The sequence below is a fragment of the Papaver somniferum genome, chromosome 2 (assembly GCF_003573695.1).
Source record: "Papaver somniferum cultivar HN1 chromosome 2, ASM357369v1, whole genome shotgun sequence".
NCBI lineage: Eukaryota > Viridiplantae > Streptophyta > Magnoliopsida > Ranunculales > Papaveraceae > Papaver > Papaver somniferum.
Genome location: NC_039359.1, coordinates 30,621,050 through 30,693,138, shown reverse-complemented (window position 1 = coordinate 30,693,138; position 72,089 = coordinate 30,621,050). Strand labels below are relative to the sequence as shown.

Below are 72,089 nucleotides of genomic sequence, written 5' to 3'. Positions count from 1 at the left end.
GATTTTAATTAAAAGCATCTTTATTTCAAAATAAGTTTTCCTAAATCATCTCAAGGGAAAAGTATCCAGCAAACCCACAAAGTCAGTACCCATCAATTAAAAACCAGAAAAAATCAAACCCTACAAGAAGTATCTTATTCGGAAAAAAAATACTGAAGAAGGGAATGTGCAAGGAAGAAGATCATCGAGTGGCGGCACATACGCCTTCCTTAAAGAACCCTGGCTTCAACTTTTGCCCGACGAGGATTCTCTACTTCTCACGATGTGCTTCCTAGCTTGTGACGGCTCACACTTCTATATACCCCGGCGGCATGTCACAGAAATCCTGTGTAATTTGCGAGGGAAAATCCAATAAAAGGTTGGTCAAAATCCTTAATCATTGCAACTGTTTTTCCCTGTTTTGAGTTACTGTTTCCAACGGCATGCAAGGCGTTCCCATGGAAGTAGCTAAACGGAGAGAATATGACACGCCTACTAGCATTATTGCTGTGTCATTTATGTGATTTAGCTTCCCATCTGTTGAATCGCTTTGGAAGGGTGGAAGAACTTGTTCTTCGTAAAAGGGGTTTTAGGTCTCTTTCGGGAGATTTTATTCATTCAATCAAAGATGTGAAATTATCAAAGCAGCATAAATGGAAGAATACTACTTGGTGAAACATGGCTTCAGTCGCACGACCAAAAAGAAAAACTGAAGTATCAAAAACATCTACGATCTGCGAAAAGATTATTTTCTCTGCGGAAGGAAATCACAAAATGGAAAACCAGTTGTCAATGACAAGACACCTTGGTCAATGAAGCCTCCATTAGAGCTTTTTCAAGCACTTTCCCCAGCACCCTCTCCGACAGCAAACATTCCATCCCGAAGTTGTTTCAGCAGCAACTTCAACATCCCATCCAGAAGTCGTTTCAGCAGCAGCTTCAATATTCCATCCAGAAGCCGTTTCAGCAGCAGCTTCAATATCCCATCCAGAAGTCGTTTCAGCAGCAGCTTCAACATACCATCTAGAAGTCGTTTCAGTAGCAGCCTCAGCATCCCGTCCAGGATCCGTTTCAACAACGGATCCAACATATGCTTCCGCCGCCTCACCATCTGCCTTGACAACATCCTCAGAGATCGCTTCAACCCCCCAGCAGCAGTTTCTGCGTCCACTTCGGAAGCTGCCTCAGTCTCGTAAACCGCGTCAACATCTTTTTCGGGAACTTTTCTAACAACCCCTTGAGGATGCTCCAGTTCGTCCATGTCAGAATCAAGGATTACGATGCCATTATGGACGGGGTAATCAAACTGGCCCTCTCCCAGAAGTTTCTTGGGCTCAGTCCTTCGCCGTTTCATTTGAGAAGCGAATCTATTATCCCTGACATTGGGATGTGGAGAAGCTTCATCACTTTGAGATTTCCCGACTTGCTGGGACGCTTCATCATGTCTCCATTTCTCCTCCATGTCCATCAAAGCCATGAAAGCCTGCACACGCACTCGCACGATGCGTAGATGGGTGAGAGACATGCCTTGTATAATCCGGCTGGCTGCATGGAACAAAGGTTTGATTTCGTTTAATATCTCCTCATGTGAAGAAAACCTGGGTTTGTCAACTTAAAAAAAATTCTCCGAGGAGTCAAAGGTATGATCATCACCGGAAGATCCCATTGTGCCCTACAAACAAACAAACAAAAAAAATATATTTTACATTATGTCTGCATCGGAAATCTACATGATGAAGAAGACAAAATAGAGAATTAGGAGAAGAGACACGAGGCGGTACCTGTGAAGAGGATGGACACAATTCCATAGTGATTTATATGAAAGAAAGGCTCAAGATCGCCTCTTATATTGGGCGGATTGATGAAGCCTGAGAAAGAAAACCCTTTTACCAGCCATGTATCAAGGCTCCGAACGCGGGATACCAGCTGGATTAGATACTTGAATGTACGGATAATTAGGGTTTAGCATCCAGGTCAGCAGCCATCCCTGCCATTCTATGACCTAGCCAGCGCCATCTTCCCGCTACGAAGCCAGTCAAAGCAGCGTCATCTTCCCGCTCTACAGCCTAACAAGCAACGGCATGACTCCAGCACTCCGTGATCAAAGCCGTGTTATCTCCGCCCATCATGTGACCTAGCTAGCTCCATCCTCACTGTTTGGATATCCAAAGTTCCAAGTCCAGTTTCCATCAGTCTACAGATTAAAGACAAGTGTCATCTCTATACGTTCTGTGACCTATCCAGCTAGCGCCAACCACCGATTCGTGGCCCAAGCCAGAAACGCCATCATTACCGCTCCACGGCCGCGAGGCGTCAGCATCATCCCCATGGCCCAAGTTGGCACCAGCGTTCCGGGAAGAAAATCTCGCCAGCACCCTGTGGTCAAGCCGGAAATATGCCAAGCCACCGACACAAGGATCATAGATTACTTGTGCCTCCTTCCAAAGGTTAGTTGGATTTCCCTGGAAATCTCTTCATGTCTTGCCCTTTCGATTTTACTCTTGTCTGTCACCATCTCATGCATACCCCGTAATAATTCCACTGTTACGTGCTAAGCAGGGGACTTAATGTTGATGGTGGCTTTTAGTTCAGGGATAAAATTATAAAACCTGCATCTAATAGGACAACACTCTGTAAAGAGACGGAGCCGTGTAAAGGTGATGGGTGTTTAACCTCTTCACTGGCACACTTATTGAGCAACTCAATATTCTCTCATAAAATTTACCCAGAATGGTGCATATAGCAATAATCCCAGGCATTCTGTAAATTTTGGCACCTTGCCCACATTCAATCAATATAAGTTTATTTAAATGCTTTCTGTGCTATGTTCCCCAGCTGAACCCTTAATGTTGATATGGCCTGACAATTTGTGTTCACTCGCAGCAGAGTAACACGAATTTCCAAGTATCAAGGATAAGGTCTTTGCATAAGGTATTCAATCAGAAAGCATGCTAATCTCTGGCAACGAACTTAAAAGAACTCTGTGTCAACACATAGAATTCAATAAATTATCTTGACTAAATTGCAAAAATTGGGGTTTTGCGCCTTGTGCGGTATATCAGACCTTTCTTGTCGAAATTAAGCCTAGGAAAACTAGGTAATTAATCCGCCATGGATTAGAACATGCAAAATCTTGCCCAGAATCAGAAAACAAGAAGCCCTAGGATAGGAGCAGCAGCAAAGAGAGGCATGGCCATGCCTTAGGCCAACCGGCGTCATTTGCCATTGGCCACATCCCATCCTAAACCGGCCCTATTTCCCTCGACCAATCAGGTCGCCTTAAACTCGTTACACGCACATAAGTTGTGGCTGGGCCCATACTTACTGGCCCTATTTCCCATCGACCAATCAGGTCGCACTAAACCCTCCACGCACACCAAAAGGGTGGTCGCGCCCATGCTTGGCCGGGTCCCTGCTTTCATTGACCAATCAGGTTGCTCTAAACCTGCCACAACTTTAAAAAAGGGCGGAAATTGTGTCAAAAGGTTACCCTACCAAGTTGGATTCCCAAAACCATGCCAACATGCTAACGACATGTCAAACATTCCAAAAACAAACATGCCAGGCGCACATGCCAAACGCCATGCAAAACATGCCGAGCGCGCATGCCAGACACACATGCCAAACAGCATGCCAAGCATGCCAAAAGCATTCCAATCGCACACGCCAAACAGCCGTGCCAAGTGCACGTGCCAAAAGTGCCACCTACCGCATACTACGTGCCATATATGCTAATTAGGGTTTCGACATGTCAAACCCTAATTTGGGCAAAGTTGTCGCGCCAACCGAGCCAAACAATGTTCCACAGAACATGGGCATCAATGTGGCTGTTAAAACTGATGTTGCCACACCATGTTTGGGTCTAATACCAACGTGCCAAAATTTCAGTGGCCATGGATACGCCAGGCGCCACTGGCACCATCGTTCCACTGGCATGCACAAACTATGCCAGCCATGCCGCAATACCACTGACATGCATTAAAGGCGGCACTGCGCCATTGTCAGGCGCCAACGGAAGGTAGGCATAATAAACGGCTACCCTTGCCCATGAGATGCAATCTCAGCCATCCAAGTTTTCCACCAAACTAAAAGACTTGTGGCAACTTTTAGGTGACCAGCCGCCAAAATCCAGTGGCCATGGCTACGCCAGGCGCCACTTATACCATCATGTCGCTGGCATGCACAAACTATGCCAGCCATTCCACCATGCCACTGGCATGCACGATCCATGCCAGCCATGCTGCAATGGCGCTGGCATGCACCAAAGGTGCCATTGCGCCATTACCAGGCGCCAACAGAAGGTAGCCATAATCAACGGCTACCCTTCCTAATGAGATGTGATCTCAGCCATCCAAGTTTGCCACCGAACTTCCATACTTGTGGCAACTTTTAGGCGACCCGCCGCCTAAATCTGGTGGCCATGGATACCCCAGGCGCCGCTTGCACCACCGTGCCACTGACATGCACGAGTCATGCCAGCCATGCTGCAATGCCGCTGGCATGCACCAAGGGTGCCATTGCGCCATTAACAGGCGCCAACAGAAGGTAGCCAAAATCAACGGCTACCCTTCATCATGGGATGCAATCTCATCCATCAAAGTTCGCCACCGATCCGGCAGGCTTGTGGCAAGTTTCAGGCGACCGACCAAGACAAGCCTAATAGCATCGCGTGCTATTTTCCTGTGGCAAGCCTCTTGATTTTAACTTTCCACACGTAGCAAAGTGCTACATGTTTTCCACGAAAACACTCGAGACATCAAATATGTCACAAACTGGGGGATACTCATCAGGGTATTGGTCTGGCGGTTTACAGCGTGCGGCGTGCAATACGCCCGTTACAAGAAAGTGTCATGAAGAAGTGGCGGTTATTAATGGCAAGAAGTAATGGTGTAAACGTTTCCTTCATCATGGAAGCATAAATTTTGACGTTACATGTTACTCCACTCTTCCACTACTCAATCGTTTTCACTTCCTACGAGACCAGGTACGTTTTACTATGACTTATATAAATAGGTTTCACCTATTTCCACCAAACGACAAGTTTTGGTCAGGATAGCAACACAATATCCAGAAATCACCTGATAGCTTTTTCATTCAGCTAGCCAGTTGTACTTTCTGATACAAGTCGTAAACAACCACACCTTCAGAATCAACTATTCTGGTCTCAACACTTTCTTCGCTTACCTCCCTAAGACCAACCATTCTCCTTCACTTTGTGACCGAAGCAAGCCTGGAACGACCGTTTCTTGGTTTAGGCCAGGATTGTATAGATTGATCTCTCGAATCAAAAGTACTCCCGTGCAATACATTGATTAGGGTCTAGACTCGTTTCTCATCCACACACACAAAATTACCAAAACCGGCAGAAGCCGTTTTCACCCTCAAGCACAAAGAACACCTTGAGTGAACTAAAAAGAGAACTTAGTGAGTTGACAGATATTTCTGAAGATTTAGAGGAATTGAACGATCCCATAATCAATGGGTTTTTCAATAATGAGAAGGAATTCTTTGTAGATGCTCTGAGAAAGATCTATAATTCCTAGTAAATTTTCGAATGAGAATTTTATTTTCTTGTTTTGTTTAGAAGAATAACTAGAGTTTGGAATATCCATAATTGTGATTACACATAGCTATGTTCAACGTTTTCATCTTCATGTTTTTAGGTTTATTTATTTAAATTCTAAAATTGTTTGGAAGATGATTTTTGCAGTATTAATTTTTATGGTTTTATATATTGCAATTTTTTATGGGATATGTGTGTTTGCGTCCGTGAACTATGACTATCCCATACCTTGTCAAAAGTTAAGTCTTTCATATGTCGATATGCATGTATTGATAAAAGAATGAATGAACTTTTGACGTTACAAAAGTTTGAAGCCTATTATGTCATTATTGATGGAAGATAAGATGAACTTTTGTTTACGAGAATTATGTCTATTGTATGTCATTGTGCAAATAGTGATGGAAAATACAATGAATCCTTGTCTACTCCGCAGTATTGATCTTCCCTGATCCATATTTTATGTATATACCGTGCGGCTCCATAAGTTCTCTTATGTTGAGCATTTCCGATTAGATTAATCATGGGTTCTCTTATGGTTAATTTAATTGGGTATTATTTGGATTCAAATTCATATTAGTATGTGATTTCTTATGTCCAAGGAAATCCTTCTTTTCTCTTGAAATTAAGGTCGTTCTTGTTGTTCTTTCGGGTATGACATATTATAGGGGAGAGTTCTTAATTGAACTTGTGCTTAATTGCCAAATCTTTGTGGGGAGTGCGGCTGTGGAATATTATAGGAGTTATCTTGTATCTTTATAAACTCCTTGATGAAAGCATTTAGCCTCGGCTATATGATTGCATCTAAATAAGTTGATATGTACTTTCTTTTGGTCATGAAATGTCTCTTTGGAAATTTCATTAGGATCCCGTTTTCGTACCTTTGCTAATTTTATTGACAAAAAGGGGGAGAATTAATGTGTAGTTCACACTACAAATACATATGTTTTTCGGATCATTATGTAAGGGGGAGTGGTTTCCATGTGAGATGGAGTATTGACTAAGAGGGAGTGATACATATCACCATAGTATTATTGTCGAAGTTGTGATACAATTGAACTTTGATGCTGTATAATAATACTATGACACTGTATAACAATGATTGAGTATTCTTGTTTTCTCATTGTTATAGCTACGGATTTTCAACAACGATGATGCTAAACTTACAATCTTTGGAATCATTGGAGTCAAGGTTTTTAAATCATGAATCGAAACGTGAATCGTTTTTCTATTTTCACGAATCGAATCGTATGTTGAATCGTGAATCGTAGATTCTTGGTTCATTTTTGAATCGTATTTTGGTTACAAATAATATAGATTTATGGAAAACATTTGACAATAATCATAACTTATGATTTTATAAGTAGTATAGATCGTTAAACATAATCACCAACAGATGAGTTGGCACATCGGTAGAATGGTTAGTCTCATAAACCTGAAGTCCTAGGTTCGAATCCTTATATCCTCTTAATTTTTTCATATTTTAACTTGGTCAAATGAGTCCAAATCGTAAGTCAACGTCGGTCAAAATGCGATTCCTTAGAGGAAACGATTCAGGGACTCGATTCAAATCGAGTTGATAATATTTGAAGCGAATCGTACGAGTTTAAAAACCATGATTGGAGTACTTGGAAGTGACGAAGATTTCGAGTAATGTTGAAGATTAGGAATGTGGAAGAAGAGATACAAAAGTTTATTTATCTATTTTTGTATTCCATATGTATTGGTAGTTTTGTCACTAAAATTGAAAAAGGAGGAGATTGTTCTGCTCGGTCGAACTCGCATGCGTTGTTATCTCAAGCATGTTTGTCAATGTTAGTGATAAAAACTATAAGTCTTGATTTATAGTCTACTATAGCTAAGTCTCGGACTAGGATAGTGTAGTTGAGCTCAAGAACTCCATGATGATCATCATACAAGATAAAGAACTACTCAAGGAACTGGTGGAACTTCATCGACTAAAAGGTATGTGGATACTTGAAATTATCTATCACTCAAAAGTCTATCTACTCTATCTCCTATCTTGAGACAAAAGTCGTTTTGCTATATAGACTTTGATTATACACATTTTCTATTTCGAGCCGGGTTTATCTCGCTTATCTATTTCTTGAAATATGTGTGCTTTCGCTTTGGACAAGTTCATATTTACCTAGTGACGAAAGTCATGTTAAGTTTCAATCACTTGAAAATGGCTTTGACTAAAAATGGTTTGTGAAGAACAACTATAACGTCCCCTAAGAATGTTTCAATGATTGAAATGAGAGTTTAGATTATATAACCATTGTTTGGTAACATATATATGTATAAGTACTTATTCCTTGAACCAAAATATGCGTACTTTGCTGATCAGGAAAACCGGAACCGAGTCCGCGAACCCAGTCCGCGAACTGTTGGAGGTTCTCTTCTCGAGAAAATCTGCTGGAGTTTGTAAACCTTTTACAAACTTATTCCGGGTACTTAAGTCCGCATACCTAGTCCGTGTACTTAAGTTAGTTATTTCTAAAAACGATTATTCGTGAACTTATGCTTATATAAAATAAGGAATGCAAGTTGGCAAACCGTGGCTATAAAGTTCATGAATCGATTCGAGTGAATCAAATCGTTTGCTTCGATTGTGTCTTGTATACTTATATAAGATCTAAGCAATTTAACAACTCTCTAACTAGTTCGTTTGAGTCATTTGACTAGTTATGGTAAAGAAGAATATGGTTGATATGAAAGTGCTCATATGGATAACCATTTGGTTAACTATTGCTGAACCAACGAATGTACGTGTTTGGGTACGGTTACACAAACCTAAAATTGTGCATTTCATTTGTGTGTAACAAGCTAAGTTTTCGATCTAACGGTTTAAAGATATTAGCTTGAATCTAATAAGGTTTTCATCTAACGGTGAATATTGAATGCTTTGTTACTAAGATAACATTGATTGCAAACCCTGATTTGAAAGACAATATAAGGGAGAACTCTAGCAACTAGGAAACCTAATCCCCACACCTCCTGTGTGATACTAGTTGTATAAGCTAGAGACGATTCTCCTTTAACCTTAGGTTTATTCTCGAGGCCCTGTAGGTTAACGACTTGAAGATTTCATTGGGATTGTGAAGCCAGACCGATACTACTTTCTTTTAGTTGTGTGATCTGATCTTGTTGATTTTATCCTATTGAGTACAATCGTAATGATTGGCTTGAGATTGATATCTCCGATAGGCAAGATATAAAAGTAATCACAAACATCTTCGTCTCATCGTTTGTGATTCCACAATATCTTCTTTCACCGCGTCGATTAATATTATTGTGAGGTGATTGATAATACTGAGCTGTTCTTCGGGAATATAAGTCTGGTTTATCAAATGGTTCTTGTTCACCTTGATTTATCAAAAGACGGAACAAAACTCGTAGGTATTTCTGTGGGAGACAGATTTATCTATTACCGTAGACTTTTTTGTGTGATACAGATTTATTTATTAAAGTCTTCGACTTTGGGTCGTAGCAACTCTTAGTTGTGGGTGAGATCAGCTAAAGGAATCAAGTGCGTAGTATCCTGCTGGGATCAGAGACGTAAGGAGAGAAACTGTACCTTGGATCAGTGTGAGATTGACTGGGGTTCAACTACAGTGGAGACCGAAGTTAGTTTGTAGTAGGCTAGTGTCTGTAGCAGCTTAATACAGTATGTGTTCAATCTGGACTAGGTCCCGGGGTTTTTCTGCATTTGCGGTTTCCTCATTAACAAAATTTCTGGTGTCTGTGTTATTTCTTTTCCGCATTATATTGTTTATCTTTATAATTGAAATATCACAGGTTGTGCGTTTGAATCAATCAATTGGGAAATCCGACCTTTGGTTGTTGATTGAAATTGATTGATACTTGAACATTGGTCTTTGGTACCGTTCAAATGATTTCTCTTGTATTCAATTAGACTCGCAGATTTCTATTTGCTTGAGTAAGAATTGAAACGATAAAGAGAGATATAACTCTTTAATATACATTATTAAGATTGAGTCTAGTTGATTCTCTTGAAAGTATATTGGAGTTAGTTCATACAAATTTCTAATCGAAATACTGGTGTGGTTTTTGTACCCCCGCAGTTTCAATAATAATCCAAACCATAAACATAATAATCCAAACAAGAAACATAATTATCCAACTCAAACTTAAATGATTACGATAAAATATAAAGTCATCAAGGATCAGCAGCACCACCATCGTTTTCAGCTCCCGCACCATTGACATTGATAGCAGCAGCAGTTTTATCAGAAGCAACATGCATTTCTGCCCAAAGAGTATCCTCCTCAGCGTCCTATGCCCTTTGTGATGCAATTTCATCCCTCCTTATTCTGGAAAATCTAATGAGATGAATGAGATCTTCCAATGCAAGTTGGTCATTAAGTGTCAATGCCTGCTCCACCTTGGTCTCCCATCCAAAGGCGAACTTGTACATGCTGCTTTCCACAATATCTGGTTTCCTGGCACCATCCTCGTTCTTCATGGGCCGTTTAAAGAATTGCTCAAATGATTGAAGTCCATATCTTAAAAAAAAAAAAACCAAAAAGAAAAAAAACACAATAAGTACATTAGACAACTTCAGAGCCATCGATTTTGCACTTATCAAACTTAAAAAAAAAAAAAAAAACAGAATCGATACATATGAAAATTTGTGTAATCCGATTCTAGGTATAAAACTCTATAGAGATATCAAACCCTAGAACCGATATATGAGGAAGATCCTATAAATTGATTCCTATGACCTAATATTTAATTTAAAAAATACCAGGAGTCCTTTTATGTTAATGCACTTATAAACCGTTCCTATTATGTCTCTTTATATCCTGATTCTACCCATAATCGATGGATGCTAATCGTCCTATAAGACGATTCTGGTGTATGTTCTTCATGGAGGCGAAGAACATCCAAGAATCGGTATATATGATGCTTCGATGTAAGCCAATTCTGGGTAGAATCAAAGTTTTAGATTTCTCAATCAATGAATAAATGAGTTTAAGAGAATGAGTTTGATGTTGATTTACCTTACAGATTGGTGATTGTTGAGAAAAAAATTACAATTTTTTTTATAAGAGTTTGAAGATTTGTAAAGAATAGAAGAATATGGAAAGTTTTTGTGTTTTAAGAATTTAGGTTTTGTTTTTTTTTTCTGAAAATAGAAATGCTTTCTATTTATATGTGTTTAGGATTAAGGGTAACTTGAGGCTAAATTTATAATTTAACCCATTTTAAATCCCCTTAGTATTTTTCTTGTTGGGAGCAAAATTTTGATAGGCCCCAAACTAGCCAAGATAAAAAAAAACGGGTTAGTTCGAGGCTTATTACCGGAAGACACAAATGGATTATTTTAAAGGTAACTAAAAAAACCCTAACCTAACTATTTTTGATAATGACTAATGTATTTTTGTGTTATTTTCTGTTGATTAATTATTTTTATTTATTTATTTTATATTATTTTACCGAGGGAATTTATACAGTTGAGTTTACGAATAGCTCTGCTCCGTCATTATAACGTGAACATATGTTCTGACAAAAAACTATTCAAATGCATACTTTTCTTTCTGACAAAAAACTATTCAAATGCATACTTTTCTTCTTCGGATTCATCCACATTGTTAAATCAAAATAAACCAATTACTAGTTTGGATTGCTTATATTTCAACCTTAATTTATCAATTTGACTCAACACCCATTACTTACCTGATTGAAAGAAAGACCAATCCCATTTCAACACTATCTTGTTCAATACTTACACATTTCATATTACCCATAGTAAGACTCTCTTCACACAATAGAGAAACCATAGGTCTGAAATCAAAACAGACATTCACCATAGATAAAAATCTAAAACAAGCCAACAAACAATCAACAAAATACTTCTATTGACTTCTACCTCAGTCATTCTAAAACCCTTCACACAAAAGAAAACACCGTCCGGGAGAACTAAAAGAGTGGGAAAACTACGAATCTCGATGTCTTATCCAGCAAGATGAGCAACAAACATCAAAATACATGTCTCAGAGAAACTTATTAACCTTATGTTGTCGGGTAAAAACGACTAACTAGTTTCCTGGTAAAAAGTGGTGGAGTAGGGAAGTGCTCGATGAAGCAAATCGTCTGAACCTTTAAGCAAATGTACTACACGGGAGTACTTTGAGTTCGAGAGACTAATCTGTAGGACTCTTCCCTAAACCATGACGATGGCCATTCTAGTTTAATTTCGGTCACAAGGAAGGAGAAGGGTCGGTCTGTAAGGAGGAAACTAAGAATGTGTGGATATCAATGGAGATTGATCAATTGACGATGTAATGTGTTGAACTGCTTTGAAGATGATTTCTATGCATAGTCGAGATGAATCCTTTGTAAATGATTTGGCGGTCCGATTTCTATTGAGAATCTATATAAGGACCGATCCTTACCTGAGGATCTGTAGCAGGACCGATCCCTACCTTGGGATAACTTGCAGGACTGATCCCGTATAAAAATTGTATTTTCGGTTTCTGTATACACTTTGGAGTTTACATGGATATTATAATACGAGTTGTTATTTATGGAAGTTCACTATGTCGACATTATGAGTATTTGAAACATGTTCTAAAATCTAATTTATTTATTGTTCAAAGATATTCCTTGATACTCAAGTTAAGATCCTAAAGCGAAATATTTGAGAACCTTTACTTAAGATTTTCGAATTTATATGTCTTTAATTTTCTAGTAAGTAAAACATATCTCTGGAGAATATATTAGTGAAGTATACTTGTATGCTAGCTAATATTGAGTTGTCATCCATGAGAGATTTCGGTAATTTAGACGGATATTAGTTGGAATTAGACAAAACCGAAAGTTCGTAATTGTATATCTTTTGATATTTTCAGATATGGAAATTCCTTGGTGTCTAAACTACCTTGGTATGAAGTGTTTTCTTCTTACAAACTTATCCTGACACACACACTTCATTTTAAAGTCAGTGTGATAGTCGAATGTTAGTGTTATTCGGAATACTATCTTGGAGATGAAAGTAACCTAATTAGGCAAAATCTCTTACGTCCGCTCTTTAAAGAATTTTGTGGAATCAAGAAGCGTCTAGAAGTACCGCTGGTAGGAAAAACAGTTGTGTTATTATTTTAGTATTCGATTAATTATTGATTTGATTGACTTACTGTAGTTTAACCTTGATATTCACTAGTTTGTTTATTTCATGATCCTTCGTTCCGATCCTGATATAATGTCACTCGAACTAGATCAAGAATCAAGAAAGTTCAAATCTAAAGATAGGCTTGTGATCATCAATTGTTAACAGACTATGTTCTGTGCGTGATTGATCATAAGGGAATCAAGTTATTGTTCAGGTACTTTAAAGATCGAAGATTTCTTATTGTTTTCTGATCTTTGTGATTTACTTCATGCACACTAGATTGACTGGTATACGACATAGCTTGTTTATCTTGATACACATCTTATAGCTTGTCATATAGATCGACGATCTATCATTTGGTGGTCCTCTTCAGTATCTGAATCTGATAGATTAAGCTAAGATTTGAAATAACAATGATTTGATGACCAAGACAGTTGTTTCCATATCATGATTAAGTCATACTTATCTCCATATTTAAATTTTTGATCACTAATATTTTTTGTTTTCCAACAATCTACACAGATTCACAACACTTGGTTTTCTCCATATGTATAAAAAATTGTTTTTATCAATGAGTATCTAAACACGTAAGAGATTGGTGATGAATCATAAGTTCTAAATATGACTTGATTAATTATTATATGATTTTATTTTGAGTTTTCATATGATTATCATTGGTTTTTACTGTAAATAATGTTTATGGTTGATCAATAAATTGTTTAGGTGGCCAACTACATCATTTTGTTAATTAAGCTACTGTTATTAGAAGTTAGGATACCCATAACTATTGAATAATTCGTAACTCAAGTAGGGAATGTGAGACCTTACAGAGGGTTTGTATGGAGAAAACACATGTAAAAACAACACTAGAATAGTGAACTTTGCGCTAAGAATTTAAATACTAGGATCAACCTAAAATTCACAAAATATAAGACGTTCGAAAAAAGATAATTTAGAGTGTACTACTTCCTGGTGCTTAGACAGATATAATCAAGTATTCGAGCGCTTCGGTATCCGGTGACCTAAGAAATTTTGGGGATAGCACTGTGATAGATGCATTTATGTGTCTATTTTCATCTCGATTTTCTATATTGTTAGTACCCATTTTCCTACTTATTATGGTGTTTTGTGTATTTGTAGGTACTTTTGGGAAATAAACATTTTTGAAAAATTCGGCTCGAAAAGTTACTAAAGGCACCTCCGGAGGACATCTACTAAAAGGACTCCCATTTTGGATAAGGGCACCCGAATTGTTAAGGGCCACCCACCTGTTATTCATACCCCATCAGAGGATAGGGGGCGCCCCTTATTCTTCCCCATTTAAACATATTTTGGCGGGAACAAATTTACAGAGCCTTGAACTTCCCAGTTTGGATTTGAACGATATTCTCTCATGGATTTTCAGTGGAAGTACGTGGGTATGGGCCTGTTAGGATTATGGACGCTAGCTAATAAACTTGGACGCGGAAGAAACATGATTGTTACACGTTGATTTGTTAAAACAGGGAAGAATACTCACTCAGATTCTGTTGGTTTTATTCTTGGAAATTTCGTGCAGTAATGGAGCCATATATTCTGTTAGATTTGTTTTGATCTTCATAGAGTTTTTGGAGAGTTTGGAAAGAGCTAGAAGCCGCATATAAGAGAAAAATAAAAGGAAAGTACCGTGACCTGCGGGAGAAGAAAATAAGTTTTCTCCGAGTTTTAATCGGCTTGTGGTGGATATAAAAGGTGGAGGAAGTCATAACAGAGGGAGTCGAGAGTTTGGGTACCGAGCAGAGGTGTTAGGGTTGCTGCAGGTGGAGTTGCAGGGAAGATGCAGGCGAGACTGTCGGAGGAGAAGAAGAACACGAAGAATAGATCACACTTCATAATAAAACATTCATCTTTTCTTTGTAACAACAACTTACCTGTAACAGTGACGTCCGTAACAGTAATATAGTGTTACGAATTTCTGTCCATTATATTTTCTCAAATAAAACACCTATTAAGCCATGAGATATTATTTTGAGTTTGTTTTCACCATCATGAGCTAAACCCCATCGCTGGGACGATGGAGGAAACCCTATTTCACAATCGTTTGGTAACTATAATTGATTCTTTATGACTTTTGCACCTGTTTTAATTGATTTATGATTTTTCTAGATTAGTTGTGATTTTGTTTGATAATGTATGCTGGGTCTAAGTACTTTTGATGCGTCATGCTTGTGATTTACATATAACACTTTATAAAATCTACTTTTGGCAAAGAAAAAAGTCAACAAAAGAGCTAGAATTGTTATGAATCATTATATAAACCAATTGAATGTGATTAGTGGTGAAATCCAAAGTCCTAGTACCTCTAGATATTCGTGACAATCCTTTGTATATATTATCTTTGTTTTTAGAGTTAGAATTTAAGTCTAGAATCGAGTCTTTACAAGTCCGAGCGAACGATACTTTACTTACCACTTTCAAAACTACATCAATTTTTGGCGCCGCCGATGCGGACTTGTTTTTAGGGTTTTAGATTTTTTTATTTTATTTTATTTTATTTATTATTTTTGTCCTTTTTTATGTTTTTGGGTATTTATCTTGTGTGTACAGGTTCTGGATCATAAAAAAAAAATTGAGCCAAGGAGTTTGGTGATTTCATAAAGACTTGGAGCTAAAGATTAAAGCAAAAAGAACAGAAAAGAAGACGATTTTATTTTAGACAATTTTAGTTTAGGGTTTGTTTATTTTATTAAAAAAAAACTGTATTAGGGTTTATTATTTTTGTAATTTTTCTTTATTTTTTTGACTTTTGGACTTTTGGACTTTGGGACATTATTTTTTTTATTACCCTACGGAAGGGTACTTTAAATATAAACTGTTTGCAGAGAAGGAGGACAATTACGATATTGTCTCTGCACCTTGGGTTCGTACACTAGACATCGGAGTCAGTGGCCCGAGTCGACTACAACCGATCATCCCCCGTCTGAAACGGGAGGAAAGATTCTAAACACTCGCGAATCCCCTGTCAGCGAGTTACTGGACTCCTTCGTATGCATATATGTTGAGGAATGAATACGGACATTTATTTTTCTAGTAAAGGGAAAGGCCTGGCCATACAAGATAAGGGTTCGGATTTCATCACCGTTCTCTTCTTGCCCGCTTTAGGAACACGTAACCTACGCGAAACTAAGCCTAAAATTTTGACTAGAACGAGATCGATAGGGTAATGAGCTTAACAGGAAAGTCATTCGAAAAATATTAGTTACTCTTTTAAGCATACTTCGAAGTTCTTGACGGTTTCTGTAAGTTGAATGCGTGACAGCGCCGCCTTGTAATACCGGTGAGGTCTTGGGTATCAAAGATCCACCGAGCTTCCCTCGCCTTTATTCAACTTACGTTAACTCGGATTGATTCCAGAGGGGTTTGCTTAAATTGTAACGAATTCCCGTTCGAAGGATTAGAAGCTGGTCTAGAAACAATCTAAGTGGAGCCGTCATGCTTTTTGTTTGATAGAAATCAATAGGTTTGATTTGGTTGAGTCGGCCTTGATCTGTGTTTGCTTACCCTTCCAATTTAGAAAATTCTATTGTATGCCTGAACGTAAAAGAGACGCACTAGGTAGATTTGTTAAAGAGAAACCTAGTAGTTCGAAGCGTCTCGATTACCTTAATCTAGAAAGTACGGATTTTGAAGAGTCTGTTTTTGAACGTTCTTTGACTGAGGAGAGAATCCATGTTGCTCCGATAGCGCCAGAAATGGAAACTTTGAAAGCTTTGTTGAATCCAACTAGGACTACCCGTCCTTCGTGTATTAAGTTAGCTGAAACGGAGGCACCCTATGAACTGAAACCTGGGACCTTACAGATGCTCCTAATCTTTTTAGGGAAAGAAAATGAAAACCATTGTTACTATGTTAGGGAATTTGAGGAAATTTGTAGTACTCTAAAAATTAGAGGCTCAGATGATGATGCTTTGAAACTTAGGTTATTCCCATTTTCCCTGAAAAATAAGGCCAAATCGTGGCTGTATAGTTTGGACTCCGAGTCAATTGAGACATATGAACAACCTACATCTGCCTTTTTTAATAAGTTTTTCCTTAGGCACAAAACATCGTCTATTAGGACGCAAATATGCACATTTTCACAATAAGAGGGAGAATCTCTATATAGGTATTTGGAAAGGTTCAATGATTTATTATCCCAGTGTCCTCATCATGGTTTAGAAAAGGTTATGTTATTTCAGATCCTTTATGAGGGTTTAGATTATTCCACAATGACCATGGTTGAGTCTCTATGCACTGGTGGATTTGAAAACGAAACTGTTGATGCGGCGATGGAATTTTTTAATGAAATTGCCGAAAAAACCCAGCAATGGGAAAATATTAGGGCACCCCAGAAAACACTTCTTTTAAGTAGAGGAAACGTTAATAGGATAGAAGGAGACTATGAATCAGATGCCAAAATTGCTGCTATAGCAAAAAGGTTAGAAGCCTTAGAAGTGGGCCAGAATAGTGGTAGAGTGGAGCCTTTTTGGGAAGGCCAGAATATTGAAGAGCAGGCCAATGCTCTTTATAATAACACTAGATTTGATAACCGTCAAAAGATTGACCCATATTCAGAAACCTATAATCCTGGTTGGAGAAACCATCCGAACCTTTCGTGGTCTAAGGGCCAAAGTCAAGGTCAGTTTAGTAATTCTAATGCTCCCCCAGGTTTTGGCTATACTAAGAATCCTTCAGGACTAGCTCAGTTTCAGAATCAGTCAGATAAGAAAATCCTAAGTTTAGAGGAATCTCTCGCCTTGTTAACTCAGCAAACTGCAAAATTCAGTTATCCGTAGAACAGAGTCTACAAGCTAGTAACAGGATAGGACAAGAAAATAGTCAGGCTATTTCCGAGTTAAAAACCCAGGTTGGTCTGATAAGTGATTCTTTGAGAGAAAAAGGTAAGTTTCCTAGTCAAACACAACCCAACCCTAGAGGAGTTCATGAATTAGGTGCAAAACCATCGAATCAATTGAATGTGTTAGAACCCTTAGAAGTGGTAGAGTTGTAGACAATAAGGTAACCATGCCCGATAGTGAACATACTGTAGTTCACCCCTCAGGATCTCACCTCTCAGGACCAGTAGCTGAAGAGACTGATAAAGTTTCTGATGATGTGAATTCGGTTCCTGAAAGGTCTGATTTTAGGCCTAGAGCCCCATTTCCTCAGCTATTAGTACCAACAAAGAAGGAATCGAACTTTAATGACATAGTGGAGGTTTTTAAGCAAGTTACCATAAACCTTCCCTTATTAGATGCAATTAGGAAATTCCTGCTTATGCCAAGTTCCTTAAGGATATGTGTACGCGAAAGCGAAAACTTAGCGTCCATAAGAAAGCCTTTTTAGCTAGTCACGTAAGTTCAATCATTCAGAACACCACAACTCCAAAGTACAAAGACCCAGGTTCTCCTACCATTGCTTGCACAATAGGTAACTTCCGGGTAGAAAAAGCTTTACTTGACTTAGGAGCCAGTGTGAACTTACTGCCATTCCATGTATACTTACAGCTAGGACTTGGTGAAATGAAACCTACTCAGATGACACTGCAGTTAGCTGATAGGTCTGTTAAAATCCCTCGAGGTGTTATCGAGGATGTTCTTATTGAGGTCGACAAGTTTATTTATCCAGTGGATTTCGTGGTCCTAGATACCCAACCTGTCCCTGACCCAGAGAACCAGATACCTGTGATTTTAGGTCGCCCATTTTTAGCTACGTCTAATGCGATCATTAACTGTCGAAATGGTGTGATGAGTTTATCTTTTGGTAATATGACTATGGAGATGAACATTTTTAATGTCAGTAAGCAACCTCATGAGCTAGATGACACATGTGTTGAGGAGGTGAACATGATAGAAGCCTTAGTTCAGGAGTCATTACCAAACATCTTGTCTGAAGACCCATTAGAAAGTTGTCTATCCCATTTTGGTTTAGATTTTGACGACGATAGCACTATTGAACAGGTGAATGCTCTATTAGATTCTACCCCTGTGTTAGACACTGATAGATGGAAAGCTAGGTTCGAACCGTTACCAGTTTCTGAGACTACCCTAATTCCTTCTTTAGAAGAGCCCCCAAAGTTGGACCTTAAACCACTACCCGATACTCTAAAGTATGTGTTTTTAGGCCCATCTGAGACTTTACCTGTGATTGTAGCTTCCAATTTGGATAGTGATCAGGAAAGTAGGCTAGTAAATGTACTTCAAGACAATAAGGAAGCTTTAGGGTGGACTATAGCAGACATTAAGGGTATAAGTCCTACTGTGTGTATGCATCAGATTCATTTAGAGGAAGACTCCAAACCTTCTAGGGAGATGCAACGTCGACTGAACCCTAACATGAAAGAGGTAGTTCGAAAAGAGGTGCTTAAGTTGTTAGATGCGGGTATTATTTACCCAATTTCAGACAGTAAGTGGGTCAGCCCTGTTCAGGTTGTCCCCAAGAAATCAGGTATCACTGTAGTCCAGAATGATAATAATGAATTAATCCCAACCCGAGTGACCACGGGATGGCGTTGTGTATTGACTATAGGAAATTGAACAAGGTCACAAGGAAGGATCACTTTCCCCTTCCTTTTATCGACCAAATGCTAGAGCGATTAGCTGGACATAGTCACTATTGCTTCTTAGATGGCTACTCCGGTTATAATCAGATCGTTATTGCCCCGAAGACCAAGAGAAAACCACTTTTACCTGTCCCTTTGGTACCTTTGCGTATAGACGCATGCCTTTCGGGCTATGTAATGCCCCTGCAACTTTTCAGCGTTGTATGATGAGCATATTTTCTGATATGGTAGAACGGTTCTTAGAGGTCTTTATGGATGATTTTTCAGTGTTTGGTTCATCTTTCGATGAGTGCTTGCATCATTTGACATTAGTGTTGACTAGGTGTAAGGAAAAAAATTTAGTGCTTAATTGGGAAAAATGCCATTTCATGGTTAAATCAGGAATTGTATTAGGGCACATCGTCTCTTCAAAGGGTATAGAGGTAGACAAAGCCAAAGTTGACCTTATTAAGACTTTACAGGTCCCAAAAACCGTAAAAGATATTAGGTCATTCCTAGGGCATGCAGGTTTTTACCGTCGATTCATTAAGGATTTTAGCTTGATTTCTAGACCTCTTTGCAATTTGCTTGCAAAAGATGTTAAGTTTGTCTTTGATGATGCTTGTTTAGAGGCTTTTGAGAAGCTTAAAACTTTACTCACTACTGCCCCGATAGTCCAGGCACCTAACTGGAACCTACCCTTTGAGATTATGTGTGATTCTTCAGATTATGCTATAGGCGTCGTTTTAGGACAACGAGAAAACAAATTACTTCATGTGATTTATTATGCTAGCAAAACTCTGAATGATGCCCAAATGAACTACACAACTACCGAGAAGGAACTTTTAGCCATCGTGTTTGCCTTGGATAAGTTTAGGTCCTACCTATTAGGTTCTAAGATCATAATCTATACAGATCATGCTGCTTTGAAATACCTTTTATCTAAGAAGGATACCAAACCTAGATTGATTAGATGGATCCTATTGTTACAGGAATTTTCCCCAGACATTAGAGACAAAAAGGGTGCAGAAAATGTAGTAGCAGACACTTGTCTAGGCTAGTTGTTAGTTCCCCTAGTGATTCCCTTCCTATAAGGGATAGCTTTCCTGATGAACAATTGTTCTCTGTTTCCCAATCACCTTGGTATGCAAATATAGTGAATTATCTTGTTACTGTGGTCGAACCCCTCAACATTGGGGTAAGCAAGATCGTTCTAGGTTTTTAGCCGAGGTTAAGCATTTCTTTTGGGACGATCCTTATCTGTTTAAGTATTGTCCGGACCAGATTATTAGGAGATGTGTATCTGAGAGTGACCAGTCTAGTATTATCTCCTTTTTCATGAACATGCATGTGGGGGTCATTTTAGTGCTAAGAAGACTGCTGCTAAGATTTTGCAGTGTGGATTTTACTGGCCTTCGTTGTTTAAAGATTCCCATAGTCATTGTGTTTCTTGTGAGCGTTGCCAGAAGTTAGGAACCATTTCCCGTAGAAATATGATGCCTTTGAACCCTATTTTAGTGATTGAGGTCTTTGATGTGTGGGGCATTGATTTTATGGGTCCATTTCCTATTTCGTTTGGTTATCTTTACATACTTGTCGCTGTAGACTATGTGTCTAAGTGGGTTGAGGCGGTTCCGTGTAAACGAATGACCACAGGGTCGTAGTCCAGTTTTTGAAAGAGAATACTTACACGTTTTGGTACGCCGCGAGCTATAATTAGTGATGGAGGTTCACACTTTTGTAATAGACCGTTTTCTCTTTTAATGAAACAATACGGTATTACCCATAAAGTAGCAACCCCATATCACCCTCAGACTAGTGGTCAGGTAGAGGTTTCCAATAGGGAAATTAAACGTATTCTAGAGAAAACAGTTAATCCAAATAGGAAAGACTGGTCGTCGAGGCTTACTGATGCCTTATGGGCTTACCGTACTGCGTTTAAGACACCCATTGGAATGTCACCTTATCGTTTAGTGTTTGGCAAGGCATGTCACCTGCCTGTTGAGTTAGAGCATCGAGCCTATTGGGCTATTAAGAACTTAAACTTTTCACTTGACAAGGCAGGAGCTCAAAGAAAGCTCCAGCTCAATGAGTTGGACGAGATTCGTAGAGATGCATACGATAGTGCTAAGGAGTATAAGAACAAAATGAAACTTGTGCATGATAGGAATATTTTACGAAAGTCATTTTCTCCAGGTCAAAAAGTTCTTCTGTATGACACTCGTTTGCATCTATTCCCCGGGAAGTTGCGCTCTCGGTGGACCGGTCCTTTTGTGGTCCGTACTGTTTTTCCTCATGGCTGTTGAGATTGAGACACCAGATGGTAGTAGTTCTTCGAAGGTTAACGGTCAGCGATTGAAGCCCTTTTTAGAGCCTTTTCCTACAGGTGATGTTGAGGAGGTCCCTCTGGAGGACCCTGTTTACCTTGATTGACCATCGAGGCGATTTTGTATGTTGTATAATATTTTTGTAGGTTTTTGGTTACACTTCACCCAGGTACTATCTTTCCGACTTCTCTCTTTACTATTTCCTCATGTTACTTATATTTTTGGTACTGTTCTTTGATTAGAAACATTGAGGACAATGTTAGATTTAAGTTTGGGGGTGGGGTAGAACTTTTTGTTACCTTTTCGTTGCAATAAATAAACTCCAGAGCCTAGAAATTTATCCCTATTAAGGATGGCACTAACCAATCTAAGTGGATGGAAGCATTTTGGTTGTAGGAGTTGAGGAACCAATCTGACTAATGGCAACATCTAAGAGTCTATTCATAAAAGCACAAGCTCAGGTGTTAGAAATAACATGATAGTTTCACCATATCTCGTTGAGTCCTTTTCACTTCTGTTTTTATTTGTTTTGTTTTAAACTATGTTTCTCTAAGTGATTAGGTGGGGCTCACGATTCAAGTTTTACCAATGCTAGGGTGAATTAGAGTGATTGAGATACAAAAAAAAAAAAAAAAAGAGACCAGACCATCAGACCAACTGGAATAAATTCAATAAAGTCGACCACTGGAACCCTTGTATATGCCAGTTGTGTTGACTTAGAGTTAGGATTATCAATCACTGGTTCCCTTGTATATGTCAGTGTGTTGATATTAGTCAGACTAGTATCTCAGTCCATTAGGATAGGTTCATTTTGGCGGAGGCCTTCAGACAGATATGAGATACACCGTTCACCTAGTAAACATCAAAACCATCTATGTTTTTCTGTATCCATCTTCTTGATCTATCCATGTGATTAGTTTTGACTCCGGATATTGATGTCCATAGTGCGACTATCTGAGTAGAGCTCTGTCACTTCATATGAATTCTAGTATGCTTGAGTGCAAACTCGTGTACAACAATTGGAATTTCGCATCAGGGTACTTCCTCCTGTAGTCAATAAGTATGCCAACCAAAGAGATTCTTTAGTGCCTTCCAAGATTCTGCGTAGATAGCTAGGGTCTGGTGTATAAAGGTTTTGTGGGTATGTCTCTTATAAGCCCTCCCGAGACTATAACTCGGCCACCAGGGCCACCTAGGGTTTAAAGGCTTGTTGCATACATTAAATGCAACCGACAATACCTGTGATAGTGAGTTAGGATTTTAGTTCATTAATTTGATTTGCTCGGACTAGCAAATAATAAGTTTGGGGGTATTTTATAGACGCATTTATGTGTCTATTTTCATCTCGATTTTCTATATTGTTAGTACCCATTTTCCTACTTATTATGGTGTTTTGTGTATTTGTAGGTACTTTTGGGAAATAAACATTTTTGGAAAATTCGGCTCGAAAAGTTGCTAAAGGCACCTCCGGAGGACATCTACTAAAAGGACTCCCATTTTGGATAAGGGGCACCCGAATTGTTAAGGGCCACCCACCTGTTATTCATACCCCATCAGAGGATAGGGGGAGCCCCTTATTCTTCCCCATTTAAACATATTTTGGCGGGAACAAATTTATAGAGCCGTGAACTTCCCAGTTTGGATTTGAACGATATTCTCTCATGGATTTTCAGTGGAAGTACGTGGGTATGGGCCTGTTAGGATTATGGACGCTATCTAATGGACTTGGACGCGGAAGAAACATGATTATTACACGTTGATTTGTTAAAACAGGGAAGAATACTCACTCGGGTTCTGTTGGTTCTATTCTTGGAAATTTCGTGCAGTAATGGAGCCATATATTCTGTTAGATTCGTTTTGATCTTCATAGAGTTTTTGGAGAGTTTGGAAAGAGCTGTAAGCCGCATATAGGAGAAAAATAAAAAGAAAGTACAGTGACCTGCGGGAGAAGAAAAGAAGTTTTCTCCGAGTTTTAATCGGCTTGTGGTGGATATAAAAGGTGGAGGAAATCATAATAGAGGGAGTCGAGAGTTTGGGTACCGAGCAGAGGTGTTAGGGTTGCTGCAGGTGGAGTTGCAGGGAAGATGCAGGCGAGACTGCCGAAGGAGAAGAAGAACACGAAGAATAGATCACACTTCATAATAAAACAGTCATCTTTTCTTTGTAACATCAACTTACCTGTAACAGTGACGTCTGTAATAGTAATATAGTGTTACGAATTTCTGTCCATTATATTTTCTCCAATAAAACACCTATTAAGCCTTGAGTTATTATTTTGAGTTTTTTTTCACCATCATGAGCTAAACCCCATCGCTGGGACGACGGAGGAAACCATATTTCACAATCGTTTGGTAACTATAATTGATTCTTTATGACTTTTGCACCTGTTTTAATTGATTTATGATTTTTCTAGATTAGTTGTGATTTTGTTTGATGCTGTATGCTGGGTCTAAGTACTTTTGATGCGTCATGCTTGTGATTTACATCTAACACTTTATAAAATCTACTTTTGGCAAAGAAAAAAGTCAACAAAAGAGCTAGAATTGTTATAAATCATTATATAAACTAATTGAATGTGATTAGTGGTGAAATCCAAAGTCCTAGTACCTCTAGATATTCGTGACATTCCTTCGTATATATTATCTTTGTTTTTAGAGTTAGAATTTAAGTCTAGAATCGAGTCTTTACATGTCCGAGCGAACGATACTTTACTTACCACTTTCAAAACTACATCACACTGCGCTACCTGTTACACTACAGTTGGAAATAATCTGTGATTAAAAATGACTAGTTGAATATACTAATTCAATGTTTGTTTAGTAATAAAGAATAATTCCTCGATCATCGACGGTTGTTTGGTAATAAAGAAGAATTCCTCGATTATATTTCTTTCCATTGCTTACAACTTCATTTAAAATTGCTTTGCTATTTACCTTTATTTAAAATCTACAACTCCCTTGGTTCTTCAACAACTGAAAACTTATTTCTCTTCCTAGAATGAACTTATTACTACGATGTTACTAGTTAATTAAGTGAAAAATAAAGTAATTTGTTTTTCCTACGAAATGCATCACACGACAATAATGATACACAAGCAGCTGAATAAAAACCAAGTGCTAGAGTTTGTAATAAGGCATGATACTTCGAGTGTGGATTAAAATCTTATGACCATTTTTAAAAAAGAAGAATATTTGTTTTAAGAAACACAGAACCAGTTGTTCAAATTTCATTTAAATCATGACCAGAATTAAACCGGAAATAATAAAATACTTTAGTTAGAGGTGTTTTACATGATTTCATCATGCAAAATAATTCCTGGTTTACTTCTGATATATTCAGTTTTTAGAGGTTCAAGAAGAGATAAACGTCATATCTTATTATTTTTTCATTGTTCAATATCTTTTAAGTATTCGTACTCAGAGATTTTTACAGAGGGATGTTATCCTTTCATGTAAGGATTAAGAAGTTGAGATGGAGTAAACTTAGGTAATAGATCAACCGGTTTAAGAACTTGTTCAGTAAGATTTTGAGAATGAATATCAAGGTTTGGTAGTACATGATCAAACAACACGACATCTTTGTGGCTAGAGGGATCAAATATAAGCATGTTAAAACAAAAACAATAAAATATGGTGAACCCTATATTTGCTAATCTTCTTTCTTGTGACATAAGTTTTTCTAAAAAAACTATATGAGGATTGTTATAAATTCATAATTATCTAAGTTCTTGGGAAAAATTGTTGAAGTATGCCTGCAAAACAAATGAAACTAAACACACACAAAAATTGTGGTTGAGTAGCAGAATAGGTCGCTCTCTTTAAGACTTTTCACGGCTCTGCCCAACATTTTGCAAGCAGTTCATCGATGTTACGTTCCCCAAGATAAAATAGTAGAATTGAATCTCTTACACAATTACTCTTTTTCGGTAAGAGGATGTTAAACTTCTACATTTCATTCGTGCTCATAAATTCTTTAGAAAAACCAAGGATGACCACATACTTTTCTTTTTTCTTTCTCACAAAATTTCTTTTCTTTAATACTCAATAGAAGATATATAAAAGAAAACTCACAAATAAGAAAAAGGCTTGAACAACTCTTCTAAAACTTTTCATCAAAAATCTGATTTTTAAGATGAAATACATTGAGAAGATGTTAATTAGCATTCTTAATCCATTCAACAAAAAAATGGATTCTTTAAGAGAATGAATAATGGTCATATTAAAACCATTTAAGTGAGAGATATTTGGAAATCAGTTAATGTTTTTAAAACATATATCCCAACAAAATCTATAAAAGAAACAACAATCAGATGTGAACTGCTAACAACAAATTGTTGCTACCTGATCATCCAAAGCTTAAAAACCACAAGCTAACTTGCATGTTTGATGATGGACATTTAATCAGCTATTAAGTACATGTTATGGAATTTACTATCTCAATCTATCCACTCAACAAGCAATTCCAAAGTTTTATTTGGATCTATTTTGTTTTCTGACCTGTCTCATTTTTTATTTAATTGTATCGCATTGTTTGTTTTTCGATAAGGGAATCAAGTAGCGTCTTAGTACAGACTGTGTATTAGCCGTAAATACAAAAAATCATATATATAATTTTTGTTTTATCAATTAGCAAATGGTTGTTAAGAAAAACAACTAAGAAATTAAAATAATTAAGCTACTAATTATATTGCTTAAGCGCTAATAGTAGATAATAACATCAAGTAACAAATAGTTAAGAGGTTAAGTAAGTGAAGAGAGATTTTTTATTAATTTATAAGAAATGGGATGGAACAAAATGTTACAAGCACCATAAAGGATGTCTTTGAGAGTTTTGTACTATTCTACCCATCATGGTAGATTCTGAGTGTCCTGGTTGGTCAAGCCAAAACTTGAATATTTCAGGATCATCAAACTTATTGTTTATGACACTATAAGATTCAATAGCTTTGACTATTGTAAGATACAACAAGAAAAGGTAGCTGCAAGCTTCTTCACGGGACGCTTCTGACACATATCATGAAGTGATACATAAGTAATATTTATCTTCATCTATTGTTTTTAGATATATACATTTCAGAAAATATCTTTCAAACTTAACAAATATTCCAAAGATATCGGGAATACAAAAGGCAACATTAATTTTCAGTTCTTTGTCTCCTGGAAAGATAATATTGGCTCTTCCAGAACAATCTTCTAAATTTGTTGAACCTGAGATAATATTTACTTTCGCCTTGTATCCTTTTAAATCGGTAAAATACTTACTACTTCAAAATATTGTATTAGTCGTTCCGCTATCTACCAAACAAATATCTTTGTCGTCAAGACTGATTTTTGATAGATTACTTCTGAAATCCATATCCTCCGGCTTCCAAAATTTTTAGCAGCGTCTATTTTATCGGAACCAATAACAACCGAAAACTCAAAAAAAAATTACTAACTCGTGGCTGAATATATAAAATAATTGAGATATTATACTTAACTACTAAAATTAGATAACAACTTCAAGTAATTAACAATGAATAGGTTAAATAAGTGGAAGAAAGATTTCTTACCAAATTATAAGTAATTGAATATATCAATATACTAACTTATATATGCATGTATATCAACACATACTAACCTTTTTTCCTTCTCATAATCAACAAATTAACAGAAGGCTAGAGATCCGCCTCAACAGTTTGCAAGAGCCAGATTGGAAGTAGACCAGAAACGTGTTTCAGAATTGTTTTTGAAAATACGAGGGCACCCATACCACAATCTTTTACTTTAATCACAACCTATACAAGACCCATTGTGTATAAACCTCTTTGAGATACAATCACTCAAGGAATATTTCAACACAATGTCCACTTGAAATAGGGTTAGTCTGGACTGGCCTAACTCGTGAATAAATATCAAAGTCAAGTGGAGAAATACAATACACTTTGTGTGATAGTCTATGGATATGAAATCGAGACAATACTAAAACAAAGTGTTCACTTGATAAAATGTACAGAAATAACGGAAACCAATGGGATCAATATCAAGTGCCCTTTTAACGTACAAAGTGAAATTTACTTTAATTATCATAAACCAATTACAATGCGGAAATTAAAAGTAAATGGCACTACAAGATTTTTTTAACGAGGAAACCGCAAATGCAGAAAAACCCCGGAACCTTGTCCAGAATTGAATACTCTCATGATTAAGCCGCTATATAAAATCTAAACCAACTTCGTATAGTTGAGACCAAGCAACTAAACCTATAGTTCACCTAGTTCCATCTGTATCCCTGCGCCTCCAACTTGCAATAAGTCACGCACTTGGAACAATTCCTTTGGTTCGTATTCCAAACAGTAAAGGAACAACAAATCTGTTCGGTAACAACTCTTTTCAAACAAGTGATATGAGTTTGACAAAAGGCTCTTCCTTTTATCCCAATAAACTCCTTTGTCAGGTTCTTAGATCTATCCAATAACAATTACCAAAGTAATTGTCAAGATTTTGCAATCAATACTTCTTAGTCATAAAGACAATATATTGATTCCGATCTACTAAACTAATCAATCAAGGTTATCATAAAGATAAACCGATTATAGTTGGATCCCCAGCCGATCAAGTTTTGTGCACACCAAAGATTATGAACCCAAACTCAGAAATCTTCTTCGTCTTCAAATCTTCAATAAACACCTGCACTCAATCAACTTGAATCTCTTGTGATCAATCACACACATAACAGAGTCTGTTAACGATGGATTATCACAAGACGTCTTTAGATCTACAAACAGTTTAAAGATCCCCGTCGAAACTTCGATCTAGTTTGAGTGAATGTTATATCAAAAGAGAAGATTCTCAAGCATAAACAAACTAGGTGAAATCAAAGTTCAACCATCATTAGTCAATCAAATCAATCGAAAACTAATAATAAATTGCAATTATCTATTTTCCCACCAACGTTACTCGTAGAGCTTCCCAATCCCAAAGAAGTCTTTAAAACAAGCGGTCGTAAGAGATTTCGCCTAATTAGGGTACTTTCCTCTCTGAATATCCGACTCCACCAGTAACAACACAACTAGGTAGTTTTGCTGACTCTGGGATTAGTTTGCTCGAAATGAAAACTTCAATATTTATAGACCAAGGAAGTTTGGACACCAAGGAATTTCCAAAATTGAATATTCTCAAAGATATGCAATAAATCCAAAAACGGTTTTCATAATTCCTGGAAATGCTCTGTCCAATTAATGACCGAAATCTCAGTAGAAAATCTCCAACTAGTAAATGCACATTACTAATTTTTTATTTTCTAAAGATATGCATTTTAATTGCTGGAAATTAAAAGCATATAAAACTAAAAACCTTAATTAAAATATTCTCAATTTATTTCAGTCCGGGATGTTTTCCTTTCGCTATTAAGGAATATCTTTGAACAATAAAAGATAAGAGTTATTGCACATGTTCAAAGTATGTCGACATCTTTACTTTGTAAATCCTTTTTCATATTTACAATCTTGGAACCGATTCGCCACACTTCCAAACAAGTTTAGAATTGTGTCATCTGATTTCCAAGAACTATGTGATTGATCAAAAACATTCAATCACCATTAATTGGTTTCACGGTTCTACCAAAACAATTTTCGGTTCTACCTCCATGTGGGTACTAGGATCGGTCACACTAGTTACCAATTGTTGGTTGACTAGGTACTAGGATCGGTTACCACAAATATATGGTATAAACTTGTATTCGGTTGCACAAGTTATAGGATCGGTCACACCAATTACTAAAACTTGTTTAACTTACTACATGGATCGATTACACATCTTGTGATTAGTCCCAACCAAGTTCTAGGATCGGTTACTCAATGACTAGGAATGCTCATACCAACTACAAATGTCGATCATACCATCTCAGGTGATTACTTAAGATCAGTTTCACTAATAAAAGTCATACCAATACAAAAGTCAGGCCTTATGAATAGTTTTACCAAGATACATAAACAAGCTATGAGCGGTTATACTATACACATTTATTGGTAATCCAAAGATTTGCAATGAATAACAATACCAATAAGCCTAGCGATTTCCCTTTCGATTCATAAAACAAGTTTATGAATTGTACTTCCTTTAAACGAATGTAAAACATTGTTTCCTATGACGAAATTTTCACCCATACCATACATAATCACAATAGCATTCATACGATTATGTCGATGTCTTATATACGAAGTTCAAACGATAGACGTTATACTTCGTATTCCTTAATACTATGTCTAACCAGAGTATAATCATTCACATCTTTGCAGTTATGTTTTCAATATGCACGACTTGAAAGATACATTAGGAATGAAACAGTTCAAGTCAAATATTACTAACCTCAAGTGGAAGGATGATGTCGTCGTTGTAGCTCTTTACTTCTTCACATTCTTCAAGTCTACGTAATACTTGTAAGTCTCATATCCTAGTAACTTTCTAGCTAACCTATACGAAGTTGACTCTATTAAATTATCAAGTGACTCTTTAAATGAGTTTTGATTCACTAAAATATGACAACCAAACTTGAAATACCAACGCTTGGTGGGTTCAACTGAGCTATGCTCTAACAATCTCCCCCTTTGTAAATTTTAGTGACAAAACTCTTACATCATATGAATAAACAAATTACAAGAATTCATTACACATACGCTTGATTCCGAGTTTCAACAACACAATAACCTGTATACATTCCTTTTTAGATAGGTAGATTTTCAATCCCACAAAATTCCTCTCTTGACATTATAATAACAAAGCTAATACTCCCCCTAAAGGTAAGATAGGTAGATTTTCAATCCGCACGTCTATGTTATTCCTTTGTAGTCCATATAACTACAAGTATCAATATGATATGTTACTCCCCCTTAGTCTATGCTTTACTCTTTCGTTAGATATAACATTTAAGAACCATTATTCTTTCCTTAGTGATACCAAATCACTTGTTTACTCCATATATTTCTCCCCATTTTTGTCACAAAATGAAAAAGGTACGAGGAAATAAATGACAAACCGAAAGGATCTTACAAATCTCAAAATACTTGCAAAACCTATAAGAGTTAAGCACAAGGGTTCCACACACCATTTTTGATAACTAATATCAAAACCGAAACTACAAAGTAATTTTGTTTTGATATGTTACCAAAGAAACAATTGCCCGGACAAATTTTCCCTAATAGTTTAGAAAACCAAAAATCTCACTAAGCACTTTAGTTCCTTTGCTAAACCGATTGTACAAATACAATCGCTTGTTCGATAAGACCAAAATAAAGATCAGAATTAACTCTGTTTCTCACATCAGGTTCTAATTATTCAAATTATAATTTAGACCTTTCACTTTTTAACAAGACAAATACTAGGTTAGTTAACTAGAATTTCTTGTTAAGGCATTCGATTAGACTTGAGTAACCGAAACCTCCACTTTGATAAGTCTAACTAAGATCAGAATTTACTTAGTTTCTCTTATCCGGAATCGAATTGGACTAAACAATCATCCCGAAAAATCTTTTGTTAATCCATAAACAATTCATACAAACCAAATAAATCAACTTGCATAATTATTTACCTCAACCGGAAGCAATTGAAACAAACATAGACATTATAGTACAGCAATTGCACCGAAATTTTGTAAGCCTAAAAAATTGATACCAAACAATAAAGCAAGATAACAATAGTTTTTTTTAACCGGAAACAATTGAATCACACATGCATCCATACACAAATAGTGGAATAAACATCAATTGTACCGAAATTTTGTTAAGCAAAAGCAATGAATATATGCAATAAAATCAGGATTTTCTTAAACAGAAAAACGATTAACTAACAAATTCGTTACCTCAAGTTCCGCATTCTCTTCTCCTTTTCTTCATATCTTTGCGGGGAGAATATCATCATGTTGTCATCCTCTCGCAAGACAAAATAACAACAACAACGAACCTTTACCAGAGAAAGGTTGAAACCCCGAAACACATATGATTTTATGCTAAACCAAATGATTCAACATATTGTGACCTTTTCACATATTTGTTTCAATCGGAACCCCTTATGATCCTTTGATAAAGCCTACCAACATGGGATAGAACTTAATCCTGCTAAACCAAAAAGTCACCCAAACCATAAGGGTTCACACAATATGAGATCGAATATTAAGGTCATGAAAACGGAAATCAAACATCCCATAAACATACATAACAATAAAATAAAGCATTCAAGCACATACTATGTAATCGAAAACTATCACACGAAATATTACAAACTAATAATTTTATTCATAAATAAGATAGTTTTATTCATAGTAGACCTTATACAATTATTGAAAGGAATCAAAAACTGATGTCCATTTTTCAACAGATTTTTCAAAGATCATCTTCAATTTCCTCAAAATTTTCAGGATCTTCATCAATAGCATCTCGACTGATATCTCGGATTCTGCACACAGTACCTTGATTATGTTCACAAGCTAAAGCATTAACCTTTCGATTAATATTCCGAGCATACTCCCTATTACCGATTCCAAGTTTAATCAACTTTCTTTGGTTACGGATAACAGTTCTTAGTAGTGCTGCCTGTCTATGATGAGTTTCAATAGTACCGAGGAGGACTTGTCGTAGATTGATAATATCAATCTTAGCATCCAAACTATTTTGGACAAGGAGATGAGTCACATCTTCCTTTTCATTTTCTATATCTTCACAACCAGATTTCTTGAAGGTATCATCAAGATGAACAGTTTCCTTAGAATTCATTCCACTCAAGGCTTTCAGAAGTTTTGCTTGAGATCTGGTTTGAGAATACATCCTTTAACATAAGTTCTCAGACAAGTTGAGTACATATACTTGAAATATCTTTAACACATATCAAACATAGAAGTCATCCTTAAATAAATAATTCTGACAAGATTTGGAAGGATTTTCGCATCTTATGTGTTACTAATTCACAACTTTCTTTGAAAAGAAATTATCTTCTAGATCAGTATCAACATATACTTTAGATAGGAATCTTATCCTGTTTACACAAGTTGTTTGCAAGACAACTTTTCTATACATGGAGACAGATGCATCTTCAGGTAGATTGTGTAAACTCTCCATGTCGAATAAGAGATTACTGACAAAATACAGATTTCCAGATATGTGTGCTTCCTTACATCAGTATATTGGGAATTGTAAGGACGCACATTCCAATGCAATTAAGCATTGAGGTGAGGATCTTCCTCATTAAATTCCTTTTGAGGAATTTCTTCCTCCTTATTTTTGGGGAAATTATCATGATCCCTCGTATGGGTTTTGAATCCATCCTCTTCATTAGGAATATTGCGAGATGCTATATCCTTGATTACATCTTGTGCCCATGATGGTATGTTCCTTGAACTTGAAACCGTGTGGTCTAGATCTGCCATCCGACAGATTGCTGATGTCTTTTGTTCAAGACATTCTATAAGTCCTCTTAAGGTATCCATTCCTTGTTGTAAATGTTTTTCTAAACACTTGTCTAGATATACCTTTCGACATGTCTCTGTAAGAAGATCTTCAATAAGGATCTTATTCCTTATTTGTGAATGCTTCAACGATTGAGTAAGAACTTCACACTCTTTAGTCTGTTGAAGAACTTTGTTGCATAGAGTCAGTTTTTGTTCCACATAATCTACCCGATTATTTTGAAGACTGAGTGTTTCTCGCTTTCCTTCATAAATTCTTATATTCAATTGAACAATAAGTTATAGGACATCATCTAGACTGTCAATGGTTTTTCCCTTTTCTGAAAAGTTTTCAACATGTTTGAAAAATATTTCTAACACTTTACGAAATTCAGAACTTGGGCAGGCTAGTGAATCTAATCTCTTTTCACAATTGGAAACAGACGATTTTCACTAGATATAGGAGACAAATCAAAAACATGTTTTTTGAGTTTCAGATTCATTCTTTTCTGATCAGGAACCTGATTCACAATCAAGTTATTAGTCATAGACTTTTTCTTTGATTTTCGAAACGACTTTCGAGACCAATTTCCATTGAACTTCTCTGAGATCTTATTCTCATTATCTTGACATACGTTAACTGAGTTCTTCATAAGTTTAGCTTTGCTTTTCTTATTTTGACTCATATCTTATAGGTTGGGTCGCACCAAACACAGATTGTTAGATCTTTTCGTGTTTGCCTGCTCTGATACCAAAAGACGAGGGTACCCAAATATACCACAATTTTTTACTTTGATTACAATCTATACAAGACCCACTGTGTATAAACCTATTTGAGATACAATCACTCAAGGAATATTTCAACATAGTGTCCACTTGAAATAAGTTTAGTCCGGACTGGCCTAACTCTTGAATAAATATCAAAGTCAAGTGGAGAAATCCAATACACTTTGTGTGATAGTCTATGGATATAAAATCGAGACAATACTACAACAAAGTGTTCACTTGATAAAAGGTACGGAAATAACCGGAACCAATGGGATCAATATCAAGTGCCCTGTTAACGTACAAAGTGCAATTTACTTTAATTATAATAAAACAATTATAATGCGGAAATTAAAAGTAAATGGCACAACGAGATTTTGTTAACGATGAAACCGCAAATGCAGAAAAACCCCGGAACCTTGTCCATAATTGAATAGTTTCAAGATTAAGCCGCTATACAAAATCTAAACCAACTTTGTATAACTGAGACCAAGCAACTAAACCTATATTTCACCTAGTTCTCTCTGTATCCATGCGCCTCCAACTTGCAATAAGTCACGCACTTGGAACAATTCCTTTGGTTCGTATTCCAAACAGTAACGGAACAACAAATTTCTTCGGTAACAACTCTTTTCAAACAAGTGATATGAGTTTGACAAAAGGCTCTTCTGTTTATCCCAATAAACTCCTTTGTCAGTTTCTTAGATCTATCCAATAACAATTACCAAAGTAATTGTCAAGATTTTGCAACCAATACTTCTTAGTCACAAAGACAATATATTGATGTCGATCCACTGAACTAATCAATCAAGGTTATCATAAAGATAAACCGATTATAGTTGGATCCCCAGCCGATCAAGTTTTGTGCACACCAAAGATTATGAACCCAAATCAGAAATCTTCTTCGTCTTCAAATCTTCAATAAACACCTGCACTCAATCAACTTGAATCTCTTGTGATCAATCACACACATAACAGAGTCTGTTAACTATGGATTATCACAATACGTCTTTAGATCTACAAACAGTCTAAAGAACCCCGTCGAAACTTCGATCTATTTGAGTGAATCTTATATCAGAAGAGAAGATTCTCAAGCATAAACAAACTAGGTGCAATTAAAGTTCAACCACCGTTAGTCAATCAAATCAATCGAAAACTAATAATAAACTGCAATTATCTAGTTTCCCACCAACGTTACTCGTAGAGCTTCCCAATCCCAAAGAAGTCTTTAAAACGAACAGTCGTAAGAGATTTCTCCTAATTAGGGTACTTTCCTCTCCGAATAGACGGCTCCACCAGTAACAACACAACTAGGTATTTCTGCTGACTCTGAGGATTAGTTTGCTCGAAATGCAAACTTCAATATTTATAGACCAAGGAAGTTTGGACACCAAGGAATTTCCAAAACTGAATATTCTCAAAGTTATGCAATAAAGCCAAAAACGGTTTTCATAATTCCTGGAAATGCTCTGTCCAATTAATGACCGAAATCTCAGTAGAAAATCTCCAACTAGTAAATGCACATTGATAATTTCTTATTTTCTAAAGATATGAATTTTTATTACTGGATATTATAAGCTTATAAAACTAAAAACCTTAATTAAAAGATTCTCAATTTATTTCGATCCGGGATTCTTTTCTTTAGATATTAAGGAATATCTTTGAATAATAAAAGATAAGAGTTACTGCACATGTTCAAAGTATGTCGACATCTTTACTTTGTAAATCCTTTTTCATATTTAAAATCTTGGAACCGATTCGCCACACTTCCAAAAAAGCTTAGAATTGGTTCATCTGATTTCCAAGAATTATGTGATTGATCAAAAACATTCAATCACCATTAATGGGTTTCACGGTTCTCCCAAAACAAGTTTTGTTTCTACCTCCATGTGGGTACTAGGATCAGTCACACTAGTTACCAAAAGTTGGTTGACTAGGAATGGCCATACCAATTACAAATATCGATCATACCATCTCAGGTGATTACTTAAGATCAGTTTCACTAATAAAATTCATACCAATACAAAAGTCAAGCCTTATGAATAGTTTTACCAAGATACATAAACAAGTTATGAGCGGTTATACTAAACACACATATTGGTAATCCAAAGATTTGCAATGAATAACAATACCAATAAGCCTAACGATTTCCCTTTCGATTCATAAAACAAGTTTATGAATTGTACTTCCTTTAAACGAATGTAAAACATTGTTTCCTAGGATGAAATCTTCACTCATACCCATACATAATCACAATAGCATGATGTCTTATATACGAAGTTCAAAAGATAGACGTTATACTTCGTATTCCTTACTATGTCTAACTAGGGTATAATCATTCACAGCTTCGCAGTTATGTTTTCAATATGTACGACTTGAAAGATACGTTAGGAATGAAACATTTCAAGTCAAATTTTACTAAACTCAAGTGGAAGGATGATGTCGTCGTTGTAGCTCTTTACTTCTTCACATTCTTCAAGTCTACGTAATACTTGTAAGTCTCATATCCTAGTAACTTTTGATCTAACCTATACGAAGTTGACTCTAGTAAATAATCAAGTGAATCTTTAAATGAGCTTTGATTCACTAAAATATGACAACAAACTTGACATACCAACGCTTGGTGGGTTCAACCGAGCTATGCTCTAACAGTTTTTATCCCAAGTATCCAAGGTGTAAGCTATATTGTTGCAAGTTCTAGGTTGAAAAGTGAAAATACAGGATACAAGACTAGAACTTAAAAATTAAATATCCTTAAACAGGGCATTCATCCTTTGATTGCTATCGAAGTTCCCTTGAGAAAATCGGTCAATCAGAGTTTTGGCATCACTTTCCACAATGAAATGAGTAAATTGCTACTTCGTTCCTTTCTTCAAAACTGCCCAAATTGCTCTAGTTTCCGCTTCTTGTGGAGAGTAGGCTTCAGAAGTGATTTCAGCACAAAAAGAAGATTTTTCAACTGTTGATGGTGAGTTTATGAAAAGGACATAAATTGTAAAATTACCCTTCCCCGATTGCAAAAGTGTAATATGAGAATCCATGACCCAACATCAGGATCAAGAATTTGTATCTACAATTTGTATTATGCAAGAGAATCAGTAATGCATATCCAGCCAATGGCTACAATAGTCTTGTGGCTACTCTAAATGTGTATATGCCCGCCAAATTTCAGGACTTCACTGGATGAAACCTCGTTATTTCATGGGTGTAAATATATACACCTTTATAATACGCAGAATACGATATTTATGCAAGTGTTTGCGAGTAAAAATGACCTGCTGATTTTCTGGTAAAAAGTGGTGGAGAAGGCAAGTGCTCGAATTAGCAAATCGCCTGAAACTTCAAGCAATTGTACTGCACAGGAGTACTTTGATTTCGAGAGACTAATTTGTAGGACCCTGGGCTAAACCAAGACAATGGTTGTTCCAGGTTCAATTCGGTCACAAGAGGAGGAGAAGGGTCGGTCTGTAGGGAGGAAAGATGAGATTGTGCGGAGATCAATGAAGATTGATCTGTTGGTGATGTGATATGTTTATGGCTGTATTAAGTGCAATCAAATTAAATAACTTATTTTCACACAATTAACTAGTAATATATTGGAAGTAAGGATCGTTCCCACGAAGAGCAGTGAGTTTTAGTTGTCGAATATGTCACAAAAGGGGGTTTGTTTAAACAAAATAAAATAATCAAATCAAATAAAGTTGAGTTGTGAGCAATAAAGAGATATATGATCGAGGAATCCTTCTTCGTTACTAAACCGTCAATGAGTTATTATAATTTTCTACTTGTCTTCAATCATAGATTATCACCGACCATGGAATAACAGCTACATCATTGTTATCCCCTAAATTCCTTATAACAGTGGATATGAAAGTTCTCGCCTACCAGATATTCGTCTAAACCACCTAGAAGTAGATCACTCAGGGTTTAATTTGGTAGAATGCTTTATCTTTTGTGAATTATATGTTGATCCTACTAGTTAGACTCTTAGATCAAGATTTACTCTTTAGTGTTGTTTATACATACAATCGCTCCACAAAATCCCTCTATAAGATCTCTTGTTCTCTACTTGTGTAAAAGTTATTCGACAATTACTTATATCTTAACTTAATACTAGCAATACATTAAACCAATAAATCAATTTAGTTGGCCACCTAAATAATCTATCAATCAATCATAAATATTCGCTATAGTATAAACAAGCGATAATCGTATGAAAAACTTCAAAGTAGTTTAATATAATAACTCAAATCTTGTTTAAAACTTAGAATTCATCCTCAATCAATAGGTTTTTATCTACTCATGGATGGATAATCATCCATGATATACATATAAGAAAAGTTAAGAGATATCGTTACGATTGATGAACCGCTCTGAACCCTAGCTTTAGCTCCGTGTGTAGTTTCTCCTTCCAAGACTTATAATTTCGTGACCTATTGATATATCTTTATTCATGGCCTTATACCTATTTATATAGGTTTACATTGCTTGGGTTTCAAGTATCTAAGTCGGTTTAAGAACCCGACCCTAAACTACGAAAGAAAGACCCAAAATATATAGTTCGTGAATTTTAGCCTTCATGGTTTGAAAACCAGTTTGCAAACTATATTTTTAGAAAATATCCAAGGAACTTTTTGGTTTGCAAACCAGTATGCAAACTCTTTAATCCATGAAATCATGGTTTGCAAACCGGTATGCAAAACCTATTGTCTTCGGTATTCGATAAACTTTTTTTGCCCATAACTTCTTCGTTCTTTTTGCATTATTTTTGTTATTGAATTATATTCAAGGTGGTGATTATAAATCCTTAATTGAATGAGTTAAGCTTGGTCTTTGGCCCATCTCTTGATTTTGAGCACTTTTGCTCCGTTTCGTTGCACTTCTTCCACTTCTCTTCGACTTGGGCACTTGGATACTTGGAATACTTATATTCTTAGCTATTTTTAGAACTTTGTTGCTCCTTTTTGGATGATTCACATAATAGATACAAATAAGAGAAAACAAGAGTAATAATACGAAAATATGCAAGAATAATAGCTAAAACAAGTATGGATGGACACTAAAATCATATGAACTATGCATTTTTCATATGCTGAACTGTTTTGAAGAGGATTCTCCATGTAAACTAGAGGAATCTTCTGAAATTTTTTGATAATTCGACTGCTGTAAGTTTGCTCACGAGTCTTGTTAGTTTTATCAAATCATAGTTTCAGAAACCTATTTATTGCAGCACATCAATCTCCTGCAAGTGGTGACAGTTGAAGGAAGTGGAAGAATGTGGAGGTGAGAGATCGTGCAAAAACCACTTCCACTTTGCATGAAAGACTTGGTGATTGACCATCCACCATTCAATTTTTTTCTTTAACTGCCAGCATGACTTACCACAATTCTCATCGTGGACGTGCCTCACATCGCACGTGCTGTATACCACCATACCAAAACCCAAGTGATATCCCCCCATGTGACAGGAATTGATGTCTCATGTGAAGTTCTGCTTTGTATACATATGGCCAGTCTTTGACCTAAGATTATGAGTCTTAGCTATGAACTAAATAGACGAAGTTCAAGATTATGATGGATGAAGCATGGAGTGCTGGAACATCGATATGCTCTGTAGACCATAGACGTTGAATTAGGTCACTGATGACCGTGACACATCATTATGCTAGTTGAAGAAGTAATGATAGTCGAATGACTTGAATATGATTTGATAAGATTGCTGGATCAATCATAAACCATCATGTTGGTGCACTGAGCATTTATGAAAGTAATCATTACTAAATGATCATATAAGGTTCTTCTCGATCCATATTTCATGAGTCAGTCGAATGACAAGGAGAGATTATAATATTAAAATAATGGTCGATGATTACATCTTCTTCGACGGGAAGCACTTTATATGTTTTGCACTATTTAGAATTGGAAATCTACTTATATTGATATCGTGTATCTTCTTAGTGTCTCTAATATCATATATTGATACAACTATATAGTCTGTGTGGGTTTATTTAACTAAAGGAGTTGGAGCCTGGAGGAGCAGTTGAGTTAGCTATTTGATTCTTAACACAAGTATACGGATGAAGTACAAACTTGTTGAATTGGGGAGCCATTATTGGGGTTTTGAGGTAGAATATTCTTATGAATTTTTTTCTTTACTTTTAAGTTGCAAAAATTGATGAAGCAAGAAATGTTTATTCTAAAATCTTGGAAGACTAAGTGTCGTTGAATTGCTAAGGGATTACCAGACTTCAAATATCCTTGCTAATTATTTTTAAAGTATTGATGTTGGTAATTAATGTCATGAACTACTTACTGATTTCAAAAGTTGGTATAATTTTTCAAAAGTAATTACTTTAAGAGGATTTATTAGTCTTTAAACCTTTAAACAATATGTAACTGGTGAATTTGGTTCCAATTGTTAATATACTAAATGAGAATTGGTGGTTTCATCATGCGCTATAGTTGTTAATTGGAACCCCTTCTGAGGCTAGCGCGGGGCGAAGCCTCGCCTCACCAAATGGGAGCCAATTCCCATAGTACCCGGTGTTTAGGTATCATGTTGGTTAATTAGTAGTTTTTAGATGAAATTATTCATTTAATAGTTAAGATTTTTTTTTTTAAGGTTCATGATTAAATGTTTTGAACTAATGAGAGTTATTATTAGGACTTTTAATTTCTTCGCTATAGAATCTTAGTTACTTCCATGAGTTATCAAGGCTTCCAATATATTGAACATGTTATCTTTGTTTTTAGTATGTGAAGTTCCAAAATTATGTAATGTTTTAGTATTTGGAGTTTAAGCTATTTTACTTTTGAGATTACTTAGATCTATTTATTTTAGTTTATTCGTAGAATCGATTACCGTTTTATTAAATTACTTGAAATTACTTTTCAAAAGCATATAGATTTTTACATTATAATTAATAAATTTGATAATTAGAAAATTCTAATTACATAACTTTAGTTGTTAATGGTTAATCTATTGAATAGTAATTTATAATAGCTTATTGGTCATTGAAACGGGTGAGGGTGAAGTCGTCATTCTACTCCAAATTTAGTGGAAGAGACTCAGGTAGCATCAGCGAGAGGAGACGTGGAGATGACAGATATCCAGTTCCAGGCTCCTAGTGGTTTCATGCCCCAAGGTTCTGTACTTACTCCTAGTGGTGGCGTAAATATAGATGCACTTAAGCAATCTGCAATATATACCCCAACAACCACTTCATCATTTCACCCATTTCAAGCACGTGCTCATCCAATTTAACCATCTTCGGTACCATATCAAGGTTATGAATCGCTCGATGCTACTCAATCACTATCTCACACTCAAACTGGTGAGTTTGCGGAGGATCAAACATGCTTAGGGGAATATATCTTTGAAAATCGTTACTTTGATAGATATAATTCCTTTTAATGTACTACTGACACTTTTATTGAATGGTGATTTAATTTAATTGAAGTTGTACGGTAAATGAAAATCTAATTTTACATTCATGCTTAAATTAATAATTAAGAAATTAAAACCTATAAACGAGATTAAATTTGGACAATGCACTTAAGATTTCATAATAACTTCCATATCGAAACTCTTTTTGCTTGTTAAAGTTTGACAGAGAAATTAACGATGGAAATACTCCCTCCGTTCCTGGAAAAATGTTACTTTTATTTTTTCATTTTAGTCTAAAAATAGGTCAAATTGAAAAAGTAAAAGTAATACTTCTCTAAAAACGGATGGAGTATGCCGGAAGAGATCATACCTGCATACGAGAAACCATACCTCTCATTCGTTTCTTTCCCTCCTCTAAGTTCCAACTCTCTCCGTTTGTTTTTTTCTTTTAAAAAACAGAAAATAGAGAAAATACGACCGAAGTCACCGAACACGTTTTTTTTTATGTTTTCCGTTTTACACAGCCCAACTCTCTCGCGTCCGTCTCTCGCTCTTAAAACAAAGAAAATCTAAACTCTCTCACAGGTCTCACTCTCAATTTTGAGCAAAGGAAGAGATATAGGCAAAGATGTGTTGTTTCCCAGAAGAGATCATCTCAAACATCTTGTCTAGGTTACCGGTCGATTCTCTTTGCAGATTCAGGTGCGTTTCGAAACCATGGTGTGAGTTAATCAAAGACCCTATTTTTGTTGAAAAACACCTTAATCATGCTATAAAAGAGGAAAATTCTAGTGTCATTTTCAGAGACTGCTCACTTTACTCCATAGACTATGATCATTCATCCACATTTTATGAGGCTGTTAAAATGGATTACAACCATTTAAGAGCCGGGGTTGAAATTTTCGGTTCATGCAATGGCTTAGTTCGCGTGAATACTGGTGATGGTGTTGATATTATTTGCATGTGGAACCCATCTACCAAAGAGTATAAGAAATTACCAACTACAAAAAATCAAATTTCCAGCAGCAGATTTCTACTGCTGCGACAAAACCTCGTATGGATTCGGTTTTGATAGTAAGACTAAGGATTATAAGTTGGTTAGACTTGTTGGGTTTAATTTCGAACATGGTTGTGAAGTTAAGGTCTATACATCTGGAACAAATACATGGAAAAGCTTGAATTACATTCCTTATCGTCTTTCTTATGGAAGAACACCTGCTGTGCTGGTTAATGGAGCACTTCATTGGATAACAATGTTAATTGTACCCGAGGATAAATCTGTAAGTGGATCTGATGAAGACCCCAGGCTAATACTTTCTTTCGATATTAGCAATGAGAGTTTCCAAGAAGTTCCAAAACCTGACATGCTAAATGACAAGTTTCGTAATAATGTAGATGTTTTAGACGGGTACCTTTGTTTGCTAAGTAACAATTACAAGGTCCATGTTGATATGTGGGTGATGAAGGATTATGGCGTAAGAGAGTCGTGGACTAAACTCTTTACGATTTCCCGACAATCCTTTATAAGAGCCTTTGATTATGTGAAGCCAATTCTATCTTTCAAGAATGGTAAAGGTTTTGTTGGATGTGGATGGTGGTGCTTTGGTTTTATATGATTCGAAATATGAGGAGTCTAGAATTGTTGAGGTGTGTAATGTAGAATGGTGTGAAATATTTACTTATACCAGGAGCTTAGTTGGGAGAGAACAAAAACTGGAAGCAATTAAAAATATTAAGAGCAATTAAAACTGTTTTTGAAAACTATACCAAACAGGCTCTTAGACGAATCTTTACATTTGATCCGATTTAGTTGGTTTTCCTTGTTTTCAAAAACAGTTTACCAAATAATTTTTAGAAAATGAAAACAAGGAAAAAAGGGTATGTTTTTAAAACAGTGGAAAACTATTTTTGAAAACTGTTTTTGAAAACCGTACCAAACAGGCCGTAAGAATCCCGAGATCAGAAAGACCAAGAAAGAAGAGAAGTTAGAGAAGAGAATTAAAAAGATGTGAGTATCAGTCAGAGTTAATCTTACGCATATACTGATCAGTTTGACACTCGTATGCTCATTACTTACTTTCTTATGCTCAGGGCTGAAAGACTTTTTCTCGAGTGATGGAAACACGACAAAGCTGGAAACTGGAAAGGAGGTAATAGATGTTTTATATTTCTAACCTTCTGTGGTTCCTTGTTTTATATGATTTTTGCATAATAGATCTTCCCAGCTGTTTTCTTACCAGAAGGTTACTTGTCATTTGTAAGACATCTTTTAGAAAACTCGCTGTGAAGTCCATGTAACTGATGCAGACAATTAGCTCAGTGAAGGATGCCAAGTATAGGGAAGAATTTGCTCTCTGGTTTTATTGTCGTCCATAGATCCAGAATATTTATTAAAGTCACAAATATGCCCTATTTCCCTGTTGCTTTTATTGGACCTTCCTTATAGGTTCCACTCTAGAGGTTCCGCCTTAGAATTTTAAGTAACAGTTAGGAAACCTTCCTTGTATTAAATATGTTGTAGAATATTTTCTTGTAATTGTTGTTGTTGGTGCTGAAGTTAAGTGTATGCTTGCACTGATTGAAATCAGGCCAATGAAATGTTGAAAGAATTTCCCTCTCTTTTTTGTTTCAGTTTAGGGATCTAACATACTTAATCTACCTACTCAAAAATGCACCCTGTTTCCTGTCACTTTTATTAGGACTTCTCTGAGGGTTCCACGTTACAAAGTGGATCAGTAGTCTAGTAATGAGTTATGCTGCGAAAGAGTTTTCTTGTAATTGTTGTTGAAAATTATCACCTTTATTATTAGTTCTTGTGAAAAAACTCAAGTACTAAATAGAAGGGTGTTTCTTTAGATTGCTGTTAGCTTTTTTCTTTGGGTAGCTGTTAGCTCTTACTAGGTGTGTTGCCTTGTTTTTGTGGTCTTTGTGCTTGGGTTGCTTCTGCCTCCCCCCTTCTACGCTTAGGCGTCTCCTTTTCCATGTTTTTTTTTTCCATTTCAATAAGAATCTACCCCTTTTTTAATCAAAAAAGAAAAGCAAAACTCAAGTAAAAAAAGGTTTATTTCCTTCTCAAGGGTTCATGTCAAACCCCTTTATTGAGATCGTTTATTGATCCACATAGTAAGCTAATTGAAAAGGGAGAGCTTTCTTCGATATAAGAAGAGAAAGAACGAGAGAGGTGGAAAGTTTATGGATCAAATGACTATGCAACAGATTATACTCTTTTCAAATATTGTTTTTTTTTATTTCTTTCATGGTAATTAATCCATGACAACTTTTATTTCTCCCACAAGAAATATTTGTGCATCTATCGTTCATAGAAGAAAGCTTAAATTGTTTTAGAATGTATTATGTATAATGATTCCCCCTGATATGAACATAAAAGGTTGAATTTCTTATTGAACCTTTCTGTCATTGCTCTGCATAAGCAGTAGAAAGTGAATCTCTCTCGTATAAAGTTGAATTTGATTAATATTTTGCCTCTCCTCTTTTAGGTCTTTATTATACCTTGAAATTTATACTAAGTTTTGCTCTTTGACACTGTCATGTGGAGCTTTAATTGTCTTATCTCATTATGTTGTGGATTGTAGGTTGTGCTTAGTGGTAGTGTGCAGTGGTGGCGTGGTATTTGTCATGGCAAGAGCGGGTGCAGGTTGGATAGGCTGTCTTGATTTTGTTTTTGGAATTCGAAGTTCAGACTACATAGATAGGACTATGGTTTCACTTTATTGCTTAGTTCGAATTCTCTCCTTTTATGTTTGATTTAACATTTTCATTCAGAATTGGTTACCTTTTTATGGTGGAGCCAAAAGTAAGTAAAATGCATAATGAGAATTGGAAACTTTTTTTTTTTGTGTTGTTTCAATACTGATGTTAGACTTCTAATATTCACAAGTTCTACAGGTGCAAGGGATTTATGATCTAGCATTTTTATAACGACAGATGTGTTGTCAACAAGCTGTGTCTTTTACCACAATTATTACTGTCTCCACAGTTATTACAGAATCTATTTGCAAAATATCTGATATTTCCCTCATTATCTACTGGGTTTTCGGATCGGGTGATTGGCTCAAAGAAATACCATTGCCAATTCAAGATGGAAGCTTGTAAGAGTAAACTTTAACATAAGCCCTTATTTTGTTAAAAAATTAAAGCAGCTTCTTGAGCTTGAGCTGAATAGTTATGACTTGAGAAGCTTAACTTCCGATATAGGCTGTGCCTAGTTGCCTTTTTAGTTGTTTTCTTTCTACCAAGAGCCAGTATCAAGCAATTCCATCTCCAATTTGCTGACAAGTTGGGTTTACAGAAAAAGAGAAAGCTCTCGCGTATTGGATACATTCTTTTCTGACCATGATCATAATTCTCAATCAAGTTATCAGTTTTGGACTTTCTTCTTGATTTTTGAAACGACTTTCGAGACCAATTTCCATTGACCATCTATGAGAGCTTATTCTCACCATCTTGATGCTCGTTAACTGGGTTCTTAATAAGTTTAGCTTTGCTTTTCTTATTTTGACTCAATTCTTATAGGTTGGATAGCACCAAACACAGATTGTTAGATCTTTTTGTGTTTGTCTGCTCCGATTGATGCCAATTGAAAAGACGAGGGTACCCAAATACACCACAATTTTTAAATTATCCACACGTAAGTCCTCTTACCGAAAGTGATTGTCTATGGACAAAGTCGAGACAGTACGACAAATCTGTATTCACACTTTGTGTGATCGTCTATGGATACGAGATCGAGACAATACAACAATCAAAGTGTGATTACTTGATAATAGGTTCAGACTTAACCAAACTCTATTGGATCAATATCAAGTAATACGGAGTTAACGTTTGTGTATTTTATTTCTAATTATAATAAACAATTATAATTGCGGAAATAGAAAAGTGAAAGATACAACAAGATTTTGTTAACGAGGAAACCGCAAATGCAGACCTCGGGACCAAGTCCAGAATTGAATACTCTCATAATTAAGCCGATATACAAAATCTAAACCAAACTTCGTATAGTTGAGACCAAGCAACTAAACCTAGTTCACTTAGTTTCTTCAGTATCCCTGCGCTTCCGACATTCAATAAGTGGACGCACTGGAACAATTCTTTCGGATCATATTCCAAACAGTAAAGGAACAATAAATCTGTTTGGTAACAACTCTATTGATTCTTTCCAGATTAAGATATCTCAAATCATATGCAAAGGATCTTCCGTTTAAACTAATAAACTCCTTTGCTTGGTTAGATCAATCCAATCTCTATTACCTAAGTAATAAGATTCGGATTTTTAACAATCGAAATAGAACTCAAGAGAACTATTAGGTGTTACCGATCTCACACAACTAATCAATCGAATAAATCTGATTCTAGTTGGATCACAGCCGATCAAGGTTTGTGCTACACAAAGATATGAGAAACCAATAAGTAAATCTTCTCTGTCTTCAAATATCTTTACTCTTCAATTAAACCTGCACAACACACTTGAACATCTTGTGATCAATCACGCACATAACAGAGCATGTTAACAACGGATTATCACAAGATGTATTTAGATCTACAAACAGTTCTAAATATCACGTCGACACTTCGATCTAGTTTGAGTGAATCTTATATCAGAAGAGAAGATTCTCAAGAATAAACAAACTAGGTGCAATCAAATTTCAACAACCGTTAGTCAATCAAATCAACCGAAAACTAATAAACTGCAATTATCTAGTTTCACACCAACAGTACTCGTAGAGCTTCTTGATCCCACAAAAGTCTTTAAACGAGCGGTCGTAAGAGATTTCGCCTAATTAGGGTACTTTCCTCTCCGGATAGACAACTCCACCAGAAACAACAAAAAGATGAAGTTTTCCCGGCTCTTAAGATAGTTTGCTAGAAATGCAAACTTAGGTATTTATAGACCAAGGATGTTTGGACACCAAGGAATTTCCAAAACCGAAGTATTCTCAAGATATGCAATAAATTCCCAAATCGGTTTTCATAATTCCTGGAAATGCTCTGTCCAATATTTTTCCGAATCTCTCAATATAAAATCTCCAATTAGTAATGCACATTACTAATTTTTATTCTCTAGAGATATGCATCTAATTGCTGGTAATTAAAGCATATAAAACTAACAACCTTAACTAAAAGATCCTTAATTTATTTCAGACTGAGATATCCTTGATCAATAAAGGAATATCTTTGAAAAATAAAAGATAAGAGTTATTGTTCGTGTTCAAAGTACGTTGACATCTTTTCTTTGTAAATCATCTTTCATATTTACAATCTTGGAATCGATTATACCACACTTCCAAACAAGTTTAGAATTGGTTCATATGTATTCCAAGACAACTATGTGATTGATCAAATATCAAATTAAAATCATGGGTTCAATCGATTCTACCAACCACTAGGATAAGTTATACCTTAATATTGATTACTTGTGATCAGACACACAAGTTACTAGGACCAGTTACATCAGTTACCAGGATCGGTTATGTTAATTACCAGAACCAGTTACCATATACTCATGGTATTGCTTGTGATTGGTCACTAGGATCGGTTTCACCAATTACCAGGATCGGTTACACCAATTACTAGGATCGATTACACAACTCTTTTGTGATCGGTCACACCAATTACTAGGATCGGTCATACCAATTACAAATATCGATCATACCATCTCAGGTGATTACTTAGGATCAGTTACACTAATTAATAAAAAGTAGTCATACCAAATCATAAGTCAAGCATTATGATAAGTTATACAAAGATACATAACAAGTATGATCGGTTCTACTAACTCACACATATTGGTAATCCAAAGATTTGCAATGAATAACAATACCAATAAACCTAGCGATTTCCCTTTCGATTCATAAAACAAGTTCATGAATGTACTTCCTTTAAAAAAATGTAAACATTATTTCCTAGGATGAAATCTTCACCTTTACCCATACACATAATCACAATAGCATTCAGTCGATGTCATATCTACAAAATTTAAAAGATAAGTGTTATACTTCGTAGTCAATTCCTTAATACTATGATCATATGATCATGTCTCACTAATAGCGTAAAATATTCATTCACATCTTCGCAGTTGTATTTTCAATATAGCACGACTTGAAAGATATGTTAGGAATGAAACAGTTCAAGTCAATATTACTAACCTCAAGAGGAAAGATGATGTCGTCGTTGTAGCTCGTTACTTTTTCACATTCTTCAGGTCTTCGAGTAATACTTGTATGTCTCATATTCCTAGAATTTCTACTCTAACCTATATGAAGTTGTCTCTAGTACATAATCAAGAGAATCTTAGATGAGTTTTGATTCACTAAAACATGACAACCAAACTTGACATACCAACGCTTGGTGGGTTCAACCGAGCTATGCTCTAACAACCTTGGCCAACCACGGCCAAGTCCATGGCATATCTGTCATGGGACCTTGGGAAACCATGACCAAGTCCACGGCATAGCTATTACCTCCTCATAGGACCTTCTCCAGCCACGACCAAGTCCATAACATGGCCCATACTACTCCCACATGCCATAAACACGTGGTGGCCAAGTTTCTAAACCCCAGTACGTTACTAAGAGTCCCGGTGTAGATGGGTGAAAACGATTTGCTAGATTTTTAGGAAAGTGAAGAGACGACCATGCAGATGGGGACTCCTTAACCGGGAAAATTGCTTAAACCTTCTTCTAACATATGCACTGCACGGGAGTTATTTGAGTTCGAGAGATCAATCTGTAGGACTCCGGCCTAAACCAAGACAATGGTCATTCTAGAGTCAGTTCGGTCACAAAAAGGTAAGATGGTCGATTTATAGGAGGGAAGCTGAGAAGTGTGTATGAGATCAATATGACCAAGGATTGTGAATGTTTGATGATTTCTGCAAGTTAATGAACTGTTATGTTCAAGTGAAAATAAGTTCTGATCGACTGAGCGATAATTTCTTGTGTGTCGAAATTGTTGTTTACCAGATGATTCTTGCTTGTTCAATCGTGGATTCAAAAACTTATATATATATATATATTGAAAAAATAGTGGAAACATTTATCCCAATAAGTGTGACGGTTGCTGGAGTGAAAGAGTGGGAAAGTGGGAAATCTTGGTTAAACCAGTTCCATGTCGTGCAGAGACTTGGTTGATTGTCCATCCACTACTTTGCTAACTTCCTCAACCGCTTGCACGAGTTACTCACATTTCTCATTGTTGGTGTGCACACATGCCGTAGGCCGCCAGCAGACCAAAACCCTAGTGGATATCCCCCCATGTGACGTGATTGATATCTCACGAATGTATAATCCGCAAGGCAGACGTGTATTTAATTAGTCAGTTATTGACTAGACTAGGCGATGAGTCTTAGCCTTGATGAGTCGAGCATAACGAACGAATGTGGTATGCTTTGAGAATCATGGATTGAAGATAAGATGTCTGTTAGGATAGTAATGATGTTCAGACGTTGAGTCTTGATCTCATTTTACCAGTCGAGATAATAATGATATTTTGATAATTTGGATCGATCATCCGATAAAGTTGCTCGATCAAGGATTTATTTTGATATGTCGAGTTTCGAAAGGAAATCAAAGATATTGGATGGTCGTCCGTTCGAACCATGTTTCTCAGTCGAGCAAAAATGTTGGCAGCAAAACCAAACATTAAATATAAATTAGAATATTGATTGTTGGATCAATAGAATCCTCGAATGTTGATAGTTGAATACACATAAGAAATATTGCTTGGTCGAGCAATTGATAGTTGAATCAATGAGTTCTGAACCCAGTTGATCGTGCATTTTGCTAGCTTAAGCAATTTGGTGTTGATATATGATCAAAATAGATATTGCTAGTTAAGCAAATATTGCTCGATTCATGAATTATTGGTAGTGGGACCAAATAATATAATTAATTAAAATTCTGGCACCTGGACCGAATATTATTAATTAGAATGTTAATTGCTGGATCAACATAAAATTATTAGGGTTTGAACGTGTTCAGAATTATGCTTTGAAGAGCATTTAATTTGAAACCCTAATTTTGATCGATTATTGATCAATTGATGATTTACTGAAAATCAACCAATGAGTGAGAAAGGGACTGGCTACATGGGATGATGGCCGACCATGTAGCGCCTAGGTACTCGAATGAGCATGCACCAAAGTCCTTTGTAGACCAGTTGGTGAAAAGATGATTAAATGATCGTTTAATCATTATTAAAATAGTGCTCATCCGAGCATTAGGTAGTAAAACCTAATTATGGAGAGAAGGGGGACCGACCAAGGGGTATGGAACCGGTCCTGGTAGTCTTGGGACCAACTGACGGACGAGTGATCAAATTCCAAGTCACTTGGAAAGAGTTTGAACCCAATATGAATTATGGAATGTTAATTATGTCAAAATCATAAGAGAGTGTGGGACCGTCTTCTGTAAGCCAAGGAGTCGACCTTGGTCGGTCAAGGTAGCATTCCCATGTCACCATATTTTCCTTGACTCAATCATGTAATTTTGGTATTTTCTGGTGCACGTTTGAACAATATTTTGGATTTTCAGAAAAGTTTGATCTTGACTGAAATTCTCGATTTTGCTTGAATGAGCAAGCAGAACTTTGCTCGTGCGACCAATATTTGAGAATATTAAAATAAGTTATATTTTAATATTTTTCGTGAGAAACCCGGATGGTCGTGTGACCATTTGACTTTTGGATTTTGATAGTTTGAGAAATATGGAAAAACCAGGGTTTTTTGCTCAAACGAAGGAGTTTCATGAAACGAGGGAAGAAATAATAATAATAGGGATTTAGGAAAGTGTGGGACCGGCCACGACTAAGACATGGCCGGACGTCTAGTAGGCCCGGTCCCCTGACATTCTTTTCAAAATTTTTTTTATTTTTCATCGTGTGAGGGAAATATGGAGAAACTAGGAGTTTGCTCAAACGAGGAAGTTTGCTCAAACAAGGGAGTTTTCATGAGATTAGGAAAGTAATAAATAAAAAATAAAAAAATAAAAAGGGGACAGGCGTGGACCGGCCGACCGGTGGACTCGGTCCCGCCCGCCTCTCTTTTAGTTTTATTTTAATATTATTTATCTCTTGTTTCACATATGTTTCTTCGTTCGTCCATATTTTTGAATGCTCGTTCATGCGTTTGGGTGCTCGTTCATGCATTATTTTTAAGTACACTCACACCATTTTCTCGGGGATTACTCGGTGGTGGCCCAGATGCCGGTACAGTAAATATTTATTACTAATTCATGGAATTCAGCCGGAAATAAGCCGTGAAACGGAGTAATAAAATATATTGATTATCTATTACTAATTCATGGAATTCAGCCAGGAATAAGCCATAAAACGTAGTAATGAGATAGATTGATTATCTATTATTAATTCATGGAATTCAGCTGGAAATAAGCCACGAAACGGAGTAATGAGATAGATTGATTATCTATTACTAATTCATGGAATTCATCCGGGAATAAGCCATGAAACTGAGTAATGAGATAAAATAGATAATCCTAGCAATTCGATCAATGAATGTTGCATTATAATTTAATATATAAATTGCTCTACACTAGCATGCAATATGTCTAGGAGCGAGTTTAATCGAGAATGGAGGTATGAGATTATGGAAGCATCATACTCGTTTTGAATATTGATTATGTTTAGTCAGGGAACAATGTGGCATCCTGAAGACGTTAGCGCTCTATACTAGCATGCAATATATCTAGAATCCGTCCAATCATCGAGAGATTCTATACATATTCGCTCTAACAGTCAGGGAACAATGTGGCATCCTGAAGACGTTAATGCTCCATGCTATCATGCAATATATCTAGGAGCCATTCAATCATTTCGATTCTATATAGAGGTGTTGATGAAATATGCGAAGTGTCGAAAAGCTCAGTCCGGAGAAGGCTTTACGAATAACATATTCATACAGATCTCTGAGAGGGTGTACGCTCAGTCAGAGATTGTTCGTGAATTTCACATACGTGTCTGAAGCCGTGTCAGAAATATGCAAAATTGTGATCTCTGAGAGGGTGGACGCTCTGTCAGAAATTGTTCGTGACTTTCACATACGTGTCTGAAGCCATGTCAGAAATGTGCAAAATTATGATTTTACGATTTTAGCCCTTGTCAAAAATCCACCATCAACACCCGACTAATCTAAAACTTTCTATTCCAACCGACTAAGTTTACAAAACCCTAATATGCTATTAAAGGGTCATAGCCAATCAACGACCTAGATAATTTGATATCAACTTAGCTCCAACTAATCTCAACTTAGCTCCATCTATCCCAGTTAAAATATAGTCATGGTTAATATACTTTGGCCTAATAATTGTCCATAGCCGGCCAAGTCCATTAAATCCTAAAAGTAGAAGTAATCCTAACCTAAGTGGTTGGGACAATTAAATCACGACCAGAACTATCAACTCAACCACCCAGGTTGAGACAAAATACTCCACGACCATTTGAAAGTTATGGCCAATCCCTAATTTTCATGGCCAAGTTGCGCCACTCCTGTGCCCTAAACCGGCCATTATTAAGCCACGAATAAATACACGTCGTCCCAACCACCATGGTTGGCCACTAAAATGCTATAACGATATACATGTACCCTAGACATCCATTCCCAAGTCGTGATCCAATTATTTCGGTCTCAACCACCATGGGTGTCTCTGAGCATATTAGGCCATTTTTAAGGCCACAACTTGCTAAGATGATTTTAGCGCCACGTTAGGTCCAGAATATCCCACACGCCACCTTAGGTCCAGAATATGCCATGAAATCTCCAATGGGCCACAAATTGACTTGCAGGGGGTTAGTCGTGAGAGAGTTTGAGAGATTTTAATGTATTTAGGTTTTCTCCTGTTAGTCATGAGGGAGTTTGAGGGAGTCTCTCCAAATCCCCGTTAGTCGTGGAGGAGTTTAGAGGAGTCTCCTAAACTCCCTAGAAAACACCTGTTAGTCGTTGGGGAGTTTAAAAAAAGCTCTTGAACTCCCTGTTAGTCAAAAAACCCTACAATACTAGGGAGTTGGTTGCTTTGGGGAGTTTGAAGGAGTTTTTAGTGTATTTTGGTCTCACAACAAATCTCTCAAAAGAGTAGAGATTTGGGAGGAGTTTGAGAATGTATAGCTTGAAAAGGGTCTCAGTGATTTTCTAATTTTGTTGTACTGTTACAGTAATCGAGCTAAGCGAGTATTTTCCTCTGCACCAATTACTAAGTGATATAGTTTAATATCTCTCAAGACAGCTGACGGGATCAACATTTTGATTCAAGGCCCTATCTCGTTCTCAGGAAAATGGGTTTTCTCCGGAGGTTGTTACTACTACTGTGTCTTTATTCTTCTTAGTTATGCCTTTTTGATTTGTCTTGTCTCATGTTGAAATGGAGTAATTTTAGTTTGTGCATATAAATTGTTCTGTAAATGACTAAATGCGTAAGCTTCGTAAACAAAAGAATCCATATGAGTTATGCTTTTTACGTCACAAGTGATGTTATGGATTACAACCTGCATTATTTTAGTCCTTTTTCGGTTATTAGTTTATTGCGAACAAATGCATTGGCAAGTCAATTTTGGTCCTTGTTGAGGAATATAGTATCTAACTATGGGTCATTCAAAGTTTGCATTGAGAACATTATGTGCACATTGAGTATCAAATTACGATACCTGTTCTGGTATTAGAGGAATTTAGTATTATCTGTTGATGGATACCTACACTATGAGCAGGTTTGCAGTCGTTTCATTGTGGGGTTTCCATTTGGCTGGGAGGATGTTGCTGATCAATGCTTGGACCAACATCTGCTGGTGATGGTGCTCCAGCTAGTATGTCTTCCTTTCCCGAGTCAAAAGAAGTGCCGACTTCTCTTTCCTACAAGAAAACGTTCACTAACATGAAAAGTGAAGAACCGGAAGATCTTAGTTGCAGTTATGATACTGGTATGGATGAAGTTGTAAAAGATGCTCCAGTATCTACAAATTCTGATGTGAAAAATGCTGATCCAAATGAGGCCACTGTTGCTGTTCCAGTGGGCATCCTGAGAGTACAAAGTTGGCTAAAGCCAAAGGTGGAGTTAAAAAAGGTAAAGTAGGTCGGAAGAAGAAGGGAACAAATTCATGTTCTATTTCTGGGTCTGCTGGCTGTGGAGTTGTACAAGTCCATCTCAAAGAGGATATAGGTCATGTTTCTGAAGGAAAACTGGAAAGATCTGTGTCAGAAACCCCCATTGCAGCCAGTCATAGTGTGCAAGAAATATCTGGAAGTTGCAATTCTAGCACAACCAGGACCACGGCTATCTCACTCTCCTTCGCTGCAGTTTCCTGCCATTCCAGTCCTTGAATTTCTCCTTCTTGCTGCGACACCGACACACACAATCAACTCCAGCCCCCATATCTCAGCACACAACACTGTTGCATTCCATTGTTCTCTGTTAAGCTTCATTCCATCACCGCCAATATCGAACTCATTTCAGTCCCTTGTTTCGCACCACCACCACCATCACCAGTACCATTTAGTTCAAGCAACAACATCTCAATTCTTTCCCTGCTGTAACTATAACCACCTGCAAGTCAGGTTCAATACCAGACTCGTCTCTGCTTTAATCAGTTAGCATCCATTCCCTTCCGGCAACACTCATACCCATTTCATACAACTGTAGCTCAATTCCATTCTAGACCTTGTTCACCATTGCCATGATCAGCTGCACATTCACCATCTCATTCTCTATAGTTGATTCCGCCTTACCTGACTGTCACCACCAATACCCACAGCCATCTCTGGCAGCAATATCAAACTGCAGCACCATCTACACTGACTCTCACAATACTCCTGCTCTTGACTGCAATCCCAGTTCAACATCAAGCTTAATACCGCCACCAACTGATCAAACATTCAACACACATTCCATTTCCAGCTCATCCTACCAGTTCAGACTTGCAATCTCCCATGGCCTCACTGCAACTTCACTTCCATAACCACTTCAGTTCGTCGCCATACTGCATCTCCATTATCTCAGGTCATCACCAAACTCATCAATCGAACCCATTTGTTATCTCAGTACATTCCCTCTTCAGACACAACCACAGACTCAAGCTTTCAATAGCTGTGCTGTGAACAGAACAACCTACTTCCCTGCAATGCACAGACTCAACACATCTGCAATCTCCATAACCAGCTGCTGCAAAAACACCAACTTCTCTTCCCTGCAACCTCAGACAACTCCCATCTCAGTCCATTCCTTTCTTAGCCAACTGCAAACGCACAACTGCAAGGCACATGTTCAGCTTGTTACAATCCACCAACTTCAGACCAATACCACAGGTTTAGCTCCATAATTTCTGCAGTATTCCTTCCCTCGACATCAACATTTCAAATTCTTCTTAACGGCACCAACATTGCCTGAATTCAACCAACAGTACCTTCAGCTTCTTATTTTCTTTGTTGCTTCTTGTATTTTCTTTTCCCTGCAAATGAAATTAGAGCACTGGGAAAACCCATCTATGTTTTATGCACCCATTCCAACCTAGTAATGAAATAGAAGTAGAGAAAATGACGGCAGCTGCTTGTGAAGATGATCATAAAAATCCGGCACTGAATTTGAGCTCAGCTCCCTTTTATTGTTTCTTAAAAGAGAATGAGTTAGGAGTGAACTCTCTCAAACTCCCCCAAACTCCCTCTAATAAACTCTCTCAAACTCCCTACACTCCCCCAAACTCCCTGAACTCAAAAACACCAAACTCTCTCAAACTCCCTACACTCTCTCAAACTCTCTTAAAATTCCTGAGATTTAAAATACACTCAACTCCCCCAAAATCACTTGAGGACTAACCCCCTATTGATATGTCTGTGGCTAAGTTATGTACCCACTATTCCCATCTCAGTTATTGTAGTTAAGGCCAAACGTACGAAGCCACTTTAAGGCCGCAGCATGCCAGGCTAGTGTTAGCGCCATTTTAGGCCATGGCGTGCCAAACCCTAGCACCATACTAGGACACACAATTCCACGCTACACCCGTGGACAATTTAAGATCTAATCTTAACTGTTGTAGTTGAGAAAAAATACATTAGGCCATGTCTTGGATCTCAGCCTGCTAGGCTAACTTTAAACACCACTATAGGGTATGGCGTGACAACCCTAGCGCAATTTTAAGCAACAATGCCACTTACTATTTCATCGCCATGATTAGGCCACGAGTAAATCATGCTACACGCTATGCTACTATCTAGCGCCATATAACATCATGCTAAGTTCACGTCCAAGGCATGGCTTATTTATCTCCATCCTAACTGCCGCGGAAAATAGTGGTCATGTTATGCTACTTTTACGCCACTAGCATGCCATGCTAATGTTTAGCATTATAACCAACCATTAACGTGCCAAGCTGTTTTCTAGCAACTTAGGTGGCTATAAGCATGCCATAGAACCTTCTTGGAACCTTAGTTAACAGTGGCCAAGTTGTTTTCACAAAAACTCCATAAAATTCAATCAAACATATTTATAAGACACGTGGTATATAAACAACTATGATATATCCATAACAAGAGGTAGTTCATGACTCCATTAATTTCTACGAAACATCAAATACGTCACATGGGGGATTCATCATGGGGTGTTGGTCTGGTGGTTTATAACAACATACGGCGTGGCAACACCCCATGATGAGAAGTTACAAGTAGTGGTGACGGTTATAGCAGTTGGAGAGATAATGGATTCAGTAAAAGGGGTTTTCCAGAAACTTCCCTCAAAAATCTCACATCACCTCTATTATCTCCATATTCTCCATCTTTCCACACTCTCACTACTTCCACTACTTATGAGAAAAGCAGTGTGTATCCTAAAATACTATAAATAGGTCACTTAGCTTATTCAGAAAATAGAACAAGTTTACCGCATCCATAAACTCTGTTATTCTTCATAGTTTAACACCTAAATACACAATTCAATACCACTGCAATTTCTTTAACTTTTTTGCTTCCCTCCCCTAAGATCAACCCATCTTATCTCCTATGACCGAAGCAGGACGGAACAACTACTTTCTTGGTTTAGGCTTGTCCTGTTCGATTTTAATTTTCAGACCTAAAAAGAAAGTACCACAGCGGTGCATTGTTTTGCGTAGAAGTAATTTTTAGGTATTAACACCAACAACGTCACGAATTATATAGCCTGCACCATTAGCCATAGAGACAGAATCTGAAAAGACGAGGGTACCCAAATACACTACAATCTTTAATTTATCCACATATAATTCCTCTTACCTAAAGTGATTGTCTATGGACAAAGTCAAGACAATACTAAAAATCGGTATTCACACTTTGTGTGATTTTCTATGGATACGAGATCGAGACAATACGACTACCAAAGTGTGATTACTTGATAATAGGTTCATACTTAACCAAACTCTATAAGATCACTATCAAGTAAAGCGGAGTTAACGTTTGTGTAATTTACTTTAAATTTTAATAACAACAATTATAATTGCGGAAAGGAAAAGTAAATGACACAGCAATATTTTGTTAACGAGGAAACCGCAAGTACAGAAAAACCTCGGGACCAAGTCCAGAATTGAATACTCTCAGAATTAAGCCGCTATACAAAATCTAAACCAACTTCGTATAGTTGAGACCAAACAACTACAGCTAATTCACTTAGTTTCTTCAGCATCCATGCGCTTCCGACATCAATGAGTGCACGCATTGGATCAACCTATAAAATAACTACAAAATTAGTCAAGTTTAGATTCACGCTCAATCCAAATAAATCTCAAAGAGATATATTGTGAATGCCGATCTCACGCAACTATCAATCGAATAAATCCGATTCTAGTTGGATCCTATCTGATCAAGGTTTGTGCAACACAAAGATATGAGAAACCAATAAGAAATCTTCTTCGTCTTCAAATATTATTTAATCTTCAATTAAACCTGCACAACACCACTTGAATCTCTTGTGATCAATCATGCACAGAACAGAGTCTGTTAACAATGGATTATCACAAGATATCTTTAGATCTACAAACAGTTCTAAAGATTCCGTCGATACTTCGATTTAGTTTGAGTGAATCTTAGATTACTCCAAATATGGGGTTTAGCAACTCAAATTAGCAACAACTTTGTAGCTATTGCGAATTTCTTTTGTGAATTTTAGTTGCAAAATATTCGCAACAGTTGTAACTGTTACGAAATTCGCAACTGTTAATTCCTGTTACGATTTGCAACTGATTACAGTTGTACGCTTGCGAAAAATAATTGTGGCTGGCTACACTTTCACTGACTCATAATTCAGCCCTTTCAGATTATGGGGAAAGCTGACTCGGTTCTTTTATTATCGAGCAGCCTCTTATTCTCTCATTTTATTTTCCTTTTCATTTCTCTTTTCTTCGCTCTAGTTATCCCTTTGATTTTCCCTCTTTCTACTACCAGCACATGAACTATCATCAACATCAATACCATCTTTCTACTACCTTTCTGTCGATAACCATCATTATCATTAACATCATAACCATCGTCGAGGAATAAAGGTATCGTCACTACCAGCACATGAACTATCATCAAAACTGAACTAAGATTCATATTTTTTTTCTTCTCCTTTTGAGTTCCACTCAAAAACTTTAAACTGGTCTCTAATCTTAGTCCAGAATCATGTTCAGCTACCATTTTCAGCTAGATTTAGGTATTTGTCTTAGGGTCTCAAAATGTTTTAATTGATTTAGGGTTTCTTATTCAATCGATTTGGGTTTTTGATCTAGGGTTTTTTATTTAGATTTGTGGATGTTAATTGATTTAGGGTTTCTTATTCTATTGATTATGAGATTTGGGTTTTTAATTTAGGGTTTTTTATTCAGATTTGTGTGATTTGCTAATTTGCTAGGATTTGTTATGTAATTTTGTTTATTTGATGTTTGATTTGTGTTTTCATAATCTAGGGTTTGGTTTAGTTTATAGGTTATGGTGGATTTGTGTTTAGGTTTAGTTTCCTAATGTTGAATGGTCTTTTGTTACTTAGAATTCCTAATTTGGTGAGATAATTTGGTAGAACTTCAATATGCAGTATCTGATAGTGGTTTAGTCAGGGACATTACTTCTCTTCTTGTTTACTTAATTTGATGTGTTGTTCTGCAGTTATCTTGTTTATTATATGTTTGAGGACGCAATCACCTAGGCTTCTTCTGTTGAAAGAACACTTGGTGCGTCCTTTGCTTCGAACCGAGATCTCTCAAAGTTGTTAAGCTAACAACAGAGGTTTTGAATCTCTACAAGGTAATTTGATACTCTTCACCTCACTGGAAATGGAAACTGTGAACTTATTTATTGTCCCCGTTGCTTTATATATAAAAATGGGTAGTAAAAAGTACTGTGAAATTTGAGATTCTATAATTTTTGCTTGATTCTTAGTTTTGATTGATGCAGGAACAAAATGTCGTGTGCAATTTGTAATGTTTGAGCAGCATAGTCTTCCCCTATGTTAATTTATCATATTTTTACGTGTTAGGTTTTAGATATTATGTTTCATTTAGAATGTTTTTTTATTTTCTATTTGTATTTGATAGTTAAGAATGCTTGTTATTTGGGGTTTTGCATATTCAAAAGTTTGCTATGCGATATTTGATTGAAAGTGATGCTCAAGAGTTCATGGATTTCATAAAAGTGGAACCAGCACCACTTGCAATTGCAGAACAGGTGCAATTTGGATGTGAATGTTTTGTCGTAGCTGCACCAATCATCACTGGTATTTTCTACAGTCTTTCTTGATTTTATTTTAATAAATATGTTCGTTACCATTTTTTATTGCATCCAGGATTGACACAATAGAGGTTGTAGCTTTGGGGAAGGATTTTTTTCAAAGGGCATCAAGACCTTATTTTGGGCTTCAATACCTTCTTACTCAAAGATTATGAGATAACCTTCCTACTCGACACGTACGAACCTCTTCTGAAGAAGCCCGTAGAACAGGTTCTCGTATGAATATCTTTTTAGGCTCGTAGCTGTAAAATTCTGACTTGTATTTATATTGTGTTTCTTGTTTTTCTAATGAACCTGTTCTATTCTCATGTCATGAGAGATTGACGAGTAGGATGGAGATTGACAATTGCAGGTAATAATAAGCTCAAGAACCTATATACTGGTCTTATCTTCTAAAGGAAAATACCGTTGCTTAGCTTCCAAGATATTGTTCATTATAAATAAAGGGTTCGTGAGTTTACACGTTTTTCATCCGTTTTGGAAAATAGGCGTAAGCTTTGCAGGTTATTTCCATGTCTTCTGTTCTTCGTGAACAAGAGTGCGATAAAGTCTTTGTATTGGGGATCACAAAGCCAAGTTGAATTAAATCTTCGTGATTGATTATACAACTTGTAGTCTAGGTTTTTCACCTCTTGTCTATTCTAAGGTTTTCTCTTATGATATAAAACCATTCAAGAGTTGTTGATCATAAGCCCTAGGTTTTGATAGATTTCAGTTTCCGATCGTATACCAACACTTGTTAGTCGAAATCGGAGACTAGAAAGAAAAACTTCTATCGAGGCATCTCGTAAAAATCCTTGAGAAGTTTTAAACAAGATATCTCTAGATTTATTCTAGTTGTTCTTGTTGTAAAGTTATTAGGTTTCTCTTCCTTTATTGAAGAGTATAATAATCCCTAATCTACAAGTTTGTTTTTGATATTACTTTTACATAGTAATTGTTTTTATCAAAACAAACACAAGATTTCCAAAACCTTGATTCACATCTAAAGGGAAATCAAAACGGTGTTTTGTGAAAAAAAAATATCAAATCGTATCAATCGTGTTGATGTATCTTTTAAAGAGAACCTTGGGTTCTGCTGAAGATTTGTGTGAATAATTTCTAAAGAGAATCGGTATTCTGCTAGGAGTTCAACAAGTACTGAAGAAGGTATTACATCTAGTCCAAATAGGTAGTAGGAAATTGGTGTAACAACTTATAATCAGTGTGTGTTTATTCTAGACTAGGTCCTGCGATTTTTCTGCATTTGGGGTTTCCTCGTTAACAAAATTTCCGGTGTCTGTGTTATTTCAGTTTCCGCATTTTATTATTTTATCTTTATAATTGAAATAATACAGGTTGTGCGTTAGATCATCAATTAGAGTAATCCAACCTTTGGTTGTTGATTGTCATTGATTGATCCTTGGATATTGGTCTTTGGTACCATCCAAGTTATTCCTTGTGTTTGATTAAAGACTCGCTGATTTCTATTAGCTGGAGTAAATCAAAACAAGAGAGAGATATTAACTCCTTGAGATAATTTTACCTAGATTGAGTCTGACTGTCTAGTTGATTCTTTAGAAAGTATTTCGGAGTTAGGCCATACAAATTGCTAAGTGAAATATTGGGTGTTGTTGTCAGACCCCCGCTTTTTCAATTGGTATTAGAGCAGGAAAACGCGCTAAGACCTCATAAGTCTGTGTTTGTAGTAATCTAATTCTATGGACAGAGGTGTTATCTCTATAAACTTACCGCTAGTGTTCGATGGCATGAACTACTTATGGTGGAAAATTGTTATGCGTTCTTTCATTCAAGCGCGAGATTTTCAATCATGGGTTCGTATTGTGGATGGCTATGATCCTCCATCAGTTACAGTAGACGGTGTAACTGTTGAAAAGAATATTGGTGATTATAATGATCTTGAGATTCTTGTTCCAAAGCGAAATTCTGAAGGATTAAATACGATCATCCACGCCATTACCCCAGATCTTCAACACCACGTTACTACGTGTAATAAGTTTAAAGATGTTTGAGATATCTTAGAAACCGTATTCGAAGGGAATGCCGCAGAGAAAGAAGCAAGGCTTCAAAATCTAGCTTCTGACTGGGAAAACCTTCGCATGTATGATGATGAAACCTTTGATGAGTTTAACAAAAGACTTTCTCAAATAGTTAACTCCTCATTTGCGTTAGGAAGAACTCTTTCGGAGAAAGATATTGTGTGCAAAATTCTCAAGTCTCTACCATCAAGATACGAGTCTAAGAAACATGCCATTGAAGAAGGAAACGATCTTTCTACACTCTCCAGAAATACTCTTGCTGGAAAGTTAAAGATCTTTGATAATGAACACGCAAGAAAAGAGGTGATTTCTCTTAAAGCTGCAAACAATTCTGAATCCTCTAAGGATAAATCTGGTTCGCCAGATACTAAGGATGTTACTCCACGACAATTTAGAAAATTCTTAAGAGACAGGAAAAAAAGATTTCCTAAAAGTGTAACATCTCCTAAGGATGATGTACAATGCTATAACTGTCGTGGTTTCGGGCAATTGTCTTAAGTATGTCCTAGCTGGAGCCGTAGATAATCGACATATGCAGCAGATTTGCCTACTCTTGATGATGGACATGAATTTTATAATCCCCTAGAGTTGGCTGGCGAGGTTGCATTAGCTTCTGGAAAAATTCTTGCGGATACTGATTCTGATTCTGACGAAGAAGTGTTCCATGTGGATCCAGTTTCTAATAACCTTCTTAAAGAAATTAATAAAAAACTCTCGTAAGCTGAAAACACAATTTTCAGTGAGAAATTTAAATATGACAAACTTCATAGTCGAAATAAAGACTTGCAAGACAACTTGATTCTAGTGGTGCAAGAGATTATCTCAACGAAATACGAAATCTTAAAGAAGAAATTGCCGAAGGTCGTGATCGGGAAATTATTCTTCAAGCAAAGCTAGATAACTTGGAAAACATTGAGATGAACTGTTATTTGATTCAGAATGAGAAGATATCAAAGTTCAATGTGAATCATCCAAGAATGATATAGTTATTGCACTTGAGAAGGTCAAAAGTTTGGAAGAAGAAAACTCGAGCTGAAAAGAGAGTTTATCTAGAAATAGCAGCTCAGATAAATTAATCTCGATATTTGGATCATGTAGAATTCATCGTGATACACAAGGATTGGGCTATGAAGGAATAAACACTCCTAGTATTTGCAAAGAGGTAAAATTTGTCAAAGTTAAAGTTTCTTCTCAACCAAAACCTTCAACGGTTGACAAAAGTAAAGTATCTCTACCAACTGCCGACAACGAAAAGAGGAAATTCTGTCAAGCTCCAAAGCAAGTACATACACATTCAGGTAATACTAAACATAACTTTTTCCATTATACTAAACATTGTTTTTATTGTGGAAAACCAGGTCACTTGCAAAGGAATTGCATATTTCTTAAACGAGATAATACCAAATCTGATTCTGTAAGGATGACAAGATCTGATGTTCCAAACTGGATTAAAACCGAGTCTCCTAATATCAGTTTTTCAGTATTCCCCCCAACAAGTTCCATAATTATATTTGGGAGAAAAAGAAATAAGTTGCTCCAAAAGCTGCTCAGAAATGGGTACCAAAGAAGACCAATAAAAAAACGAGTACTGTTAAGAAGGATCTCCCAGAAAAGAGTTCGACAGGGGATAACATCTTAAAAAGTTATGGAACAGTTATTGAAAGTTTCAAGGAAGTTGTTAAATTCCTAGATTCCATGTTTGATTTTGTTTCGAATACCTGTCGTGAGCAAGATTTTGCTCACCTCAACATAACCTGATTATGTTGAAAGTGCATCCTCACCATGAAGCCCTATTAAATGCGGTGAGGATTGCAAAAGAATTGGGGCGTACATATTGTGTTGGTAATTTTTCTGGATATGTGGAATAATTTATTGTTTCGAGCTGAGTCTAACTCGCTTACATATTTCTCAAAATATGTGTTGGTAAGCTTTCGCTTCAACCAAGTTCATCTTTACCTAGTGACGCATGTCATGATATGTTTCAATCACTTTGAAAATTGTCTTGACGAGAAATGGTGTAACAACTTTATAACGTCCTCTAAGAATGTTTCTATGATTGAAGTTTAGATTACATAAACAATGGTGGACAGAAGCATTGTTGTGGAAACACATTTATGTATAAGTCCTGTTCCTTGAACAAAAGTTTGCGAACTTTGTTAATCAAGAGAACCGGAAGAATAGCGTAAGCCAAGTACGCAAACTCAGTCCACGAACTGCCGAAGTTCTCAAACACGAGAATTTCTACTGGAGTTGACAAACTACATGCGTGAAACCAAGTCCGCGAACCCAGTTCGCGAACCGGCGAAGTTCTCATACCCGAGAATTTCCGCTGGAGTTTGTAAACTCTTCCAGGTAACTTAAGTCCGCAAACCTAGTCTGTGAACTTGAGTAAGGTTATATCTAAAGACGATTGTTTGTGAACTTATACTTATATAAATTAAGGAATGCATTTTTTAAACCGTGTCTATAAATTTTATGAACCGATTCAAGTGAATCAAATCGTCTTTGCCTCAATTGTGTCTTATGTAGTTACACAAGATTTCCTTGCAATTGAACAACTCTCTAACTAGTTCATTTGAGTCATTTGAACTAATTATGGTTAAGATGAATATGGTTAGATACCACATGTATGAGTCTTAATTACCTAACTTGATTTGTGATTGGAATTCTTAAGTATAACAGGTTAGAAGCAATTTTCAAAGCCACGGATGTTGGTTTTTATTGCCAAAGAATCTTTTTCATACTCTTATGGTAACCATTCTTGGTGTAAATCCTTATGGAAAAGATTCTTCCTTCTAAGCATATCAATTCTTGTTCATACAAGTTTGTATCTTAGAAAAGATGATCACAATACCTGATCTTCATGATTATGTATTGTGTTTATTACCATGAGATAGTTCTATTGTTCAGTAACTTGATATCATGAGAGACTTTCAATGATTGGTTCTTAGTTCGTATCTCCTTGTGGGTTTTCTAAAATCCAATATATAATTCCTTATCTCTTAAGTAAGGTCACTCTTGTTGTTCTTTCGGGAATGACATCTAATGGGGGAGAGTATTCTTAAATGAACTTGTGCTTAATTGTCATATCTTTGTAGGGAGAAGCGGGTTTGGAACATGTAGGAGTTAACTTGTATCTTAATAAACTCCTTGATGAAGTCACTAAATTTCGACTCTGTGATATCGTATAAACAAAGTTGATATGTTTCTTTCTTTTGGTCATGAAGTGTTTCCGTGAAAATTTCACGAGGATACCACTAGTCTTCGTTCATTTGCCAATTTGTATTGACAAAAAGGGGGAGAATTAATGTGTAGTTCACACTACAAATACATATGGTTTACGGATCATCATGTAATGGGGAGTGTTTTTCATGTTGAGATGGAGTATTGACTAAGGGGGAGTGATACATATCACCGTAGTATTATTGTCAAAGTTGTGATACAATGAAACTTTGATGCTGTGTAATAATACTATGATGGATCTTCAACAAGTACAGGATGAACACATGAAGAGTTGAAGAACCAAGGAAATCAAGATTGTAGTTTTTACTTTTAACAAGTACAAGCCATATGTAAAATGGTTTTGTCACTAAAATTGACAAAGGGGGAGATTGTTAGAGCACTTCTCGGTTGAGCCCACTAGCGTTGGTATGTCAAGTTAGTTGTCAATTTTAGTTTCCAAAATGCATTCTTGATTTAGCATACTAAAGATAGTTTCGGACTAGATTAGGTCTAAGAAGTTGAATCGAAGCTATCCTTAAAGGATGAAGATTGAAGATTGAAGACTACAAGAAGACATCAACAAGTAATTCATCAACAAAGGTATGTGATTGATTTAATTTGGATTCTTTTTCAATTCTACCTTTCAAATCTATCAAGATATATGCTCACTACATGGAACAATTCCGATGACGGTAAATGTACATATACTTGAGGTTATTTGATTCATGACCTTGGTGATAATAACCTTTATCCCTATAAAGGATCTCATGTTATCGTGAATGAGCTTGCGAATCCAATGAGCCAAGAATCACTCGATTCCGAGTTATAGCGACAAAGTTATGAGTGATTTAAGTTCATTAGTAGGAAACGTTCCATGGGCTTTGGAGTGGTCCGCGAACTTGGGCCCAATACGTGACTAAAAGGGATTTTTGGTCAAGTTGGTGATGTTTCCTTATCTAGGCAAGTTAGCTATTGGTCCAAACACTTTTGATTACCATATTAAAGTGTTTGTGATTCCTGCCTAAGTTAAAATGTGATTTATTCACATAAATATAATTTTTGCTAAATAAGTTATTTATTTAGTTATTTTGGCAAGAGTTTTAACTTAGGAAAGACTCCCTTATTTAGGAGAGTCTTGTAAAAGTAAAATAGCTTTTCTTAGCTTCCAAGCTATTGTTCATTATAAATAAGGAGTTCGTGAGTTTACAAGTTTTTCATCCCTTTGGAAAATTGGCGTAAGCTCTGCAGGTTGTTTTCCACGTCTTCCGTTCTTCGTGAACGAGAGTGAGATAAAAGTCTTTGTATTAGGGATCACAAAGCCAAGTTGGATTTAATCTTCGTGATTGATCATACAACTTGTAATCTAGGTTTTTCACCTCTTGTCTATTATAAGGTTTTCTCTTATGATATAAAACCATTCAAGAGTTGTTGATCATAAACCCTAGGTTTTGATAGATTTCAGTTTCCGATCGTATACCAACACTTGTTAGTCGAAATCGGAGACTAGAAAGAAAAACTTCTATTGAGGCATCTCGTAAAAATCCTTGAGAAGTTTTAAACAAGATATCTCTAGATTTATTCTAGTTGTTCTTGTTGTAGAGTTATTAGGTTTCTCTTCCTTTATTGAAGAGTATAATAATCCCTAATCTACAAGTTTGTTTTTGATATTACTTTAGCTAGTAATTGTTTTTATCAAAACAAACACAAGATTTCCAAAACCTTGATTCGCATCTAAAGGGAAATCAAACCGGTGTTTTGTGCAAACAAAATATCAAATCGTATCAATCGTGTTGGTGTATCTTTTAAAGAGAACCTTGGGTTCTGCTGAAGATTTGTGTGAAGAATTTATAAAGAGAATCAGTATTCTACTAGGAGTTCTACAAGTGCTGAAAAAGGTATTACATCTAGTCCTGCGGTTTATTCTAGACTAGGTCCTGCGGTTTTTCTGCATTTGGGGTTTCCTCGTTAACAAAATTTCCGGTGTCTGTGTTATTTCAGTTTCCGCATTAAATTGTTTTATATTTATAATTGAAATAATACAGGTTGTGTGTTAGATCATCAATTAGAGTAATCCAACCTTTGGTTGTTGATTGCCATTAATTGATCCTTGGATATTGGTCTTTGGTACCATCCAAGTTATTCCTTGTGTTTGATTAAAGACTCGCTGATTTCTATTAGCTGGAGTAAATCAAAACAAGAGAGAGATATTAACTCCTTGAGATAATTTTACCTAGATTGAGTCTGACTGTATAGTTGATTCTTTAGAAAGTATTTCGGAGTTAGTCCATACAAATTGCTAAGTGAAATATTGGGTGTTGTTGTCAGACCCCCGCTTTTTCAATTGGTATTAGAGAAGGAAAACACGCTAAGACCTCATAAGTCTGTGTTTGTAGTAATCTAATTCTATGGACAGAGGTGCTATCTCTATAAACTTACCGCTAGTGTTCGATGGCATGAACTATTTATGGTGGAAAATTGTTATGCGTTCTTTCATTCAAGCGCGAGATTTTCAATCATGGGTTCGTATTGTGGATGGCTATGATCCTCCATCAGTTACAGTAGACGGTGTAACTGTTGAAAAGAATATTGGTGATTATAATGATCTTGAGATTCTTGTTCCAAAGCGAAATTCTGAAGGATTAAATACGATCATCCACGCCATTACCCCAGATCTTCAACACCACGTTACTACGTGTAATAAGTTTAAAGATGTTTGAGATATCTTAGAAACCGTATTCGAAGGGAATGCCGCAGAGAAAGAAGCAAGGCTTCAAAATCTAGCTTCTGACTGGGAAAACCTTCGCATGTATGATGATGAAACCTTTGATGAGTTTAACAAAAGACTTTCTCAAATAGTTAACTCCTCATTTGCGTTAGGAAGAACTCTTTCGGAGAAAGATATTGTGTGCAAAATTCTCAAGTCTCTACCATCAAGATACGAGTCTAAGAAACATGCCATTGAAGAAGGAAACGATCTTTCTACACTCTCCAGAAATACTCTTGCTTGAAAGTTAAAGATCTTTGATAATGAACACGCAAGAAAAGAGGTGATTTCTCTTAAAGCTGCAAACAATTCTGAATCCTCTAAGGATAAATCTGGTTCGCCAGATACTAAGGATGTTACTCCACGACAATTTAGAAAATTCTTGAGAGACAGGAAAAAAGTTTCTAAAAGTGTAAATCTCCTAAGGATGATGTACAATGCTATAACTGTCGTGGTTTCGGGCACTTGTCTTCAGTATGTCCTAGCTGGAGCCGTAGACAATCGACATATGCAGCAGATTTGCCTACTCTTGATGATGGACCTGAATTTTATAATCCCCAAGAGTTGGCTGGCGAGGTTGCATTAGCTTCTGAAAAATTCTTGCGGATACTGATTCTGATTCTGACGAAGAAGTGTTCCATGTGGATCCAGTTGCTAATAACCTTCTTAAAATCATAAAAAACTCTCGGAAGCTGAAACACCATTTTCAGTGAGAAAGTTTAAATATGACAGACTTCATAGTCGAAATAAAGACTTGCAAGACCAACTTGATTCTAGTGGTGCAAAGATTATCTCAACGAAATACGAAAGCTTAAAAAGAAATTGTCCGAAGGTCGTGATCGGGAAATTATTCTTCAAGCAAAGCTAGATAACTTGGAAAACATTGAGATGAACTGTTATTTGATTCAGAATGAGAAGATCTCAAAGTTCAATGTGAATCATCCAAGAATGATCTAGTTATTGCGCTTGAGAAGGTCAAAAGTTTGGAAGAAGAAAACTCGAGCTTAAAAGAGTTTGTCTAGAAATAGCAGCTCAGATAAATTAATCTCGATATTGGGAGCATGTAGAATTCATCGTGATACACGAGGATTGGGCTATGAAGGAATAAACGCTCCTAGTATTTGCAAGAGGTAAAATTTGTCAAAGCTAAAGTTTTCTTCAACCAAAACCTTCACGGTTGACAAAATAAAGTATCTCTACCAACTGCCGACAACGAAAAGAGGAAATTCTGTCAAGCTCAAAGCAAGTACATATACATTCAGGTAATACTAAACATAACTTTTTCCATTCTACTAAACATTGTTTTTATTGTGGAAAACCAGGTCACTTGCAAAAATTGCAGATTTCTTAAACGAGATAATACCAAATCTATTCTGTAAGGATGACAAGATCTGATGTTCCAAACTGGAAAACTGAGTCTCATAATATCAGTTTTTTCAGTATTCCCCCCAACAAGTTCCATAATATATTGGGGAGAAAAAGAAATAAGTTTCTCCAAAAGATGCTCAGAAATGGGTACCAAAGAAGACAATAAAGAACGGTACTGTTAAGAAGGATCTCCCAGACAAGAGTTCGACAGGGGATAACATCTTAAAAGTTATGGAACAGTTATTGAAATTTTCAAGGAAGTTGTTAAATTCCTAGATTCCATGTTTGATTTTGTTTCGAATACCTGTCGTGAGCAAGATTTTGCTCACCTCAACATAACCTGATTATGTTGAAAGTGCATCCTCACCATGAAGCCCTATTAAATGCGGTGAGGATTGCAAAAGAATTGGGGCGTACATATTGTGTTGGGTAATTTATGGATATGTGGAATAATTTATTGTTTCGAGCTGAGTCTAACTCGCTTACATATTTCTCAAAATATGTGTTGGTAAGCTTTCGCTTCAACCAAGTTCATCTTTACCTAGTAACGAATGTCATGATATGTTTCAATCACTTTGAAAATTGTCTTGACGAGAAATGGTGTAACAAATATATAACGTCCTCTAAGAATGTTTCTATGATTGAAATAAGAGTTTAGATTACATAAACAATGGTGGACATAAGCATTGTTGTGGAAACACATTTATGTATAAGTCCTATTCCTTGAACCAAAGTTTGTGAAATTTGTTGATCAATAGAACCGGAAGAATGGCGTAAGCCATGTCCGCAAACTCAGTCCACGAACTGCCGAAGTTCTCAAACCCGAGAATTTCTGCTGGAGTAAACAAACTACTTGCGTGAAACCAAGTCCGCGAACCCAGTTCGCGAACCGGCGAAGTTCTCATACCCGAGAATTTCCGCTGGAGTTTGTAAACTCTTCCCGGTAACTTAAGTCCGCAAACCTAGTCTGTGAACTTGAGTTAGGTTATATCTAAAGACGATTGTTTGTGAACTTATACTTATATAAATTAAGGAATGCATTTTGTAAACCGTGTCTATAAAGTTTATGAACCGATTCAAGTGAATCAAATCGTCTTTGCCTCAATTGTGTCTTATGTAGTTACAAAAGATTTCCTTGCAATTGAACAACTCTCTAACTAGTTCATTTGAGTCATTTGAACTAATTATGGTTAAGATGAATATGGTTAGATACCACATGTATGAGTCTTAATTACCTAACTTGATTTGTGATTGGAATTCTTAAATATATAACAGGTTAGAAGCAATTATCAAAGCCATGGATGTTGGTTTTTATTGCCAAAGAATCTTTTTCATACTCTTATGGTAACCATTCTTGGTGTAAATCCTTACGGAAAAGATTCTTCCTTCTAAGCATATCAATTCTTGTTCATACAAGTTTGTATCATAGAAAAGAGGATCACAATACCTTATCTTCATGATTATGTATTGTGTATTATTACCATGAGATAGTTCTATTGTTCAGTAACTTGATCTCATGAGAGACTTTCAATGATTGGTTCTTAGTTCGTATCTCCTTGTGGGTTTTCTAAAATACAATATATAATTCCTTATATCTTAAGTAAGGTCACTCTTGTTGTTCTTTCGGGAATGACATCTAATGGGGGAGAGTATTCTTAAATGAACTTGTACTTAATTGTCATATCTTTGTAGGGAGACGCGGGTTTGGAACATAGGAGTTAACTTGTATCTTAATAAACTCCTTGATGAAGTCACTAAGTTTCAACTCTGTAATATCTTCTAAACAAAGTTGATATGTTTCTTTCTTTTGGTCATGAAGTGTCTCCGTGAAAATTTCATGAGGATCCCACTAGTCTTCGTGCCTTTTCCAATTTGTATTGACAAAAAGGGGGAGAATTAATGTATAATTCACACTACAAATACATATGGTTTACGGATCATTATGTAAGGAGGAGTGGTTTTCATGTTGAGATGAAGTATTGACTAAGGGGGAGTGATATATATCACTGTAGTATTATTGTCAAAGTTGTGATACAATGAAACTTTGATGTTGTGAAATAATACTATGATGGATCTTCAACAAGTACAAGATGAACACATGAAGAGTTGAAGAACCAAGGAAATCAAGTTTTTCGATTTTTTTTAACAAGTACAAGCCATATGTAAAATGATTTTGTCACTAAAATTGATAAATGGGGAGATTGTTAGAGAACTGCTCGGTTGAACCCACTAGCTTTGGTATGTCAAGTTAGTTGTCAATTTTAGTTTCCAAAATACATTCTTGATTTAGCATACTAAAGATAGTTTCGGACTATATTAGGTCTAAGAAGTTGAATCGAAGCTATCCTTAAAGGATGAAGATTGAAGATTGAATACTACAAGAAGACATCAACAAGTACTTCATCAAAAAAGGTATGTGATTGATTTCATTTGGATTCTTGTTCAATTCTACCTTTCTAATCTATCAAGATATATGCTCACTCTATGGAACAATTTCGATGACGGTAAATGTACATTTATGTATATATACTTGAGGTTATTTGATTCATGACCTTGGAGACAATAACCTTTATTCTTTTAAATAATCTCATGTTATAGTGAATGAGCTTATGAATCCAACGAGCCAAGAATCACTCAATTCCGAGTTATAACGATGAAGTTATGAGTGATTTACTAAAGTTCGTTAGTAGGAAACAATCCATGGGCTGTTTGTAACAGTTCACGGACTTGGGCCCAACTACGTGACTAAAAGCTATTTTGGTCAAGTTGGTGATTTTTCCATCTCTAGGCAAGACAGCTATTAATCCAAACATATTTGATTACCATA

At 36.3% G+C, this 72,089-nt stretch overlaps 1 protein-coding gene, 1 long non-coding RNA gene and 1 pseudogene across 2 annotated transcripts; 2 read left to right on the top strand and 1 right to left on the bottom strand.

Annotated features, from left to right (window-relative positions):
• Window positions 1-16,772: 16,772 nt before the first annotated feature.
• On the bottom strand, window positions 16,773-16,872 carry LOC113354732 (annotated as a pseudogene).
• A 24,849-nt stretch (window positions 16,873-41,721) lies between these two features.
• On the top strand, window positions 41,722-42,746 carry LOC113350802 (F-box protein CPR1-like). The gene has a single exon (XM_026594920.1). The coding sequence runs from the start codon at window positions 42,072-42,074 to the stop codon at window positions 42,744-42,746; it is 675 nt and encodes a 224-aa protein (XP_026450705.1). The 5' UTR covers window positions 41,722-42,071.
• A 368-nt stretch (window positions 42,747-43,114) lies between these two features.
• Window positions 43,115-44,932, top strand: LOC113353097. The gene is made up of 3 exons (XR_003361076.1): window positions 43,115-43,138; window positions 43,222-43,280; window positions 44,724-44,932. It is a non-coding gene; the product is annotated as an uncharacterized LOC113353097 (long non-coding RNA).
• Window positions 44,933-72,089: the final 27,157 nt, after the last annotated feature.

Bases quoted from the DNA above. Each gene is read 5' to 3' on its own strand.
- LOC113350802 (XM_026594920.1), top strand. From the start codon at position 42,072: ATGGTGTTGATATTATTTGCATGTGGAACCCATCTACCAAAGAGTATA.